Source organism: Pagrus major, chromosome 14 (genome assembly GCF_040436345.1).
Source record: "Pagrus major chromosome 14, Pma_NU_1.0".
Taxonomy (NCBI): Eukaryota; Metazoa; Chordata; class Actinopteri; order Spariformes; family Sparidae; genus Pagrus; species Pagrus major.
The window spans coordinates 5,617,806-5,689,894 of record NC_133228.1 but is presented as its reverse complement, the minus strand read 5'-3'; the positions used below and the strand labels follow the sequence as shown (position 1 = coordinate 5,689,894).

Sequence of the window (72,089 nt, the reverse complement as noted above, 5' to 3'; positions counted from 1 at the left end):
CCTCCATGTTAGGTTAGGGTTAGAGTTAGGGAGTATGACCAAGGTGAAATGTGTCAATGTCCTTTTTCTTTATCAAAGACAGTCTTCATTGGGTAGCTGACTAAAGTTTATTCATTCAAGGTTAGAAAATACTCTTTCTTTAAATAAGACTCTTACTCCTGAGATAAAAAAATGATCTGAAGTAGGTCTGGGCAATATATGATATATATGATATATATCGTTATTGTGATCTGAGACTGTATATCGTCTTAAGTTTTACATATCATAACTAACCAGACTGTATTGTATATTCACATATTCACAACATTGAGATGTATTGTATATCGCGATATGGCCTAAAATTATTGTGATATAACTTTAGGCCGTAACGTGCAGCCCTAATATGAAGCTCAATTCTGAGGCTGTTCCATAAATAGTTCTTTAATAAATATACAAATAGGGATACAGATAATTTTGTTTATTAGCAGATACAGGTATAGAAAATGGTGTACTCTGTCATCCCTGGTCATTTTATATAATATATAATATATAATATATATATATAAAATTGCTTTGCAGTTAAAGGTCCAGTGTGTAGGATTTGGTGACATCTTGCACTGATGGTGCAGATTGACGGACATCTGTTCTGGGCTACTGTAGGAAAACCGCAGTGCAACACGGCAGCAGAAAACATGATTCTTAGTTTCAGATGACAATACACAAATGAAACTATAATTATGAATAATATGTTCAAGTTCTACCTCTAAATCATACACACTGGACCTTTAATGACCTGCATTGTTAACTCACATGTGGCTCCTGTTTTGCCAACTGTAGCGGTTGATGACGCACACCTTTGTTTCAAAGTGCAGACCTTTCCATTGGATGGACAGTGAAGGGTTAAAGTGTGTGATTTTAATGTTTATATCCAAGCAGCTGATGACCTTCTGGTTTCTGAGAAAAGTTCCCACAGCATTAGCTGCTCCCATTCCCAGAAATCAGCAAGCTGAAAAACGTCAGACCACCATGACTCTGTTGACACATCACTGACCATGCAGGTATCGACTATGTGTCGTCTCCTCGTGCAGATTTCACCATTCTATTTGTAAAAAAAGGCTAGCTGCCATGTTGAACTGTAAAATACTGCTGTACCATGTTGCCTTTAATAATAAGTCTAGTATTTTCTAGAATATTTTAAAGTTGCAGTCAGTGACACCTTCGTTTTCTCTGTTTAACCGTCTGTCAATCTCATGTTTTGTGATGATGCAGTTAATATTGTTGCAGGGTATTTTTGTGTCGGTCAAAGCTCAGCAGTACAGGCTCATCACTTTATTTCAAACAAAACAGAAGTGTTAACTGTATCAGGTCTGTTGGTTTAGTACTTTCTGAATGGAGAGCGATCTGACAGCAGCTGTTAAATTTTTAACTATTTAACTGTTTTTAAGTATTTAACAGTGAGGTTCATATTCAGGTAAAGACCCATACTATTCAAAAACACCAGGAAAACACAGAAAAGAAATAGTTTTATCATGAAAGTCATATCACACATTGTAAGCCTGTAGATCTGTGTGGAAATCAGTGTAAAACTGTACAGCTCTGTATCTGGTTGCAGAACTGATGAATGTTTCAGACACACTTCTGCTGACCCTGATCTCTCACCTCCCAGCAAGTGTTATGCGAGCCGGAGCAACCTGAGTGCCGGAAGTAACTGATGCCGCTCAAATAGACGCTACATGTGACACAAGGCTCAAGCTCAGTCTGAAAAGTCACTAAATCTTGTGACAAAGTTGCTATTTTAGTAACTATGGAACCACAGAGTACAGCTTTTGCACACCTTAAGATCGACAGGTGCGTAGGAGAAGACTGAAGGCCGACAAAATCAGGAAAAAGACAGGAAAGAAAGGAAAATTAAGTTTAATGACAACAACGTTTCGGTACTTAGACTTTCATCAGGTTATCTATATCTATAACTGTAACTATGGAACCAAAAATCTATAATATTGTCACCTGATTTTGATTATCTTTTGTCTTTATAGTCTCATTTAGTCTTGATCATAGTCTAGTTTTACAAAAATGCTTATTTGTTAGAGACATTTTTTTCTTATTTGTGTGTTTTTATTCATGCTGTAAAGACCTGTGATATAGAGTTAGCATAGTTACATCGTTACCATCAATCGAGAGGTTAGCAGGACAGGCACTGTCTATCTGTTCAATCACTTGTTCACTTAAATACTGTTAACTGTCTGTACTGCAAAGCTCTTCCTTTCGCAAACACCTAGAAGACAGCCTGCATTACTCTTGGACTCATTACTACCAGTAGCCTATGGACACATAAGAGAGCAAGCTGAGAGTACATGATGTAATATCCACACACAGCTCTCCATAACGTTACGTTAGCTTACCTTTTTTTTCCACTCAAGAAAGCAGTTAGGCCCCTGTTAGCTAAGATACTGTTTATAATAGCAACAGGTTACACAGCTAAATTAACTGCTGAAGAATGGAGTTTTGAGCAGCAAAGGATATTTTACCAACCAGGTCCATGCTGTAGATGTATGCAGAAAGTTGACTAGACTTCATAAATACAATAAGTACTGTATTTTGACCATTCACATTGGTCTTTACATTATTGTTTAGGTTTCTTTTTGTTGAGGATATTATTTGTCATAGTTCTTCTTTTTCAAAGGTTATGAAGACTTGTAGAGGAGATATATGTTGGTATGAAATTATCTGGATCATATGTTAAAACAATCCCTGTTGCAATATTGTCTTCACTGTTATGACAAAAGCAGGATGTAGAGGGAATTCAGTTTGAAGGCCCTGACACACCAGGCTGACGCTCAGCCATCTGCCAATGTAGGGGCCGACGGTCTGCGTCCGTGGCTCTAGGCTTTGTGGTGCGTTCAGCACCGTTAGCACTAGTCCACCCTCATTGGCGGTTTTTTCGGTTGACTGTGCATGTAGTGGTGGAAGCCGTTGGTGAGAGAAATCACTCCAGCTCAGTTCAGCTAAGCAAATCAGTGCACGAGAAGAGAAATGGAAGAAGAAAGGGAAAGCCCCTTGAGTCTGTCGCTGTACTATCCATAATTTCACCCATTTAGTGCAGTTTCTCCTTATTGTTCACCTCCGCGTCGTCACCAGTACCATTTGCGACTTTTATTTGGACATATTCTTTATTAGAAGTGGCTATATTAGCAAGAATGGTGTGAAAAAGCAACTTTGGGCCAAGTGCTGCTAGGTCTTTGATCTCGGTTTGGTGTGTCTGGGTCCTTAGCAATTCAAACCTGCAGGCAAACTAGGAAGAAATGGATGAGTTTTCCAGCCATTCCACTTTTTGAATAATCAGCATCTGTCTTCTGAATGCAGAACGTCACATGGTTCAGACTAATAAGATCTGAAGAAACGCTTGAGCAACACAAGATACCAAGTAAGACTTGCACAACACTGATAAGTCGAACAGCAGACACCATATCTCTGTTGGATTGGAGTTCAATATTGTTCACAACTTGTACAGGAGTGACACAATATCTCACCCCACCTCACCACCTACATATCAGCAATCAATCCTGTTCCAGCTCAACAATAGGCCTACATTCTCCCTCCTTATCCAGACAGGAACGTCCGCCACTGCTGCAGGGCTGAACCAGCCTGCTCCCACTGTGGATAAAGCCGAAAGGCAAGGGGTGTTTTCCCATTGCTTTTCTCACGGCGTTCATATCCACACCACAGAAGATTAGTTTACAGATACGAACCACTGCAACTTGGCTGCAGTGTCTTGCAGATCAGCTGCACCGATCAATCATTGCTCGATCGCTGGCAGTTAATTCAGAACAAATGAGAGCGGAGTGACATCTCATGAATGGAGGTCACATGAAAAAGTAAAGCATCAGCTTGGCTTCAGGGGAAGACAGAGACTACTTACATGACAATAAAACAATCTGACACCCAAACTGGCACCTGCAGATGAAGGCATTGAACTTGGTTAATGTTTCAAGGAAAATTACACTCAGGACAGCCACTCGTGATGTAACATGCATTTTTCGAGTTCATGACTTTTTATCATGGTTAATGATTAAATATGTAATATTTAAACATTAAAGGGGCACTATGTAGTTTTGGAGAAGAAATTCAAACTCAGAATTTTAATATTTACAATATAAATGAGGTAATACAAACTCAGAAATATTATTTTTTCTATAACTGAATAAACAAGCTGTTCTCAGAAGAAAAGAAGAATACTGTCTGAAGCGAGAGAGGTGGCAGGGTCCGCCACATATAAACAAAGTGAAACAGTATGAAATTGTATAGTTTGTTTGTTTAGTTTGTTTCGGCATAAAAACGTCAGTCAATGAAGATATCGCTCGTGTGATTAAAATTTATATCCCAAAACTACATAGTGCACCTGTAACCATGACCACAGGAACCAGCCCTTTTCAAGATGAATATGTGACAATCTATCTAACATATCACTGAAAGACATTGTTGAACTAACATTCATCTACATCAACATTATGGGAAATATAGGAAATCACAAGCTAAAGCAGAATTAGAGGAATGACAAGTTGCGTTCCCACAGCCTTAACTGCTCACTTAACTGGCTGATTGATGCTCCACCATCAGTGGCTCTTTCACCAGCTGATCAGTAAGGTCAATCAAAAGAGGACAGAGGAGCCATTATAACGTAACATTCTCCCTCCGCTCTGCTGATATGGTAAAGTCAATACAGTGGCTACCACGAGATCTAATGATCACGTGTGTGTTTATTCATGTAACGTTTGTGTGTGTGTTAGGATAAGCCATCTCAGCAGAATCGTTGCTGCTGCTTTTATTGTCAAAGCGCAGAACTGTTTCTGTCGAGTGTTTCTGACTGGAGTGTCTTTCAGCAAAAATTATTAAAGAAGACATGACACACCTAGTGAAGAAGAATAACTCTAATACAATATGGCATATTACTGGTGCTTCTACAGATTTTGAGTTGTCACTGTATCACATCTTTCTTTCATATCATTCATATTCTGTTCAGCCAAGCGATGATCACATTTTGAATATTTTAAAGTGAGTGATCGTGGACTTCCTGCAGTGCAAACAATGACACATTTTTCAGCTAATCTGACCTACAGTACGTTAAACTTTATAAAGAAGCCATTAGAAACCCCCCTCTGACTCCAAACTGCAGTCCTGCTGACTAAATCACAAACTAATGATGTAAATCTATCGTCTCTTGTATAATCTAGAATCTCCAGCATAGATTTGTCCTCTATAAGATGGGGTGCCTTTTTTCCACAACCCTCTCCCCAGACCAAAATCAGTGCAACACTGCCAATTTTCTTCCTGTGCTGCTGGAAACTGAGAGGAAATGAACAATGACTACCTTTTAATAATTAAGGATAATAACATCCATCTACCATGACTTCATCTAATGACCAGGTCATGAAAAACAACAGCATGCTTATCCAAGCAATCTGCAACCAGAGAAATGAACATTTTAACCTTTCACTGGTGTTTAACTTTTTCAGTTTTATGAGAATCCTCCAGTCTCCTATGAAAATAGTTTACCCCCACTGGACACTTTATTAATGAATCCACACTGTTGTTTTGGGTAGAAGAGAGGTCACTGTCATTACACTGATGAGGAACTCGCTGTGTGCTCACTTTTTCCTTAAATGTTTCCGTTTGATTTTTGCCAAGTTGGCACAATTACATCAGATCTCCTGACTAAATACATGCATTATGTTATCCACGTAATGGTCTGTGACATTTTGGATCGAGGGGACGGATGTTGAGATGTAGAGATCGTCTGTCTGATTCAGCTACTTTTTTGGGAATGCAATGTTTATGTATGTCTTAACAGGGATGCTGTTGTTGGTATTAAGGTACCAGAGCCTCTTTATAACTTTATTATACTCCACAATTACAGAGGCTACACACAAAAACATATAGAATACTGAATATTCATACAAAAAACTACACTCCAGTTATTAGTATTCCTCTCTAGGTGTAAACCATTACTCTTTTCTCTATATATGTTAATATATGTAAATATAATAAATATGCAATATCTGCCGCTAGGGGTCTCTATCAAAAAACTAAATAAAAATGTGCTGAGTGTTGAGTGGGGATGGCTGGGAAGAGTACTGTCTGAAGGAATAAACACCTGGAGCCACATCGACTCTCCAGAGCTGTTTAGAGAGCTCAGAGATTACTTTTTAACTTTTGCGATTAAAAAGTGGATTTATCTTCACTACCTCCATTGTTGTGTTTTTATGTACTGTAACAGTGACTGCTGACTGGAGCTGGAGGGGGTGACCATGATTGTCAGCAGTTTTGCCAGTTTGGGGCGAATAAACACTTGCACGTGTAACGTGTAACACAAATGTTCCTGTGGTCAAACTCACTTTGTTTGTGGTGAACACACCAATAAACAACCACCATTGCTGACGTGACTCAGACACAAATGTTCACAGACGTGGTAGTGTTTTAGTTTCATTCACATTAAAGAGGTACTATGTAGAAGAAGAAATTTTAACTTAGAATTTTTATATTTACAATATGAATGAGGTAATAAACAAACTCAGAAATGTTTATTTTTTCCATAAGTGAATAAACAAGCTGTTCTCAGAGGAAAATAAGGTCCCAGAACACTTTTTGAAGCTAGAGAGGTGGCAGGGTCTGCCACATATTAACAAAGTAAAACGTCAGTAAAAGGTCAGTTTGTTCAGTCAGTTTATTCAGTCATGAAAATCAAGAGAGTTTCTTTATTTACTTTGTTTAGGCATACAAAAATCAGTCATACAAGAACCTTCTCTTCTGATTTAAGACATTTTAATGCAGATGTATTACATAGTATATCTTTAAGTACTGTATGTACTTCTGACAGCAAGTTATTTTGCTGATGAAGATTTTTTCTTGTAACTGTGAGCTCTGGCACACATCAGTTCATTGATATGGATGAGAACTGATAAACCAAAATAATATTTAGATGCTTGTTGAGATGGTTGCTCCTCCTGGTACTTCCAACTAACTATGAAAATGTCCAATGAATGAAAAATTCTGATATATTTCAACCTGGCATAGATCCCCATGCAGTTAGCCATAATAACCCTTCCAGGGGGTACTTACTGTGTTTACTTTGGGTTGGACTCAGACACAAGCACTTGAAATGATTCACATGTTAATCATGTTTATTTGGAAAGCTGTAGGAGGCTTGAACATTGCTTTGAGCAAGTCCTTATTTCTCAGAATCTCTGCAGTGGAGGTGGAGAGCGTGACGTTAGCATGACCATTGAATTCACAGTAGTCATATTAATGGGAAATATGCTCAGCTGAAACAGAAGTCCCCTGGTTGAAGGGAGATTTCAGCTATATATATTGTCATTGTAGCACAAAGGTTTGCACTCAGGACTGTCAGTAGCTTGTGCTTTTGATGATCCAGGAGATGAAACATACCGTTACACTCTAAGTTGCACTATTACACTTGAGTTTCTTTATCTTAGCTCACAACTGAACAGATTCAGAGTCTGCATCAAACAACCAGTGATCAGTCTTTGTCTGCTAGACTTTCTAACAACCTTCCTGAGCAGTTTAGGTCATCTGAGACTTTCATCTGTCAATCATTTCTCCACACTCAGTTATCACTGTCAGTAGATAAGAAGCAACACAATAAAGATGAAGTGATGGCCTTTAACCTGACCACAGTTACATTATCACCCCTGTGACACAGATTCAGGACTGTTGTGTTGAATTGGATTGTGCAGTTGACATAAGCTTTTAGACAGATTACAAAAATGATAGTGATTGGGAAACGTGCAACAATAAGAAAAAATTATAAAAAGGAAAAAAAAAATGACTGTGATATAATTCACCACAGTTCGAGTGGACAATTGTAGGAATTCATCCATGAATGATCCATTTCAAGTCACATCCCATAAAACCCTTCTGCTCTGCATTTTGGATGCATCTGGTGCACCGCAGGATGCCTCACTTCCTTTCAAGCTAATCTCAGGCTTTCTATCTTCGTCCTTGTACTTACCATGTCACCTCCTCTGTCACTTCAGAGAGGCAGAGGAGTAGGTGAGCCTGATGGGAGACAAAAGCCACATTGTTCGAACCTGTCCATGAAAACATCCAACAACACAAAAAGAGACTTGCTGGCTGACATCCAGAGAGCTTCAAATCTAAGAGGCAACATGAGCCAGGTGTGGAGGTAAAGTCAGGTTGGTGGGTTCACGTCACACATGCTTTGAACTTCTCTGTGATGTCAGCCTCTGGAGCAACAGAAGCAAAACCTGGTCGGAGAGAACACAAACAGAGATTTAGGTTACTGGAGAGGAGGTATTTGAGGTAGGTGGTGCAGTGAATAACTTACAGTTCTTTGCTTCACTCAGACATGAACTCAACATCAACATGAACTCTACACTCTGGGATACACACAAGGTTAATTGAGTAACGTCTTTGCTTCCAGTTTTTAGACTGAAAGAACAAGGGGGAGGAATCACAGAGTAACTCACGATATACAGATATGTTGCCCATGATAACAATGGTATCACAATACAGTGATTCTGTGACACTTGATACACTACATCATCGACAATAATCTGTGATACATCATAGTGTCTGTGTCACTGAAGGAGAAAAATACCCCTTAAAAGGAAAAAAGCACGAATTATGTATTTATTTAAAACACTGTGTCATCTGTAGGAATTGATAAGTGACATTAAACACTGCAAATTAAGTCCACGTAAATTTCCACCACAACAAGTCGCAAAGTAGTGACACAAGTTGAAAATAATCAACGTGTCGCAGGGTTTTGCAGAGTCTTGTTTGGAGGCCCGGGCAGAGCAGGACAGCTCTGGAGGAGACAGTCAGGTGCAGAGCCAGATCTGCTGGAGGAATAAACACCCATCATGTCAGATTCTGCTGTTACATACTGGAGGAAGGCTCAGAGATGACTTTTTTAACATTTGGGATTACAAAGTTAATTGATCTTCACTCCTGTTTATCAACCTTACTGCAGCAGCGATCTGCAAGGTAACCTCCATTGTCAGGTGTCAGAGAACCACAGTCTCCGGTGAGTGCTGAGTTTAGTTAGAGGTTGAACTAAATTCAAACACACAGACACACACATTCTCGGTGCATGCCGTTACTTGATATCTTATGGCTAATGTACAGTAATCTGGCTGTTTGGAGTGAATGCACACACAGTAACAAACAGAGACTGCATATTGTTACTGGAGAGCCTGTATTGTAACCACCATTCAAGAGTGCATAGGCCTACTTGTGGAACGTGCCATATTTTGCAATAAATGGAGATGCTAACTGTAGCTTCCTGGCAAGATACGCACAGACACAGTGAGTGGAGTGGGTTTGTGTGACAGCTCAGGCTCTAACTCATCTCAGCACTCATCAAGAGCGCCAGTTCTTTTTGTTATTTTCACCCAGACTCTCTCCTTTTTTCCTTATAAATCCATGAGCATCTTTAAACAATAAGAAATTGTTCTACCTAAAATCCTTCCCCCATTCAGTTGGTACAAACTGTACAGGTCAGGAGGAAAATACCAACATGCCATCTGGTTTTAGTGCTGTTGCGTGTCAAAGATAATGACTTAATGTTTTTTTCAAACGACACAAAGCCTTGCAAGGGAAGGCTGGAATAAAACATCCATCAAAAAGGAAACAACAGTACTTTAGGTTATGTAATGTAGGTTAATTGCAGTCAGACCTGACTGCTGTACAGATCCCACAGTGTTTTTATTATCTAACAGTCACTATCATCATATTTGTGTCAAAGCCGTTTGGAATCTGATATCTTTAATTGCAGCTGAGCTTTTTGATGTGGCAGAAACTGTATTCCAAGTATGGCATTCTATTTCAGAAGTTAGTATTCTTAGTATTAGAATTAGTATTCAGTTCTGTCTCCGTCACTGGAGGGATGACAAAAATCCAGCTTTGTTTTTGTTTATCCCTGCAGGCATGAGGTGTGTTTGTTGGCAGGGATCTGCTTCTGCTGCGTTGGCACCGCTGTGGGCCGTCTCAAAAGAAAGATGTTTTCTAGTGTGAGGTAGAGTGAGGGAGTGAAGGTGTGAGTAATGCAGCACCGCGGTGAGTAATGGCTTGAATAATGTGGCGTGTTCCCCGAGGAGGTGGAGGAGGTCCAGGTGGCTCTCAGGAGGCTGACACGCAACAGACTGGAGGAGAGCGCTCGACTCAGGAGTCACCGATGGAGTCAGCTGTAACCTCTCTGACCTCCAGGGCGGCTGCTTCCCAACAACGCTGCACTGATGTGTTAAGACGTGTTCACACCATGCAGTTATAGCACAGGTTTTTAAAACCTGGGGCAAGTTTACCTTCAGTTTGGTTTATTAGAGCAGGTAAGGAAACTTTCATTAAACGGTCCTGTGGCACTAAATAACTGCACTTCCTCTGTGGGGTGGTTCACAGCCTTATTTGCTCCCTTGGGGAAATGAATCTTTTCACTCTATTAGTCTTTTTTTTAACACACAACCTTTACACATGCAATTAATGTGGAGAGAGCAGCAAAAGTGGTTAGGTGCCTTGCTCAAGGGCACTTTGGTGATGCACTGGGGGTGAACTTGCTACCAGTCCTCTGTATTGACAAGTCCATGTTTGACTTAAACCAGCCACTCTCCAGTCCGCAAGCCAAGTCCCTATGGACTGAGCCACGGCTGCCCCATTCACCTAATAAAATGGTAATTTTGCATTCCAGTGGTGTGATGCACTGACTTAATTATATCAAAAGTCATTCTAATGTTTTGTTTGTGCCATTTAGAAACATGTTGGGAACAGCATATTATATTACCTTTTGAAAACATTGTTGCATGTCATACCCCTCTACCTCCCACATCGCCTCTCTCTCTCTGTACTGACTGTCAAATAGGCAAGTAGCTGCCCCCCCACCTCACCAACCTACTCCACCACCACACCCCACCTGTAGCCCCCGCTCCTCCGGCGCAAACCTCCTCACTCCACCACACAGGACCAAGCACCTTTTAGACTTTAGAAAGGTCGGTTTACTAACTGTTTTGTTATATAAGATAACAACACATTGGATGAGTGTACCTGATAAACAGGTAACTTATATAATCTGGGTTAACAATAAGAAATACACAGCACAATGACAAACCTAAACTGTTGTCTGGGGTGAGGCTCATATTCATTTATCATTCTCAGATAAACTGGAATCAGATTGAACTCCACCAAATCACTAAAACCTGCAGCCTGACAGATTGAGAAGAGTCCGATGAAACTATACAATTAACCAAATACCAAAATCCAACAAAGTCTGCTTTTTTGTCAGTGTTCTTAAAATGGAACCCTTTTCCAAAGCTGTGTTCGTATTATAAACAAATAGCAAATGTTCATGAATAAACATGATGTAAGCCTAGCCTAGCCGAATTATGCAGTCAAAAGCACATACCATTTCCAATGGGCAAAAACCAGAGTCAGAAATTAGCTCAAATCATAATCAGCCGTGATAAATCAACCAGAGGAAAAATTGCATTCCATGAACACTCAGAAAACTGAGATGACCTGAAAAGTCTAAAATGTGCATGTAGATCAAAGTCAAATTGGCAAGTGTCTGGCTGCACTTAAAATATCACATTCCCTGTGCCTTCTCTTTGTTTATTTCACATTTGCAATCAGAACCTTGGCAAATGTGAGGTGGGTTACTTTCACCTGGAAAAATGAATGCAGCAACAATAAATGTGTCCAATTGAGGCAAATCAAACGCAGTGTGTGTGTGACTGAGGCCAAAACCTCTCAGAGCAGAGACTTCTCAACCACACCGAACTGCTGACCAACATGTTTCACACACTTACCCCCACATCCACATTCTCTCTCTCTGTCATGGACAAACACATACGCATACACATGCACACACCCACACACACTCTCTCTCTCTCTCACACACACACACAAACACACACAGAAGAAACAGCCACATGTATTATGAGGCCAGTAGGTCATGGTGCGGATGCTGAGATCAGTGTGGTTGCTGATAGAGGCAGTTATCTAAATTCCTCAGACCCTTCAGACTTGAGAGCTCACTGGTAGAGTTACAGTTTTGACGCATAGAAAACAGAATTCAATAACTAACAAAACAAAGAAATCACAAAAAATAGGAAAACTGCATAATAATTACAAAGTGTGCTTTTCAATGAAAAATAAATAACTATACTTTGTTAAATTGGTAACCCACAACTTTTCAAAATCCCCCCCTCCCTGCGTTTGCCTGTGGTATTACTGTTGGCACCGCTGTCGCAAGGACAGCATTAGCAACATGGCTACTGCCCAAAGCAAAAAACAACTGTAATAATCCCAGTTTGACCTACAAACCCCGATCTCAGTGCTGTGAAAAGGATAAAACAGAGTAAAACACCTGGTTGTATTAATGAGTAGACAGATTTCTAAATTACTGATCTAATAGAAAGTTGAGTGAATGCCCTTCATTGCCTCTCCATCAGCGGGTTTACAGATGAAATATACACCTGCTTGCACATGCACACACATAACCACTGGCTCAAATCCAACATGTCCCTTTATTTTCCCTTTTTATGCCCTCAATTCATAGAAAACAATGATACCCCAGGCCAGATGACTTCCCGCTCACCATGAAACAAACACTAAAACATTTTAAAAAAGGAAAACAGAATGGCACCTGCGCTGCTAAACATGCGTTCCCTTCTAGTATTTCCAGTAAAACCCCAACCCTCACCTCTCCATCTCTGACCTCGGCATTGTGACCTGTGCAGCTGCAGCCAGGCAGCCATATCCACACCCCACGGCTCGATGCGTAGGTGTTATGAAACCAGTCTTTCTGCATCTGTGTAGGTTTCAGACAGATTTTATGAGCATGGGTGATTTAGGTCTGTCGGTCAGGGGACTAGCTGCTAGTTTGGACTTTTCAGCAAGGCTTGTTTGTCTGGTGGGAGAATGGTTAAACATCATAGTCACCCTGATGTCCCACTATAGCCAGTCTAAGTTTACACACTTCCTATTCAGTTTAAAGTTGTACTCGTGCTGTGGTTAAAAGCAGCCTCTCCTCGTTCCAGTAAAAAACAGGACAAACAGATGTAACACATGGCTGTGAATAAGTTTCGGTGTTATGCAAATTCTGGTTACGAAACATATTTAGGACCAGTTTGTACTTCTCTACAACACACACCCTAAATTAATTAAGTGTGCAGTGCATTTTTTTTCCTGTTGACTGCTACGGGACAATGCCGATGAAACAAATCCGGAAAGGTGGAGCTGCTCTCTGACATGAGAGGCAGGTTTGTGAGACAAAGTGTCAGACACCATTTTTACTGCCATCACGGGCGCCTGAGTGACAGGCGGTATTTTACATCTGCATCTCAGGCATTCAGCCAGAGGCTCACAGCAGGGTTCCCACGCTCCTCCAACAGCCTTGAACATACAGCTTTGAAAATATGTATTTGAGAAAAATGCCAAATATTTTATTTTTACTCAGTTGGAGCCAACAGATTCATCTGTATGGCTCAGCTCTCTCGGCCTCCTCTGCCACAGTATCAGTGTCTTAATCAGGCAGAAATGTTTACTCGTACTGACATCACAGTAACAGAGGGGTCCAATCAGCTCATTGTTACAGAGACCCAACCTGTGACCTGGGTCCACATTACTCTCAGAGTCTAATTGGGTTGGGTATGGTTCCACTGTGTTGCTGCAGGTCTGTGTGTCAGCTAATCCTCGAGTGGATCCGAGTGGATTCGTTCTGAAAGTGTTTCGAACACAAACCATCTATTCTAGTCTATTCAGATCAGATCTACTTGGGATGGACTCTTTTTTGTATGTTATTTGTAAAGAAATGACCAGAATTCAAAGGTAGCTCCAAAACTATAGGGGGCAGCATGGCTAATATCTGCTCACTATACTCGTTGCTGTAGCTATCTTTGGCTTTAGCAACTAGCTGCTGTTAGCAAAAGGTTCAGTTAGCTGTGGAGCTCAGTAGTGTACAGCTATATTTTTCTGTTAAGAAAAATAAATAATTAAAAAAATATTTTCTTGACGTCTCTTAAGCATTTATACAAGACCACAATGTTTTCGGGTTATAGTTTGCAAGCTCATACTGTACATCTGCTGTGGATGTCACTGAACTGATAATACTGGCATTATGAACTCCGCATATGCTCTGCATTTTGACTCACAGGACTGATTTCTGGTCTACCACAGTGCAAACTGCGGTGCAGCTTTGGAGCTTGACCCCAAGTGGCTCTGACATACCTGACATTTCTGGACTACATGCTCTGACATAATGAAGCAGAAACTGGCTCAAAGAGAAAAGAGGGACCCATTCAGACACGGTGCAAGGACACAGAGAGGATTAGCTGTGCCCGCTGTGGGATCCTCAGAGACTTTATGTACCCAGGTTTAATGGAGGATCTGTGGTCAACAGAAAGGCAAGCACATAGTCTCACTGAAAGGACTCCAGCCCACTTTGATGTGGAGAGAGAGCAGTCATCTGGAAATGGACGATAGAGTTTACATAACTCTCTGTCACCTCATTTCCCTTAGAATGGGAGGTAAAGTAGGGAGGACGGAGGGGAGGGATGATGCTGGTGGTGACAGTGAAGACCACTGGTTTAACATCCATCCAAGTACCTCACTGATCTTTATCCCAGCTGTAAATTAAGAAATTTAAGCATTTGTACCCCATTTAAGTAAAGTTCTGTGCAAATAATTATTATCATAGTTATCATTATTCAATGTTCATGAGTGTGGGTTTAACATTACTCCTACAGGCTCTTTATCCGTAGTCAATAGAGAGGAGCAAAGTGCAGTGGAAGCAGACAAACTGTGGGTGGGGAGCAGAGCCACATGAGATTACAGCACAACAATGTCCCTCTGGTTCACTGCCGCTCCACTGTTTTGTCTAACAAGAATACTGTTATGTACAGCTGAGGAGTGGGATGGTGGAGAGGAGGAGAGCCGGGGCCTCCAATGCATTTTCCATGTTTTTTTTCCAGGCCTTTATTTGCTAATGGGATGTGTGGCTTCTGACAGTGCCAGCAATGGATGAGAAATATGACTCTAAACTCTATGAGGTTACTGTTTTATCTTATTTTATTCAACTGGCGATGAGAATGTTTACTGTGAAAACCAAGTCAATCCTGTAGTTGCGTGTCGGAGCCAAATAACAGCTGCTCTGTTTTTACAGATGTGCGGCCAGCTTTTGAAGTCAAAATTAAATTAAAATTGTTGGTAAGAAAACTGTATGTATGTAGTATATCATTGCAACTTGTGTACTTATTTGATCAAAATTGTAGCAAAAAGAATACACTTAAATAGAATCCATCTGTTTGCAGGGTGTGATATCTGTGTGGATGGACACTGGAAATATTAAGGTTAGTTGACTTAAGTTTATTTAAGAAAAAAAAAATTGTTCAGTGAATAGTTTTCTAATAAATGTTAAATATAGCAACTTCTGATCAACCCTAATCAGTTTCAAACTAAAGTTAACATCTACCAGTTAGTCGCGACCAACTCTGGTTTAAGCACCATCGACTTCAAGCCCCGCCCATTCCGAGCACGGATACAGATAATTTAGTTGGTTAAACAGATACAGATAATGGTGTACTTGCTCATCCCTAAAGCTAGACCCCCTCCTTTATAATATAACAATGCAGGACGAACACAACACTTGAGTGTGCGGGAGCTGCCAGTGAGTCAGCAGATGTTGAAATAGAATGCTGCAGGGATGATATATTTTCGTAGGCTCACCTGGAGGATAGCATCGCCCTGGTTCCCTCGACGAATAACCTATGGGAGTTTTCAATACAGAAAATAAACTCTGTGGCTAACACAATTTTATAACACTTAAACATTTTGTTCAGCAAAATAATCTCCACAGATGAACACCACTTTCAGTGAAAAGCTGAAGCTTTTTAAATTCCCCGACAACCTCCGTAGCTTCATTTAGCCACGTGTTAGCAACTGCCCTTTTTAAGAGATGTAACTGCTTTGTGGTTTAAATGTGGAGTATTTACTGAACAAAACATGAAAATACCTTGAGCTTTTATCAATTACAGACCTTATTTCAGGAATCTAACTGAAAACCCATTCAAAAAACCCACTGACTTTGAGACGAGCGACATGGAATTGGGCTAAGCTAACTAGCTTCCACATTCTGAGTAGAAGCCGGTTAGCCTAGCTTGTTAGGTTCCACTTTCGAAGTGGTATGCCAAATTAATACCATGTGAGTCCTCCCAAATGTTGAATGTTGGGCCAGACAGCTTAAGTCAGTAATGGTTGATAGCTTATATTACAGTATGAGATCTTGTTGAAAAAATATCTATTATAAATACTAATACAGTAATACATGCTCCAGTCAGTAGGCCTGGCACACCACAGAAGTTGACAGCCTTGAAGGGTAGACACTGTTTCCACAGAGGGAAAATGATGCACACTAGCTAAAGTCATTAGGCCGGCTGTAGTTCATATTTCCTTGCACAAACAGTGACATTTTAATACCTGGAAATAACTAAATTCATTTTCTGTGCTTAAACCTCCCAACTCTGCTCGAATCCGTGCAGTTATGAGGAAGAAAGGGATAAGAGACTGGAGGTGTCAAAGGCACAAGAATATAGACCCTCCAGGGCAGGATTTCAGCTGACACGGACCTCTCTGGCTTCAAGTCTGCGCTCTGTCCTCTCTGCCTGAACTTCTTTCACAAGTTTGGACAACTGGCAACACAGAGGGGAAAGATCAGGCAGAGGGATCAGTGATGAACTTAGCTCCTAATTATGATAATCAGCTCGTGTTTTGGTTATAGATCTCAGACGTTTGGGGGGACCACACAGCTTGGAGGAAATGCTTCTGGGGGGTACGATCGTACAGATTTCCTCCCCTGTCGAAGCGCTAACACATGGATCTGTGTGGTCTTGAGAACGGCTCTGTATTCTGTGTGCAACTGAAAATTCAACTCCAGGTTTCTGTGTGTCTCAATATATTTTATTATACTTTAATAACTTTGACTGATGATACATTTGCATGGTAAAAAGAGAAAAGGGACACTTTAAACATTGTATTCCCTTCCTTCCTGACGTCCTTCAGGTGAAAAGAACTTCCTTTTCTGAGTTTTTTGCTCTATGGGGGATGCTGTTATCCAATCTTTGACGCATTTCAGTTATGTAACAATTTAAACTTATTATACAGCTGCATTCAGAGTACGTTACATCAGCTCAAGACTCAATTTTAACCTTACAAGTGCATGTTATGTTTGGACTCTGCACAAAGGATAGGATATGAAGAAAATATCAAACAATGAGATCATAAAAGACAATTTAAAGGTCAAATTTATTGCAGCCATATAGCACTGAAAATGAGTTAGAGCTTTATCAGATAAGCACTTCTTGCCAAAACAGTGTTCTAGTCCTGCGATGCTGTGTACACAGATGTAACTGTCACTCAAGACACAGATAAATCACTTCACAAATCCCTCTTTTATGAGATCGCATCCTCAGAGCCCTCATCTTATGCATACAGAGCTTGCTCAAATGTGAATACACGCACAATGTTATCAGGGACCTTACATAATACCTTGACGCAGTGGTAAAAGGTGTGTTCTCATCTTTATGCTATGAGTTAAGATGCAGCGGCTGCCAACAGGCCCCAGCAGCTGTAAACAGCGAGCTGCAATTAAATTGGAATCAGGTTTGATCAGGCCATCTGCTAATTTAATACAGTTATATAATGTTAGAAGAACAGGTGTCTGAGGTGAAGAGACTTTTAATACATCAGTGGTTGCACAATACGCAATTTCGTATTTTTTTAGCATTTACAGGTATACAGTATGTTTATTATTATTACATTTTGATGATCTAAACCCTATCCTTTTAAATTCACACCAATGCTGTTTTTAAAGGAACCGTTTAACTTTTTTGATGATATGCTTCTTCACTTTTTGGCAGAGAGTTAGGAGATTAGATAAATATCCCTGTCATGTATATGTCTAAGCACTCTGAGTCGAGAAAACAATTGTAATTCCCAAAATATGGAATTATTCCTCGAGGCTTTTAGTCCACTCCCAAGGCCTTGAATGAAAGTCCATGTCTACCCCAAGTCTTTTGGGTCTCTAAATGCTGAGTCTTACCAATGACAATTTCAATGTAATACTTTTGGTTGTCATTACTGTAGTTTCAGCCATCATTTCTGTCTTTTTGGGAACATGGCAATGTCACTACAATGAATGACAAGAAACAAAAAGTCAAGCATTCAGACAGTTTCTAAACAAAGCAACTGTTTAGCCAGATTATCTAGACCAGTGGTTCCAAATCTGGTCCAGCGCAAAATAGTTTTTAGATTTTCGTCTCCGATCTTGTTGTTTTTCTTGTGAGTTAGTGAATAATTTCAACTTTAGAAAATACTTGGATAAAAAAATGAAAATAAACCTCCGGTAAAAGTATATGGTTAAGAATGCGATGGTTGACAGGGGGTTGCAAGTAGACATTGCTTTGTTTTAAATGGTCACAAGCCAAAAAGATTTAGAACCACTGGGCCAAACTCAATAATAACACATTTTATCTGGAAGTAAAACCATAACTGAGCACACTTGAACACTTGCTGATAATCCCTCATGGAACACAACTACTGTAAGTGCAGTAGCTCAGTGCTGAAGTAAGCTGTCATGTGTGATCTGTGAACTTATTTACAAAGCACAATAGACAACGGCCATTTTCCACAAAATGCTGCTGTGTTCCAGATTGCATATAAACATAGAAAAACTGACAAATTGTCATTACACCACTTCCCCAACAACTGAAAAGATGATGGATGGTGACAATTTGGAGGGACACCTTCAAATATTTCAAGGTAATGCAACATATTTGATAACCCATTAGCTAACGTTAGCATTCAACCACTTCAAAGCTAACATTACCATTTTATTCAATCCAGTGCATTTCACTTCTTAAAAAATTCTGTCCAGGATTCGTTAACGGATGACCACCAGTGCTTCACAAGTGGTTGAATGCTAACGTTAGCTGATGTCAAATGGAAGCTAATGTGTTATCAATATGTTGTTTTATCTTGAAATATGGTTCAATGTCCTTCCAGATTTTCACTATCCATTGCCTTTTCAGTTAATGATCAATCAGGCAGTGGTGAAATGATCGATGTCAGATTTACTACATTTATAGGACTTTGCAACCTGAAGCGTAGTACTTTAAAATTTGCATTTCCCACCCTGAGCGTGATGTCAGAGGAAAATCACCACTGTGTGACCATGTTCCAGTACGAGTCAAAATACCAGTTATAGCCAGGTTAGCCATTGCTAGTCATTGTTAGCGATACCAGTTGGTAACGCTAATTAATACCACTTGGTAACAATGCATTACACAGTATTTTGTGCATAAAAACCCCAAATCATCATGTCCACGGATAGAGGCTGGACAGTACTGTGTGTGAGACTGGTTTAATGAGACACAAATAAGACAGAAGTGCTGATAAACAGTATATTCTACAGCTTTCCACAGCTGTTGAGAAACTGAGCAGCCACCTTGGATTTTGAGGTGAGGTTTAGTGAGGTGCGTTTGACTTTCTGAGTTGGAAATCTGACTTCAGGGGACTTTCTAGTTGGAATTGACAGCTGGGAAATCAGAAATCCTGACTTCCCAGTAGAAGTGGAGCACATGAAAAGTCTATTGGGAAATTATTTTACTGATGTAATTTCTTTTGTGTACAATGTTATTTTTACAGGTAGAAATCATGGCCCATACTGCAAATATAAGACCCAGTTTGTAACCAAAATTATGTACATGGTTACACAAGATCGTTTTGTTTCCCCTGTGGACCTGCAAACTTTGCCAGGTTCAATAATCTGTATAAGGTAATGCTTGTCTTTACACGAACTCAGGTCCTTTTCCCACTTTTCCTGCAAAATGGGAAAATCACAGAAAGCACTACAGCGACTGGTTCAGTACCTCTAAATTATCCGAGTTTCATAACCATTACCTGGGAATGTTGCTGCTTCAATTCCCACTGGAGCCATGATAGAGTATTTATGGAAATCATACTGTACCAGGTCCTGAGCCAGGACCTTGCCTGAGCATCTCGCATGGAAAATTAACTGTGGCTTCTGGTGCAGACATGGAAAATTGCAGGACCATTTATGGGTTGTGGTGCAGTGAGAAAGGGGCTACAGAGTAACAAGCTCTCTGTACAATCAGAGATAATCTGAGATTCTCAGGTTTCTTCAGGCTTTGTTTCTCAGCTAATCTCCTTTCTAACATTTGGAGGCTTGGCCGGGGAAGAGAACAGTCAACAATCCGGTGACAGATTTTAAAACAAAGTGCTCACCCAAGGAGCATTCATACCTGACAGGGTGAGTCAGTCTGGTGAGGCAAGCAAGGAAGCTGCTATTTTAGACCTTACCTAATCTGTTAGTGAATGTAAGATATGTGGAGCAGATTCCTGTTTGATAGCTCTCGTGATTGAGGAAAAGCTAAATCACAGCAGAGGCATTCCTTCCAAATATAACCTGCATGTGCTGTCAGTCGAAGTAATATGGAAAAATGCATCTTGAGGTGTTTGATAACCATCTTGTTTGTAAGTCGTTATACCACTCTTGGCAGGTCATGTGCTTCAAAGCACTTCTGCTGTCCGCTGCACTTTACGTCAATGTCAGCGTGTATAGCGTTATTACTCACTCCCACGGACTCACATGAAAACATGAAAAACACTGGGAAAGTTTGCTGTTACATTGTCATCAGTCAAGCAAAACTCCAGTTAGCTCAGAGTGAGTGGTCACTGTGTCATATGTCTAAAGCCCTGGGCCTCTTCAAGAGGAAATGAAAGAAAGCCTGAACAGAAAGCAATATCACACACATTTGTTTCACATTTTCTTTCAACTGGAACACTAGATCATTCTGCTGCACACAGAGCGAGATTGTCAGCTTAAGTTTACTGAGTTGTTTTTTTTTTTAACTTCATTCGTTAGACCCAGCATAGTCTTATGGTCTGCTGTAAATCTGTTTCTGTTTATTGGTCTCAGGAGTATATAGAAACATAACATTAATGTCACCAGACTTCCAATTGCCTAAAAGATGTTGGACTCGTGCAGAAAATGATCTGCGTTCATTCTTTCCAGACTTTTTGTCTGCAGCTATACATCCGTTAATGTTTTAATCTTGAATTTTAAGAGCACATCAGATATCTAGTGAGATATGTTCAACACATCCTCATACCAAAACAACTGAAAAGGTCAATTGCTGTACCAGACCTTCATCATACGCTTGTAGTTTGGTGGGGTTTAAGCAAGAAAACTATTTGGTTAGGTTTAACCAAGTAGATTAAGGACCTAAACCTAACCAACTGGATTCAATGCCTAAACCTGCCCCAGATGTTTCAGTGCCTTAACCTAACTGAATCTACTTGGTAAGTTTTAGGCACCAAAACAACTGGGTTAGGTTTAGGAAAACATCATGGTTTAGGTTAAAATAACTATGTTAGTAACAATGTTGTTGTGTAAGGGATGTCATTTCACTATGTTAGTAAGTAAGAGGAACTCACTGTTCTCCTCTGGCACTGGACACAAACAGCAGTCTGCAGAAGGGAAGTCCTGTGCTTGTTTAACCAGACGATCCATCCCGACCTTCTCCCTATACAGACCTGTCGCTCTTTGTACTACTTCACCTGCCTTCCTCCTTTGAGATGAGCCATATTGCGATTTCACTTGCTTTGTGATTAATAGTGCAGCCCTAGTAGATTGTGAAACACTTAAATGATAGAATGTGTTATGGTACAAAAGATATGAAAACACATGAAAATGAAACATTTGTTATACACTGTGGCCAGGAACATTTTGTTCTCTCTCGAATTTGCAAAATATCTGTTCGAGATCTGTTGGGTAGGGATGCCAAATGGAGCTACCTCTTTGATTGGTAAACAGTGTCCTAATGCAGTGTTCTTTTGGGCTCGTATTCGACTTCTATTTTAAAATCCTACAGTACCTTTTTTTTAGTGACCCATTTTTCATTTCAATTTCTTATTGCTTCTACTGAAAATGTATTGATAACCAAGATGGCTTCACTGCCAATTCAAATGCAGTCCATCACAATGTTTATGGCAAAAAAGAGCAGAACTTTCACCTCTGGGACCCTGCAGATGTGGCCTGATAGCACGAGCTTGTCCACTATATTAACAAACATCTTGCTGTAGGCTGTAAGACTGCTATTTATGATATAGAGTGTGTTAAAAGTAGACTTTGGGTTATCTAAGTTTAAAACAAGTGTCTGTTGTTACAGAACTTGGTCACAAACTCTCAGCACTCCTCCTGTTTTTTGTAAAACACCCCTGAGGGGAAACATTTCCATAATCCTTTTAAAATACACGAATCTTTAAGTGGGCCATTAATTGTTCAAGGTTTTTTCTTTCCCACCCTCACATGCCATCTCCTAAGGCGAAAGGAAATCCATGAGACAAGGTGATATTTGTCTGAGAGAAGCACACTGAGCTGACAGCTTCTTTCGGCAGCATGTGAGTGATGACTGAATAAGTTCCTGGTCTGTCAGGACGAACAGAACAGAGTGTATTTTGACATAAACATAGAGCGGAGGATTTGATGGAGAGGTGCTGTGAACCAGTTTGACCTGTTTTGTCCTCTGAGGTTGCCCCCGAGCGTTACTTTGCTGGTCAGATTTTGTCTTGAGCTTGTTGTTATTGGTTGTGGGTGTGGATTTGGCAAACTGATCTTAAAGTTTCATATCCAGGGAGTTTCCAGTGCCCTCCAGCATCCAGTCCATGTGTGATAAAAGAGATGTTGTTGCATTTAAGTGATACAGAAGCGTTAGAAGATACAGAGAAGCTACACAGCCTGTGAGCCTGTTCATGTCTGCATGTTAATCTCATGGACAATCCCTCTGTTATATTATCTCCATTCTGTGTGGGGCTGTGTGGCCTTTTTACCATGCACGAGCCATGAGTAAATTAATTCATCGCCCACGTGGTCAACAGGCACTGACAGAGGGCCTTCAACAAGCCGCAGTGTCCTGTTGTGCTTCATGAAATAGGCTGCAGCGGGTGTTTTTCCTGCTGCTGTTTTGCCGGACCATTTTTGCAAAAAAGTCATTGCTTGTCGACCTTTTTATCGACAATTTCCTTCACTGGCAGGGCCAGCATTTCCTGGAAGTTTAGACTGGCCTTTATCCCAGCTGAATTAGCTCTTAAATACCTCTCCTAACAGCTCATTTCCATGACAAGGCAGCAACACTCATGTTCCTTTCTCCTCCTCAGTACTGGACTGTATAGTACAGTACTGTTGGGGTTAATGCACTGCAAAGGTATTTTTATATATAGTATATATACAGTTGCAGACAAAAGCTCCCATCCACTTGTACAGAACATGTACATCATGGCAGTCTTTAGTTCCAGTGATTTCTACAGCTCTCATGTTTCTGTGATGAATGAGTGGAACTACTTTGTCACAAAAACATTCATGAAGTTTGGTTCAGTAATGAATTTATTATAGGTCTTCTGAACATATGACCAAATCTGCTGGACCTAAAATATACATACAGTAACTAGAACAATCACTTTAGGTGATTATAGAAAGTTGTGTGAATCAAATGTTCTTCATAGCATGGCCTCTTAACTTGTTCTGAGTGATTCTGATTGATACCAGCTGGTGACTCTCCTGGGCCCATTTTAATAGGACCTGTTTGATACAGACATTAGACTCAGCCACAAACACTACAATGGGAAGGGCTAAGGAGCTCAGCATTGATCTGAAAGAACGCTTTATAGATTTGAACAAGTCAGGAAAGTCACTTTGAGTCATTTCAAAGCAGTTACAGGTCCCAAGATCAACTGTACAAACAACTGTTTGTAAGTATAAAGTGCATGGCCCAGTTGTGTCACTGCCACGATGGTCAAGAGTCACCAAAAACCACCAAAAAGCAAGTCTGCAATGAATTAGAAGCTGCTGGAAGGCAGGTCAGTGTCCAGAGTCAAGTGTGTTTTACATCAACATGGGCTGAGAGGCTGCCCTGCAAGAAAGAAGCTCCAGACGAGGCATCTTAAAGCTGGACTGAAGTTTGCTGCTGATCACATGGACGAGTTATTTGACCACAATGAGCAGCAATATGTTTGGAGGAGAGAAGGTGAGGTCTTTAACCCCAGCAACACCATACCTAATGTCTAGCATGGTGCTGGTAGTATTATGCTGTGGGGCTGTTATGCTGCCAGTGGATCTGCTGCTCTAAAGAAAGAAAATGGAACGATGAGAAATCAGGAAAAGCTAAAATCATCAGCAGATGATTGGGTCTTGGGTGCAGCTGGGTGTTCCCACAGGACAATGATCCAAACACATCAACAGTGGTGAAGGAATGGCTATTTATATAAAGTGAGACAATATTACCCAATTCCATTTTATAATGCCTGGTCTATTCTGTGGTTATTTTGGTAAAAGTAATGCAAAAGTAATGTAATCTCCAACGCTCCAACAGACAGTAATATTGTCTAGTAAGTGGTAATAACTACTAATAGTAATACATTACATTTCAAAGTCACTTGCCCAACAGTGATGAAGCCAGATGAATATTTATAGGAATACATTATATAATGTCTCTAATGTCAGTAAGCTAAATAAAAGGCTAGCCAGCAGCCAATTATCTCAGTTGAGTGCTGCTAAGACTGAAAACAGGCTCGTCCAAAGCTAACATCTGCCTACCAGCATCTCACAAACTCAACAGTTCATATGTTAAATCTTGTTTGTTTAACCAGTGGTAATGACTTTTTCTTCTAAATCTCAGCAGGAAAGCACACAAGTGTATTTCCAAAAATGTCACTATTCTGTTAATCAGCAGTGACATTTGGAAAACATTCATGTAAATATGCCAGTTAGTGCAGCAGCTACTTTTCTCTCGTAGTTGAAAAACTAAAAAAAGATTACATATTGTATTCATTACTAACCATCAGTTTAATGGTATGTAGAACTTCCGTTTAATGGCTTTGTTGTGTAAATATGGATTTAGGTAGGGAAGTTGGGCCAGTTGGGGGGAACGAAACAAGCCAGACATTCAGTTTATACGGCTACGTGCTACCAAACAGTTTCCTTTTTACACATCCAGTAGAAAATATCCATCTTTTTAGCAGTTAAATGTTCCATTAAATTCTTTTTTTTTTTTTTTTAAAAACTATCAGTGCAGCTTTCATTACCAGTGAGCATGTCCTAAAATGGCTTGAAAATACTAACTTTGAAAAGATGACAAAATAACATGGTGAATACTGACAAACTCCTTCAATAACACTTGGTCTGACAGTGACTTCCAGGCATTAAAGGATATATTGGTCCCAGTTTAGGTGAGTCACACATACACCACACTTCTGAGTTGATGAACTGAAATACTGACTTCATTTTGTTCTAAAAAAAAATCATATGGATTTAGATTTTATTCCTGAAAATGCTCTGAGGTCATTCCTCCACTGCAGCTCACTGTGACTTTACCTCATGACCGGAATGAATTGTCACTTCCTCGCCTCCACATTGCAGTTATGGTAAAAGAGAAACGAGCAGACTGAGTCAGACCAGTTAGGGAAGTTGCTGCTTCCCCCAGTTTATCTGATCTTTTGTGGTAAATCTCTCTCGCTGACTGCAGCCGCAGCCCCGGAACAGCTCAGATCCTGAACCTGAAGGCAGTTTGAAGCTGTCAGGGTGTGTTGTCTGGTGGAGGAAGACGGGTGTCAAAGGATGTGGCGGTGACGGATCACTGACAGGAGGCTCAGCTGTCTGTTTCCGTCAATATTTTGGCCCAAAGCTCTTTTGATAGCGCAGATGAGCTGCTGAGAGAAAAGTCTCTGGTACAGGGAGAGCATCCTAATGTGTTTGTGTCTGGACCGGTTCTCAGCTGGTTTATTTAGCTGTTTAAGCTTAAAGAGAACGTTATGGTGCTGATTAAAAGCTACACGTGTTTGTTACATAAAGTGCAAGATCTTCCCCAAGAGTCACTTTGTTATGTAACAGCAGCTGGTGAATTTAAGAGAGTATGTGGCATTTTAAAATGAACCACGGCCACTTCATTCATCTGCTCATCAACGCCTCGAGCACTCAATTACCGTGTTTACTGGAGGATGAAACACAAACAAAGCTGATTTAATTTAAGCAGAATTAAGTTTAAGCACAGTTTGTACTCGTTAAATAAATAAAGCTTTTCGGTGGTCTCAACAAAAGTGATCTCTGTCTTTAAACTTTAACCACAGTGAAATTAAACTCTTTGAGTCACATCTTTCAGAGAGTAGTTCTATAGTTAGAGCCTGTCTAAAAACAGAGGATCCTCCATATGATGCTTTCACAATAATAGCCTTCACAGGTGAACAGATCAGTACAATGTCAAGGGTCATGGATAAGATGAGGTTTGCCTTTTAATATATCTAATTACCTTTCATTTTTTCCCTCTATTCTCACTGTTAGGAGAGAGACATGCAACAGAGGTCTCTTGGGTAGAATGCAACCAGGGAAGTCACAGATATACAATCATACTGTCTGACAGGAACCTTAAAAAAGACCTTAAAGGGTCAAAGGTCATGACACAGCTTTAAAGGATAAGTTTACTAATGCTGATGGAAAGTTGGGTGACGATTCGTAGTCCGCAATATTTTCTGGAGCTTCATAGTAAAACAGCATTGCAGCATTCTCCCAAACAACTAAAGTAGATGGGGACTTGTTTTAAAATGTAAGTGAACAAATGAAAAAAAAAAAAAAATGCTCCATACAGCTCGTCCAGTATATACCAGGTCTCCCGAGGCCCTGAGATCCCAAATTGATTTTAAAATACACTATTTACACCCCCTTTGAAGCCCAATTCTTCACTGTAGCTGCTAAGCTAAAAGTGTTAGCATGCACCCCGTCTGTCAACCGTGTGTCGAGGGATCTCTGGGCTCTCAGAGGTGTGGATTACTTTATTTACATTTTAAAACAAGTCAACATCTACGTCAGCTGTTCAGGAGAATGCTGCGATGGTGTTTTGTTGTGAAGTTCCAGAAAAGTTTGTAGACTACAAAACTTTTTGGGTGAACTTATGCTTTAGTATTAGCAAAAGCATGCCTATTAATATCATTAACAGACAGTGAAATGACTTCTGTACAAAGAACAGCATTTGAGATACATTTCTTCTCTCAGCTCATCTGTTCACAGTCGAAGGCAGAGCTACTTTGCTGCCCAGGAACTTAACAGCACCCATTTCACTAGCTTTTATGCTGGTACAGGTTCAACTTCCATTAAAGTAAATGGGTGTCTGTGTGGAGAGTATGAGCAAATGTTTGGAGAATGCTCTCAGTTTCTGAGAGGCAGACATGAGGCCATTACTAGCTTCTGCCAGGCAGACAAAATTAAAGTTAAGAAAGGCTGCCTTGCTCCAGCAAAGACTAATGTTTCACAGTTAAAAAGCTCACAGTGACGGCTGAAAACAAGCTCTCTCCTTTTTTTGTTTCTTTTGACTTACCGCTTTACTTATCTTGCATCACCGACTGCACACCAGTATGAACAGAGCAGCCGTTCCAGTCTTAAACCGTTTGAGCCCAACATGTTTATTAAAACATTTGAGGTTCTCTTGTGGACCATTTGTCAGGTCACACAAATGGAAATCACAGACCTGACAAAATGAGGAGTTCCCCTCAGTAAAGAATCTCTTTCAACAAAGAAGATCATTACAACAGGAACCAGGCAGCGATGTCGCAGTTTGAAAATGCAAATCCTGGCTAATACCTACACTGGAAATGTTTCTCTTGGCACCTACATGGGACTGACTGTTTAGTTAAGAGTTAAGCAAGATCATAAATCAACGGGTATCTCCTTTGCTGCCTTCATTTGGGGTACTCCTTTATTCAGTGTCATGTGAGTCATAGGCCCACAGCCTAGCCCAATGAGGACATGTAAGCTCTCGTGTCTATTTATAAGTCTATTAAAAGAAGAGCGTGACATTTTGGGACTCATGCTGTTGCTTTCCGGCTGGAGTTAGATAAGAAGACTTGTCAGATAACTTTTTGTGTACTACTTTCCCATCTGTTTCTTCATCACAAAGCCACAGCCAGCAGCCAGTGAGCTAGTGAGCAAGTTAGCTTGTTGTAGCATGAAATCTGGCAGCTGGTTAGCTTAGTTTAGCATGAAAACTGTCAGCTGTTAGCTTCGCTTAGCATGAAGACTGGCACCAAGTTAGCTTAGCTTATCTTGAAAACTGGCACCAAGTTAGCATTGCTTAGCATGAAAACTGGCATCAAGTTAGCTTAGTTTGGCATGAAAACTGCCAGGCAGTTAGCTTATTTTGGCTTAAAACTACAGCAGGTACCAGGGAAGCTATTTCTCTCTGCCTTCGGTCTTTATGCTAAGCGAAGCAGCTTCTTGCTCTCCCTTCATATCTCAAAGGCATGAGACTGGCATCAGCGTTCTCATCTCCATTGGCAAGAAAAGCAAATAACAGCATTTCCCAGAATGTTGAGCTAACGCATTAAGTCAGAGTGAAGAAAAAGAAAGACATAAAACCAAAAGTTCAGTTGCAAATCTTACACAGATCTTTATTGTTCTTTAATAACATATAGTTTACGGCAAACAAGTTGCCTCCTTTCCTTTTTTCCATCTCAACAACAAAAGCACCTTGTGCACACATACAATAACCTTCATTTTTGTCTCCCTTCCCCTACATACTGTTTTCCATCACTTGATGTTTACCATCAATCATCCATCTACAAGCAAGATATCACATCGACTTCTACAGAAAGTCCATGGAGTTTATCATCTTGCATTGACAATCTTTTTCAGTTCCAAAACCTCTTTGTCCATCTTTACTCTTTTCTCTTCAGCCTTCAACAACATTCTCTTACTTTCATCAACTCGTCTTTTACATGTTTAACTGTCCTGTCGCTCAGGACAGATAAATACATCCTGCTGCCTCTACTGGTGTAAGCAGTGTCCACAACTAAAGCTCCATGCAAGATGCTACACTGAAAAGTGATGTTTCATTCAGAAAAGTCAGCTTTTTAAAAAACCAACATGGCTCAGTTCAAAATTTTGTTTCAAAACAAAACTCCTCATCACTTCTCCAACATGATTTTGAAATCGGAATGATCTTCTAACACTAGAACACATCGTGATGTCTTTTTCTAACAGAGAGAAACTGAAATCTCATCTGTTACTGGATTTAAATTAATGCCTCTGACTGCAGTAAATGCGAAAAATAAAATTGTTTCTTGATCTTAACACCTGTGATTTAAAGGAATGTATAAAAATAAGATGCATCTTCTGATTGATCTAAAAATCAGACTTTTACAGAGATATTTGTAGCTTTGTGTAGTACACCTCATTGTTCTTGGGGATTCTCTTCCTTTCTTGCCTACTAAACATGCTCAAATTTTCAAATAACTTCACCTAAGGCTAAAACAGTGCTGCTTTATGATACCTAAAAAAATACTACAATAAATTTTAGAATATAAAAATGTAAATCTTTCATTAGCCCCCCATAAGGTCTAAAATAATGCTTAAATATCAAATTAATAGTAAACAGGATTGAATGCACCACCTCTATCTTCAAGAAATCAAAAGTCATGACACACAGATTCACATGTGAAAAGTGTGTTTGCCTCTCATTATGCTTCCCTTTTTAGAGCTGGTGGAAGCCGTGCTTCCCTCCAGAATACTGAGTCTCTGTGGGATGCACTCGGATGGAGGGGTAAGGTAAATAGCTGCCGAAGAGGACAGTAACACAGAACACTGTTGTAATAATACGCACGCACGCATACACACATAAATACAAGTCCCACGCTTCTCCACGTTGTTTTTTGACATTTATATACAAAAAGTCCACCCAGGAGTCCATTTTCTCCCTCCACCTCACTTCACACCATAGTCTCTTTTCTCTTCCCTAAAGAATAAAGAGACTTCTTGTCTTTTTTGGTTTTGTGTGACGTGGGCGAGGGTGATGTCGAGGGTGATGTCGACGAAGATGTTGACGTTATCGACGATGAGCTGGATGAAGGGGACGTTGTGGTAGGGCTGGGGGTTGTGCTGCTGCATGGCGAGCTGGGTGCAGACTGAGAGGTCGGCTGCGGGCAGTTCTCGTCTGTCTCCTCCATGTGGACGATGGCGGAGACGGAGGAAGGGCGGCGCTTGGAGCGAGCATCGCTTCCAGGCGGGGTCGGTGTGGAGGGCTCGCTGAGGGGCCGGTGGACGGAAATAGCGCTGCGGAGACAGTTCAGCCACTGTTGCTTGTGGAAGACGTCGTTGACCTGCAGCGTGTGAGACTGTGCCTGGCTCGGGTCTTGGGAACGCACACGGAAAATGTTCTTGGCTGTGGGAAAAAAAAACGCAGAATGAGCAAATTGATATACTTGACAGAAGACGATCTGTGTTTTTTTACATGAACTGCTAGAAACTTTTAACTTTGACAAGAGCCTCACCTTTGTCTGCGTTGCTGAAAGCACCTCTGAAGGAGCCGCCCATTCTGACGTCTCCATCCTGCAGGTCCTCCAACACAAGATCCTGCACTGGGATTGGCTGCCGGTAAACCTGGAAACAGTGGCGCTCGTTCCTGGTGACAGGGCGGGTCAGAACCAGCAGCTCGGTGAACAGGAACACATGCAGCTTCTGAAACAAAACAAAATAATTTCACAAAAATTAGAACCAGAGCACTGACATTTTACACAACCACCAACAAATGTTTTCAGGAAGATCTTTATTGTTATCAAAGCTCATACTTGGATAGTTAAATCATAGGTTGGTTGTGGGGCAGTGAAGCAGGCAGCTATAGCCTTATATGGGATGTGAGGCTTGTGTTGATGAGTGAAGAGGCAGCCAAAGGAGCATTGTGTTGATTACAGAAAAGTGTGCGTGTGTTCTGCTCACCGTGCCGCTCTTGTTACGAAGCTCCCCGTGACACAGCAGGCTCTTGCACTGCTCGATGCAAGGGTCTCTCTGCCTGTCATCCAGATACTCCAGCTTGTCGATGTAGTACTGGCACTCAGACTCTCCCTTCTTCATGTTGATGTCAGACAGTACACCCTGGATGATGGTGATCTGAACACACAAGGGAATCAAACTATTAACCTCAGCCGTGTTTTGAGATAACCAAAAGATAAAGATAATGCTGCGTCTTGTATTAACTAAATCTATGTCCTCAACTTACCGCTTCCTCCAGGCCGGCAGCGTCTGGGTGCTCTGGTGGAGTGTGTTTCAGTATCTCTTTGAGCAGCAGTGGGTACTTGACCAGGCGAGAGCGTGGAATGTCCAGGAAGCTCCACAGGTCCAGCTTCCTGCTGAAGGGGGACTCAAGGCAGCGCTGCAGAAAGTCCTGCACCCGCCGGTCCTGCTTCTTCTGGTCCAGCAGCGCCTTGGCTGCCAGCTGGTTGCTGCAGTAGTCCTTGTAGGCATTTAGCCTGGGCAGCTGGAGGGAGAGAGGACACTTTAATAATGCTGCCTTCTTTACTTGAAACTCAACTGAGTTTTGACAGAATCATAGAGGATGAGGTACTTGATATGACTCTTACCCAGTTTACGACTATCTGTCCAATCTGGCCAACAGTCCCGTCTGGCCCCGTGGCTTTGGACAGCTGCGCTAGGAGGTCCTCATGCAGAGGGATGTAGGCGTCCAGGTTGCCAAAGATGTGAGTGAGCTCCTCCTCGGACATAATGGAGAGCTTCAACATCGGGTCGTGGTACGCCTGTGTACAGGAGCAGAGCCAAAATGGTCAAATAACAACATCCCTTTTGGCCAAGTGGGGGTGGATACTAAGAATAGCTTTTGAAGAGCTTTAGGGGTACAAAAGAAAGACAGAGGAATAATTCCTGTCTTTTTATAGTTTCTGGCTTGGCTGTGTGGAAAGCCTGCCAGACTTTGATTTAATCTGTTTGCTTTATATGTACTCCCTCTGCCTCAGAGATTTTAAAAGTACAAACCTTGCGTGCAAGCTGGAGGTCCTCAATTAGGTCTTGTTCTCCACGAGACAGCTCAAATATGGCCTGAGGAAAGAGACGAGACACAAAAAGATACTTTTTATAGCAAAACGTATGAATCAGGATGTCATTACATTATTGCAAATGACAGGCATTTGACTAAATCTGAAACTTCTGCTGCCAAATGGCTGAGGTAAACTTTGAAGTCTATCTGGCTGCTCTCTCCTTCTTTTCTTCTCTGTGTTTAAAACTTGACAAGGTTTATGGCTTCTGACAGTTGGCTAAGATGTCTGACATATGCAGGACAAGTGGGGACGTAGAGCAGGAGAGCGCCAGTTTGTTGGCTCATCAGGTATATGTGAGCTTACACTGACTGGGAAATGATCCCTGGATGACTTTTAGCCCCATTTAGACTATTTGACACAAATACTACGGGGATGTGTTAAACTAGTCTGGTAGACAGGGACAGTTCACCGTTGCCTGGATTCCTGAAGCTCATTCACCTACAACTACACTTTGTCCCTTGGTGTCCTAACTGTGCTCTACAATTGGCTTTCTGCATGTTTCAGTGCTGATTCTCACCTCCTGCCTCTTGATCTCTTTGGTGGAGAAAGTTCCTTTCTGGTGGACGTCTAGCGTCTCCGACCACAGCGTGCTGTTCCTCCTTTTTGGCGGTGTTGGGGCCGCTGCCTTGCTGCAAGGCTTCTGGGGCACGCCCGGCGACTTGCCATCGCCCCTGAACGAGGCCTGCAGATGGGAAAGCCCCAGAAGTCAGATATGTTGCAAGTGGAAGCCAAGTTGAGTAGTGCAACATGCAAAACAGCTTAGAGGTGCCCCTTGACCGGAGTTCCCCTTTCGTGGGATCGTGCAGACGCTTACCTGGATGGTTTGGCCGAAGCGCCGGACGGCCCCATTCTTCACCGGAGAGATGAGGTTGGCTAGCGACGTCACCCTGCCGAGAGGACGGACACGCTTGGTGCTGGGTTCCTGGAGAAGCAAGCGAAAAATGGAAGAAGAGATTAGTCAGGCAATGAATCATTGCTCATGTGCAGGAACACAGGACGAATTGATCAGTAATGCCAACTGGGGAGATTCCCCCAGAGACCTCAGCTGTGAGTCCAGGCGCTCCCTTGTGACATCCTTATGATAAAACACATCCATTCAAGTCATAAATCCTCATTATTTACTCCACTCCCTGCTTTTGGGCGAGGAAATAGGAGTAGCTGGAGCCGAGGTCGAGCCGCAGGCAGACAGACTGGCGGACCAGCAGACAGACACAGATACTGAGGAGCAGGAAACACTCCAGCAGCTGTTGGCTCCATCATGTGAAGAGTCTTGAGCCAGGCCAGCCCACTGAGCACAAAGACCCTTTCTGACTGCTGATCTGGAGGGGAAGGGGGTCTGGAGGAATGCCAGGAATGCACGAGACCCTGCTCTCAGCTGTTCAACACCCCTCCCCGCACACACTCTGCTACTATCTGGCCTGACAACAGCAACAAGTCCACTTGAGAGTGTATCTGTACTATCACTCAAACAGTGTAAGATAAATGCTTCCTGATTGCTGCTGCTCTTTAACCGCCTTTCCCAGAGAGACAAAGCAGTGAGGACAGTGTAGCAGTGTGTCAGGTCTGCTCAGTAAAACAGACCACCGCTGTGAGTCAGGGAAAGGAGCAGCAGTCGTAAACACACCGTGAATCTTCCCCATCTCAAGTGTTTACACAGCGCGGCGTCGCAGGGGGTGCACAGCGGTGTTTATGGCTGCGAGTCGAGACAGGCTCTTCAACAGTCCTCGCGTGAGAGCAGCACTACACCTGGGCCAGGTGACCCCCCTCTCCCCTCCTCTCACCCAGCCCTGAGGCTGGGAGAAAGGAGAGAGCTGCTTGGCCTTGCGCCAACAACAACAGGCTGCAGAAATCAAAGAGTTGAAGATCTGAGGTAATGATTTCAAAGCCTCTCCAAAAAGATGACATGATGAGACAACCACAGCCATAATTAGCATTGCCAAAGTTTGCACTCCCCTCAAAAACATTTTTCATTTCAAGAACTTCACACTAATGAGAGTGCTGCAATCGAGCACTGCACTGCTAAAAGCTGCTTGTGTTTTCTCCTGACTCAGGCCAAATGGGATTTTGCCTTGGCTCAGCGAATCTGGGAAACAGAGCAGCCATTGAGGCTCCAGGCCCTGCGGACACAGCTGTGGAACAGATCCGCTCAGTCTGCTGTGGCTGCGGTCGAGTCACGGTCTGCTGTGGTCAGGGTCTCTACACTGACCACGACAGCCAGACAGCGCTGAGAACTCAGCAAGCCCTCTAGTGGCCGGGGGCAGCAATTGAATGCCACATGTCTACTGCTTTGTCTCTGATCTGCATGCAAAGACATTTTTTTATTTGTCTGTTGCGAGACTTGCCTGGCTCTGGCTCGGTGACCATTTAATGTCAGTAGAAAAAGAAAATAAAGTAAAAGTTGCATGAGGGTGGGGGTTTCCAAGGCTGATACTGGAAAGTCATGCTGGTCATTGTGCCCTTCCTGTCCTTTAGTAACTGGCCCCAGAATAACAAAAAGCCAACAATTCCCACTCTTTGGCTGTACAGTGAAACAGGCAAAGTTTCTATTCCTGGCAGTTTGACCTGGGAGATCAGTTTCGGCGAGTCTGGCTCACTTCAGGAAACCAGACAGATCCGGGGTTTGTGCTGCTGCTTTTGATTACTATTATGAGTGGAACAATGACCCTCCAGACATACATTTTTATATATGTGCGGTGCACTTCTTAAACTTCTAACCTATGATTACAACCTCATAAACATCAGGAGTTTTTAGGGATCCCTCTTCCTGTGCTTCCCCTTTGATGTAACCCTTGTGTGTGCTGTGAGCTAATACTCCAGATGTGTCCCTGAGATTACACCACAGCTTGAGCTGATAGGAGCTGAGAACAGAACAGCCAGACCATAAATGAAAGAGTCGAGGTCAATCATAAATCAGCACAGGACGAAAAGACATGTGTACAGCTGGAAGGGTGTCTCAATTGTGCAATTTTGTGAGAATGGGAGTCACTTCATGAATTGTCCTGAGACTTCTCCTTTATCAAGTGGTTTACTGTCAATGAAACCACATCTTCCTGAAATCACTTCCGAAAGAGAAACATGCAAGCCACAGAAGGGGAAGGAAGGTGGTCAAAGTACAGAGAGCACACCTAGGTTTCAACAACTGCATCCCTTTAATTGTGTTGCTGAGAGCGAATGCTCTCAGGCTGCTGGGCTGAATTTGCTTTGAATATTTTGTTGTTTAACTTCAAATGTCACAGGTCAAAAGCAAAGTAATCCTAGACAGGACCGAACTAAAAGGATGCATAGATTACCCCCTGATGCTTCACTGTTTTTGTTACTTTGAATCTCCTGACCTCTCTATATCCCCTCCACGGATAAGCTGCCTGATGGGATGCATATTTAAGAACAGACAGGGAATACACAACACTGTGGGGGGTCAGTTCACTGTTTACAGCTTCATAGGTGGAGAAAAATCCAATGATTAACTTCTCCAGGTTAGGCAGTATCTCAAGCACTGTTTTCAGGCACAAAGTTCAAAGTCTCATCTTACTATCATGCTCACACACACACACTGTGTGCCCAAGTGAGATAAAAACAGGGTTAGGCACTGATTCACTCACAAAGATATGACTTCATATAAATGAGTTCCGGTCAAACATTTACTCAGCGACACCGTCACACCTGAAAACAGCAGAAATATCTCAAACCATCATGTGTGTCTTAGCATCTCACCTCAGACTCTTTGTTGGCTTGGTTCTGGGAGTCTATCACTTGCAAAGTCCGTTTGATAGTCATCGAGCTACCCAGTTCATCGTAAGCCACCATAGCTTTCAGTAAAAACACAATATCCTTGTTTAATCCTGGCGGGTCAGCTCCAAGTAATCCACATCAGAGAAAAATAAGTTGATGAAAATCAAGGGTTGTGTGAGAGTAAAGAAAAAAGCCTTAAATAAATAAATACGTCTTCCCCCTTTCTGTTCTTCCCTCAGGGGACGGAGCTCTCTGAAAGCTCCACTCACATACACTCTCTAAACTTTGGTCTGAGGTAGACTGAGGGAGGGAGGGCTTTATACCGGGAGGAGAGACAGGGGAGGAGCTCAGCCCTCATGGCTACAGATGAGGCGGTATCGGGTTTACTTAGAAGTAAGATGAGGCTGCCCGCAGGCTCTGTTGATCTGTCCACTCAGAGTGAAAACAGTAGTGAGAATTTTTAAGATCATGCGTAGCGCTTACTGCTAAATGGAGTGGACACATACAACTGTGACGTGGGTGAAGAAGACTGAACCTTATCAAACATAATATGGGTGTTTTCTCTTGGAACTGGGTTTGCAATAATTCCTGAAACATGAATTTCAAGTTCAGGACAACATGTGATATTTGAGGGTTAAATAGGGCTCATATTCTCAGATGTTTACAGCAGATGTTTGACAGAAACTTTATTGTCAAAGATTTCTCACAGTTGTTTAGAGAAGATTCTGATGCTGCAGTTGAACAAGTAGCTTGACTATCAAAGACAGTAGTATGAGCAAGTGTAATAATACTTTTTAGAGCTGCAACGATTAATGGGTTAATTGATTAGTTGTCTACCATTAAATTAAGGCAACTATTTTGATAATTGATTAATCAGTTTGAGTAATATTTTGAGAAAAAAGTCTACATTCTCTGACTCAAGCTCCTAAATGAGAACATTTTCTGGTTTCTTTCCTGCTGAACAGTAAACTGATTATCTTTGGGTTATCTGACATTTTATTCATTAAAAACTACTTGGAACAATAACTGAGGATAAACATCTCTATATATCTATATCTTAAATCACTGTCTTTTGCCATATCTTGTATCAGATACTAAGATGATCAAAACTAAATGTAACTTTTTAATCTACTATAAATGAATAAAATACAAAGTAATTATTACTTGGCTACTTCTTGTTACCTAATTACTCAAAGCACTCTGCTTCTTGGGGCAGTGCTCTCTGATCTTTGCTTATAACACAGTCGTTATCAGTCTCATCAGCTGAACTGGGGGAGGTGATCAATTAGAATATCAATAGAGGGGTCACTGATACACACTCTGCCAGATGTTTAAACTGAAACCTGTATATTGACTACCACTAAGGGGGTGGGGTGCGACAGCCACCCGTATGTTGATTACTCTCATAGGGCAGAAAAAGGCAACTTTCAGTAGAGACAAAGCAGCATTCTGAATCTGAAATCAAACCTGTGGCTCCTTTATATGCATGTGTGCACTCTCACCCTGACAGGAAGATTCACACATGGCTGAAGGACAAGAACACCTGGAAGCACAGATTGTACACACCCTTACAGCTGGTGCACAAATGCACAGCAAAAAGTGGAGGTGTTTGGTCTGATGGAGCAGCTAATGTGGAGGTGCTGCAAGGCAGGGTGTCACGCTAAGTGTTTTGGGCAAATGGACAAGCCTGTTCATGGCTCTGCTTTGTCCTCCTGGGTCAACATGGAGGTGTGAAACAGGACAGAGGCTTCATGCTGTTGCTGTGTGTGAGCTGGTGACAAAACATGGGTGCAGATCGAAATGTATTGATGTTGACACCTTGGTTTTTGGGTTTGTTGACAGAGCAGTCAGGAGGGCTCATCTGCTGCAGACCAACAGGACGCTGAGGCTGCATTAAATCACCCATATGCCTCCGAACAAATTTGGGTTTCACGTGAGAAACAAGACAACAGATAGAAAAACTATGCAGACTGAGGAGTCAGAGAGGATCTAATAAAAATGAATATGTCTGTCTGTGTGTAGTCTATGCGTGCCTTCAGAAGACACTGTGTGAAGTCCTGCTGTTACTCACTCTGTATGGGGAGACCTCAGGCTGAATCAGCAGTGTGTCTAGCCCAGCCTCTATAAAAACTAAACACAACATGGCTCGGCCTGCCTGGCCTGTTCGCCCCTAGTCATGCCGAGGTGCAGCTGGAGTACAGCCGTGATTTACACTCCAAAACACACACATACGCACATGCCAGTCTGTACTCAGAGTGGCGGAACAGGATGAGTAATGCAGTGAGCGGTGGAGTTTCACCGCTGCCTAACCTATGCCGTGCTGGGGACGGACTGAGCCTCGAGGCCTGAGGGGCTGAGCTCAACTTCACCTCGACATCAGCGGCAGTGAGTACAGGACGCGCACAGACTAATTACAGCTCTGGGTACGGCATTAGGTAGCCAGCTCAGGGCAAAGAAACACAACTAAGTGCTGAGTTGTGCTTAAAACAACAGAAGGGAGGTGGAGGTGGTGCTGCCCTCTGCTGATGGAGGTCAGTAGCAACAGAAAAGCGACTTCATCCTTCTGTGTAGCAACAGCTGACTCCCAGATCGGTCACATCATGTATTTCAAGAATCAAGGTTTAAGATTCATGGAATTAAGGAAAAAGCGTCATGTAATTTATCATTGAGGTGTTGATTCATCACAAACCTCCAGATGAGTTTCAGTGCTCCTCTGAACTCTACTAGAGGGAAAAACACCATTCTTTCACAACAGAAATGAAATATGTGCCATTGCTGGCATCATCTATCTTTTAAAGTAAAAACACTGTCACATAAATGTTTGTTATGACTTTAGGCCAGCACAAAAAGAGCCTCAATGCTAGCATGATATTTTGCAAGGTATTTTTGACTTTCTTGGTTACTCTGAAGGAGTCTCTACTGCTTTCTCACAGCGGCATCAAAAGTACATTCCTATTTTGCTGGTGAAGCTTTAATCAAGTGTGTGGAACTGCCCCTGCATATCACAGTCACTTCCCCTCATATATTGTCTCACAAATATCATCATTTAAATCACAGAATACATTTTCAGCTGGTCAACCAAAGCAATGTTTGAAAGTTTTATTCACATTATATTTAGTCACGGACTCTGACTCTCTCCTGGAAGTTAAAGCGACACCTGACCAAAAGAAATGCGATATATGTTATTCTGTGTAAAATTATGGATTTCCCTGAGTTGAACATTGCTGTAAACACATAGGATACTGTAAGTACAGATTTTAGTCTTTTTGTTCTTAAGAAATGATGTTTGATAAATATAAAACAGTGCTGGCAATAAAGCGAAATAAGACATGCATTCAATATCTTTTTGTGCATGTCTCGCAATGTGCTGTTGCAGCCTTTACAGTTAATACTGCTGCATTCAGTTGTGATTTGAGCCATGTTGAAGTACAGAGGTGAATTTAAATGATAATATTGCAACTCAAGTCAAGTCAAGTCAAGTACATTGTCTAACTCCATATACTGTATGTAGCAAGGTCTAAAAGAGGGTCTGTTGTTCCAAAATCTTGTGTTCATTTGAGTTGAGATCTGGTGATATAACATGAATCAGATCATTTTCATCCTCAACAAATGCAAGTTACAGAGGATCACTGGATGGTTTGATATGTTTCTCAAACTTCATCTATTAAAACAAAACCTTTGACGCCAGGGGAACCTCAACACATGTTCTTTGGCTGTAAAGTTCAAAACCACCACCAGCAGAGGGTCTTAAGATTAAGCATGTTTCTAAATCCGGCCCCCAGTAAGGGTGTGTCTGAGGGATCTAAACTACTATTAATCTAGTGAGTTTCTATAAGGAACTATAAATACCTACACTCCTCTGGAGGTACAATTAAATAAAGATGAAGAGACAGAGAATATGTAGACAGTGATCTAATCACACAACAGCCTGTAGAAACAATAAAAACTACAGTTCTCAAACCAGACTTACATCCTCGGGTTACTCACACTTTTTTTGTTTTGTATACTAAGTGTCCACACCCCCAGAGCTGCCCTGGTTGCTACCAAACACAGCGACGTTACTAAGACTCAGAGTGAAACCGCCAACGCTTTGTAGACAGAACAAACTGATGTACTGATAGAGCTGCACTGACAGACACAGACATGAAAACATAATTTGCCAATTTAATCTGTCATTGTGGCATTGGGAAAGACTCATAGGAAAAATTCACACAGGTACGTTCTGTAGTAATGGCAAAGGGACGACAGACCAGCACTATAGCAGAGAACTTATAAGAGAGGAGACAAACCACTTCAAGCATTTTGAATACAAAAGTCAGTAACGCCAGACATGGCAACTGTGTGACACATATCCTGCCCCTTCCCCAAAAAGCCAAGCATGGGGGAAAAAAAGCATTTTAAACCATATTTTGGGACAAAGTCAACACATTTTTAAGCGTTTTTTAACAACAAATTTTGACTGGTGATTCTATACATGTAGTTTTTTTTGTTCAGGTGACCATTGAAAAATGAAGTAATGGCTGTCTCCCCATACAAATAGATTTGGGCCTGCTAGTGGCAAGACTTGCCTGAAAGGACTTTGACTAATTTGCAGGAAGGAAGATCTTAGACAAGCTGCCTGCAGGTGATCATATCTATATATCTCCACCCACAACTACCTTCAAGTTAACATTCAGTGATTCTAGTAAAAAGAAAGTGGAAGAAGGTTTATTTTCCTACACTGAGATTTACAGGAAATTCATGGTATCATTACAGCTGAGGTGTAAATGATAACATGTGCCTCACTTACACAAAAATAGTGATGCGAGTGAGCATGCTTAACATTGCAACACAATCCAGAGAAGTCATAACGTCATAACTGTTATTCCTTCACATTCTGTTTAATTTTAGTGAAGTGTTGAATTTTTTTTTTCATTCTTACATATTGCTCCTTTAACCATAGCAAATCTAATTCAACATTTCACAGCAAAACTGAGAAACTGCAAAAGATCTGCTTTCTAAGACCTTAGACTGGCTCAGACTCTGCTGGAAGCGACTCAATTACAAAATACAATAAAGTCAGACCAGAACACTGAGTGCTGCTCTGATTTGAATCAAGGAGTGGCCCCGAGGACTCTCCACAACACTGTTTAAGCTTTGTTTGGCTAAATCAGAGCAACTGATCCAACTGGTTACAGAAGTCCAGGCTGTACGTCTCTGCTAATCCGTCTCATGTGGGCGCAGGACAAAAACAGCCTGCGTGGAGACAAAATAGATGGAGAGGGGCCACGGGTGGATTATAAACAGTTTGGTTCATTGGTGCAACCCCAGCACAAGAGGAGTTTTATACCTAAATATTTCAAAGAAGAGAGAGTGCAACCCAAGATAAAGATTTGAAATAAGACCAGTTAGTGATGGGGTGTTTACTTATGACGAAATCATCCTACTTTGGAACAACACTGACTGATCTTTGTGCGCACACATGACACTAACACCCACACACAAAATGAGGTGTATTTTCCAACCAAGCCAGTCCTGCCACTCACAACTCTACATCCAAGAACCTGCTTTGGCGTAACTGACGCACACCTCCCCAAACAAACACAGGCTTTATCTAGATGAGTTCCGGTGATAAGCTTACTCATTTTTAATGATATGCTCTAAATAAACAGAAGATTCACAGACTACAGATACAGCAAGAGATCAGATATGGCCCCTAGTTTTCAGTTACATTCAGATCTCATCAACCCAATAAACAAAAGACAAAGCAATAATGAATTGAGTTGACACTAATTTCTGGTATAATGCCTTAATTCCATTTTGTTTTTAGCCCAAGTTGCCTTTGCCTGACTTTATTCCTGTCTCCTAATGTGTAATTTTCTGAAATAAAACAAATGGTTTATGAGTTAGTTTGATTCTCAAAGTGGGGTTGATAGACACCTTTGAAACAGCACATGGTGATTCTGGAAAACTTAAAAAGGTTTACTTCCTTAAAAAGGTGCAATTTGTAAAAATATGGCCAGAATTCCAAGGTTGCTCCAAAAATATAGGGGGCAGCATATCGCCAGAGTAACCGCCAACTGGTCTTTGCGAGCTACTGTTATACCGCTAATTAGCTTATGGTTCCGGTAGCTGTGGAGCCAGTGGCCCTAGTGTTTACCTGGATTGGGACCTTGGATAATGGGGAGTCAATACTGCCAACAGGGCCCAGCTCAACTGGATTTGGCAGTCTGAGATTGAACACGCCTGGACACCAAACTGGGACTGAACACAGCCTCCAAGAATGACAGAGGTCAGTTTGAAGACAGGGATACAGTACGCAGGTGATTTATGGTTAGTTCGCCTATGATTTCAGGGACGTGAAAACACGGCAGGCTTCTGGAAAGACGAACCAAGAATGTGTTGTAAAATAGTATTTCCTTTCTTGACATTTTGTGTGTTTATTTTGTTAATTTATTACACTAATAGCTGGCATATATCTGCCAGCTGAAACAACAGGGGCTACCAGACTATCACATCTTACGGTACAAAGTGGCAATTAGTGTTCTTGAAACAGAATGTTTTCTCAGAAATGCAATTTTTTTTCTCACTGAATGAGGGTATGGAAAGCTGGTTGCATTACCATTCATGAGGGTAAATGTCCGATGATGTGTTTTACCTTGAAGTCGAAGCTGCAAAGGCTGACTGCATCACTGTCATCCTTCTCTCTGCGCTTCCGTTTCTGTGGAAAAATGAACAGGCAGGATCTTAGCTGGATTATTCAACATGAATTCCTGATATGGTGGTGTATCATTGAAAAGTATCATGAGTCAGAATGTGAGGTATCCTTTCCACCATGGATGTTTACACAAGTATTATGGATGTGGAATACACACTCAAACTGGCTGTCTCCCCACCCTCAATTTAGTCTATAGTAGCAACTGAGATTGTTGATCTCTCTCCCAAAATTTAACCAATATCAGGTTGGGATCCTCTGGGCATACACTTTTCATGATGCAAAGTTTGATCCATTTCTTTGGAAAGCCCTGATTAAAGAAAGACTATAAAGCTCCTGCATATGGAAACAACTAACATGTTGCATAGATTTTCTTTGCTTTGCGTTGCAGTACACATCCATGTCTGGGTATCAGCGAGACTAACATATAGAGCAATTTACAACCCCTCCATTCCTTGCTTCTACCTCAGGCCAATTATGTTGATTGCCACTGTAGCTCTGTTGTAAAGCTACAATAGACACTGCTGGAGGTCCTGCTGGGAACAGGAAAGTGTTAATTAAGATGCGGGACACTTTAACACCTGCATGTGGACTGTCAGTCAGTCAGAGAGAATCAGTTAGCAGGTGAGAACAGTAGTCTGGCCTGTTAAAGCTGAGGGTGGTTAAAGCCTTGAGGAACACTGGTGGCCTCTAGGACCCCAGGGTCTGTCACTACGCTCCATTAACCATGGGGGCCAGACTGCTTCTGACTGGACACACAGGACGTCAAGACCTGATTGACCAGCGAGGTGAGGAGGGCCAAAATGGACACATAATGGTCAGGGCTGGCTGGTGCTGAATGACTGAGCTGTGTGTTTGTGTTGTGTGTGGGCCATTTCCTCTCTGGCAGCCTAACCTGTTTTCCCATATCCATAAAAATTAAAGAGCTATCTGCTCAACCATTTGTACTTAACAACTTAAAATATTTCACCAATGGTGCATTTCAGGTGCTGTTGTGACTGACTGGTAGCCTTAACATAGCAATAAATGGAACTGTTTGTTCAAAGTTTGCTGCATCTCAATAGGGGGCTGTTCAGAGCAGCAAATGACAAATTTGATTGTCAAATAAGATTTTGTAATTCACTTCTACTCTGCAAAGTTTCAGTGCCACAGCAGAGCAGAACAGAGCAGTGTCACTGTTGTTTTTAGGAATAACTGACAGCAGAGATACTGATATAGCAAGATATGAAATACGATGGGACGAATTACATATTAAGCGACTGTTTAGTGTTCTGTTATGATGCTTTTCAAAGGCACCTCAAACATAAGTGATAGCACTGTGATAACATCTAGGATTACACCCTGTAAGTAAACTAAAACCTTCGTCTCTTAGCTTGTATAAAACTTTTAAAACAGCACACACACACATATATGTATCCTCATAGAATGAAGGTTTTTAAAACGTATTATATTATGTGTTTCATGTACAGTCTGGATCAATGTTAATTGTCTGTTAACTTTCTCTGGGATTTTGTCGTGTCATTGTGATTACGGGTGATATGGCTGAAATAATCTTTCAAGACACAGGGTTTCCCCTCGGAAACTTTAAGGAACTCATTATCTTTTCTTCCCAGAATTAAAAATGTATTACTTATTTGTCTTTATGGATTGTTTAGATGTCGAATAGGGAGCCCAAGTCCCACCCCTTCCGGTGGACCTCATGGGACCTTATTCTAGAAAAAAAACTGCACAGTAGTCAATGGAGAGAGACAAATATATTTTTGATCCCATTTTAGTTGTGCCATGAATCACACATATGGTGTTTGTCAATTTAAAAGATAATTTTCCAAGCCATGAAAGTCGCAGTTTGACGTAAATGTGTAAAATAATCGAGTACAATGTCATCTAGTTTTGTCTTAAAGAGCTCAGTGAACTACATCGTCTTGCTCAACACACGCACCAATACCAACATGGCTGCCAACTGGGCACAGAAAAGGTATTACAAAAAGACAGAAATCAAAGTGAATCTAGCGTTACTGACAACTGGAGTTATGTGAAAGAAGAGTTCGTCAGTTTGGTGAGCAAGCTTTTATACAGGACCAGCTCTACAACGCTGAAGTCATGGGTTTTGTTGACCGTTCAATGAGATGATGTCACTAACCATTTTAGTGTTATGTTTTGCGATATTCCAAAATGCAATGCAAAAATCCCATAGGCTTTTTGTTGAGGGAACCAGGGTGAAGCTAACTTCTGGGTTAGCCTACAAAAATATGTCATCCCTACACCACTCTTTATCTAGCAGAGTGTGTCACAGCTGATTAGACAGTGGTAAAGATGGAGTGAAGTGAACAGCGTCTTCATGGTAAGTTGCCAACTAGTTTGTGAGTGAAACACACACTGGAAAGTTAACAAACAGTGACCCCATCATTTCCCTTTTTCAATATATCATTAACCCATGTCACTCATGCTTGCTAATGTTAGCAAGGTAGCTAACTAGCCAGCTATAGTACAGTCAGTAAAGTCAATAACGTAGCAGATTAAAAGCTAGGCTCCAGAGCATCTTTCTGTAGCTGAGCAGATAACAGTGCAGTGGTTTGAGTGTGAGACAAGTGTTCAGTGTTTACTTAATGCTATATTGTTACATAAGTGCTAGGTGGTGAGATAGAGGCTGTAAAGTATATTAACAACAAGCCCATGCTTATCACATTTGTTTGCCATGCTGGAAAGATAGTGCACCAGCTAGAGTTTGTCAGTACAGTAGTAACATAGCAGATTGAAGGTTACATTATAATCATCAGAACATCTTTCTGCAGGTCAGCAGAAGACAGTATTTTTATTGAATTTATCGAAAAAACATAAAATTTAATCAGGGATGTCCCCACTGATTTTGGCCTTGGTGCCCTATATGTTGGCGACAATGCCCCAATAAATTTGTATTTATTTGAAATTTTATGGTATTTATCCAAATGACTTAATACCAGGCCTGCTTTTTTATTTCAGATAAGCTGGGGTGCCTCTACTATTATCATGATATCACAAAGTTTCAGCAAAATTAATTTTAAAAAATGTTTATGGATTAAAAAAAACAAAAAAAACAGGAATGCCTGTTTTTGGTTCATCCAACAAATTTAATACCTTCAAGGTATTAGTTGCCGACGTTATCACATTGACCTGAAAATCCTATTAAAACAGCTTTATGACTGTAAAGCAGCCCGGCGTCATGATATGCAACACTAAGCGTTTTTATACTGGACAGCAACCCGCCAATTTGGCTGTCCTTTTTGCGGCTAGGTCTGCGAATTTGGACAGATCGCGGCATATTGGGGGTCTGTTTTGGTCTGCCAATATGACGCCTAGGAGGGTACACCTTTTGCCACCTCCATTGCTAGGTAAATCCAAGGCGTCGATGTGCCGGCAATTGCGTGACATGGGTGGAGGTGTCGATGACGTGCACTGTTGTGCGACCCACAGCCGGGAGTTTTAAAAGCAGGAAACAGCTGATCACGGCAGTCAGTTCATCACTTCATCCGCGGACGTCAAGATGAGCAACTGGAAAGCCACTGAGATCCGGGAGATGCTAACCATCACAGCCGAGAGAATCATCAATAACCAGATCACTCGTCACTGTTCACACCCAACTTCGTGCTTTACGTCACGTCACATGTTTATGCCTACCCCAGTGGCGGCTTTTTTGAAAAGGAAGAATATTACACCTCCGTTTCACATAGACAAGATGGCAGATTGCAGCCTTTACCTGGCTGCAAATGTCGCGCATTTTCTAACTAAAAGGGGCTAATGTTCAATGCCCACAATGGTCAATACATCATGAGTTATTTAAAGGTGAGCTACCATGGTATAGTAGAGAAAAAAGTGTGAAGATTTAAAAATGTATATTGCCTCATTAGGTAGGTACGTATTGTCATTATTGATGTGTGCAATTAATCACTAGTCAGCACCAGAATTACGAGTCAGTTACAAGTATTATTTTATGGGTATAAATTAAAATTACATATCAACATAATTTGCACTGAAATGTGATGTCGTCCTAATCAAATATTGTTTTATTTATGAAAAGAGTGTCTGTTAATAAGTCAAAGTCAACTTTATTGTCAAAACCATATGTACAGTACACAGGAATTGAAATTGCAGTGATCTCTAAGGCCCACGGTGTGACATTAATGTAATAATACTAAAAAGAAAAAAAAAAGAAAAAGGGGAATAAATAATTTAAAAAAGTACAACGGACAATACTATACAAAAACAAAACAATACAATACAATATCAGTGCAGATGATGTGCAAAAAAACGGAGCTCAATATATACTGTAGTATATCAATAGCATCAGACTGGTTGTGGTGGTAAATGGTAAAAGGTAAAAAAAGGTCAAAGTGCAAGTGCAAGAGTCCAGTTCTACAAGGGGCATAATAATAAGGGGCATAATAATTGACGCCTGTTACTTGTTGTATCTAAGATGTAATATATGCATTATTATTTCCAGCAATGTTTAACCTCATAGATTTAACTGTTTGTTTTCTGAATGTTTTCTTACTTTTAAACTAGTTGACAGGTCTAAATTTAACCTTCAGTTTAAACATCAGTGAAAACAGTCATTAAGAACATCCCTCATTGTCCTGTGTGTTCAGTGTCAAGGTTTAGTACCTATTTAAAATGTTTTTCCTGCCACAGTCCAGACACAATCACTATCCAGGCATATTCGAGGTAAACTTTAGGTTTTGTGCCAGCTCTTGGCAGAACATCAACTTTTCACACACTGCTGATTATACAATATTGTGTGTGATGTGTGTGTACAAGAGTTATACATGTGAGAAGAATAACATTCAGAGTAGGTTATGAAAACATCGACTGAGTGGGGAGACTAAGAAAAGTCTGAAGAGAGGTGGTGGGTGCAGATCAGCAGGTCAGCTGAAGTCTGCAGCTCATTGTCCATGAAGTGTGCGTGCTAAGTGTGAATGCTCCCTCTAAGTTAAATATTGCCTTAAGCTCTGGTCTTACTCATGAGATAAAGATGACATGAGAGTAATCTCGGTGCAAAACCAGACACAGCGGGGAAAAGGAGAAGAAAATTAGCTGTTCTGTTCCTGCCACCTCTGGAAATCCCTCCGTCAGCAGCTCGCAGATGAAATAACACTCTCCAAGCAGCGACTTGTTCAAATGGCGGGCTGGGGATCAACGTAAATACTCTGACTCAACAAACACACCCCCCACCTCTGTTTAACACACACACACACACACACACACACACACACAGGCTATAGAAACTGTTGCGACTTGGGCTCGGTTGCTTTGTTACTCATCTGGGGAGACTTGTATGTTACATAAAATGACGATGATGTACAAGACAAGACAAAACACAGCCATGATGAACAGCGGCCAATACTACACACAAGTTTGACCACTTTAAGACAGACAATGAGAGGGTTTGTATTTCTGTCTTTAAATACCAACCTGCTGATAGAGGCTTGTTCTGCTGCCTGACAGAGTTAGAGAGAATATTAGTGTCATATTACCATGACACCATAGGTTGGATGACAAACTGTTTTCTGACCCAGGCCTGGATTAGATAGGAGCCACACTAGCCAAGAAATGTTGAGCTCATACAGTTTGGTGAAAAGTAAGATAAATATTTACTGTATGGACAGGAAGAGGTGGACGGAGAAAGATAGAGATAAAAAGGAAACACAGATAAAAAGACAGATATGAATTTGTGTCTGCAAATCAAATTTGAACATTCAAAGGCTTTAGCTGTGTTGCATGTGTAACAGTTAAACTAAGTCTGAAAGATGTATGTTTTTACGAGGGTGGGGACCAGCTGGGTGGAGCAGTCCCCCCACCCGTTACTATTCGGCTTCTTCTCTCTCACATGTAAATGAGAGTAAATCCATGAGCTGGATTGCCGATAGAGTTCACATCCACCCAGACCTAAAGCAGTGTTCAAACTTCAAAGCTTCGTCAGACGGTGCAACAACAATCACCTGAAGATCAATAACAGCAAACTCATTCATGAGCTAGTGGCTGACTACTACTGTATGTCTATTAGTGTGTAAATGCATTGAGTGAAACCAAAAACAGTCAAATTATTGTATGTGCTCACATGTTTCGTCAATAAAGCTGATTTTGTTCGAATACGAAGAAGCTATAAATTGTGTTGGGCAGCACAGAAGATTTCTACAATCATCACAGTTTCGAGGTGGGCACCCAATATTATTGTCACCAATTCAGTTTCTACTAAATGGGAAATCTGGTCACAATCTGACCTTCTGTTCCTGAGTTATGGTACTGTGAAGTGTTTTTGAAGAACATAATGATGTCACTTGAAATTGACTTTTGACCTTTTGGTTATAAAATGTCATCACTTCATCATTTTATCCTACTAGACATTTATGTGAAATTTTGTCATAATAACCATATGAATTCTTATTAAAGTTAAAGGATAAGTTCACCTTAAAATGTGTTTTGCGGTCACAGTGACCTCAACCGAAAATCTAATCAATTCATCCTTGAGTCCAAGCAGACGTTTGTGCCAAATTCAAAGAAATTTCCTCAAGCTGTTCCTGAGATATCAAGGTGGCATAAAAATTGTGTACAGAGGTTAGTTGTGAATTACAAAGACGATGACGATACTCTGAGGCAGTTAAACTTTTTTGCAGCTGTGTTCTGTCATAATGCATTTATGTGGCTACAAACTGCAGGTTTTAAACACGTGGATCTTGTGTCTTCATTGAATAAAACTGATCAGATGTGGTCACTGACTGCAGTATTACAACATTTGTGTTCCCCTGACAAGGTCAAAAGCTTGTAAAACATCACAGAGAGCAAGTAAAAACAGGCTAGATTTTCAATTTATTTCACATGTGTTATTAACTATAATGAGGCCTGAATTCACAACACTGAACATGAACAGCTGCAATGCAACATCAAAGTACAACAAATCTGCAGAGGGATGATACAGCTGTACTAGGTTCTCTTATTGAAATGGATGAACGTCCATTGGGGTGCAGCACCTTGAATGCATGATGTGTTATCAAATGTTCAGTGATATAAATCCTGCTCTCTGTGGAATGTTGAGGAATCCTCAGACAGTCAGCGGTCAAACAAGTCAGTTTTAGTTTGAATATAAATTGCTGTTGATATGGGCAAGGCCTTCCCACAATAATTACCAATGTTTGCGTGAAAAGTCTGACGTGACTCAGCAGCTGGCAGCCATATTAAATCACATCTGATTAAAGCTGGAATGCTGCTTATCAGACAGGCCACTCTTGAGGCTGACATCTCTGGCCGCCTGAACTTGTTGCTAGAAGAGACAGAATCCGCAGAATCTGACTCTCACTGTTGTTAATTACCTTCACATTCCACCAAAAGGCAGTCTGGTTTGATCTGCTCCACCTTGGCATTGGGCTGGAAACCTGACTCACATTCTCACCATGACAGAAAGCCCCTCGAGGCCTCGTACCTGATGTAGTCTGAGAGAATGCACCAAGCGCCTGGGGAATGCTCGCCTCGCCTGCTTCCAAGGTTCGCCTGGGGGCCAAAACACCCCCACCTATACCTGGCCCTGCCCCAGTCAGGGTTAAAAAAAAAAATCACCCCTAACCACTTCAAAGACCTGGCTGAATTTTATTCAAAGCCTTGGCAAAACCATCAAGCTTAAAGTGGCGGGGTTAAGATAAGAGGGGCAACGAGACAAAGGCACTTTCAGGATTCTTTTATCGCTTGCTGTTTGGTAGATTTATAAATGACAGATAAAATGGGCAGGAGGGGGAAGTAAATTGAAAGAATGAGCTAACGAGATCCACATGGTTTTGGTGGATGAGCTAAGCGTGCCATGTTTGCGAATCAAAGGCAGCAGGCTGGCATGAGATAAAGAGTCGCTGGCCTCCTCTCTCTAACCCTGCTTTTATTTCTCCTCCTCTGCCTTCAGATGAGCGATGGATTGTGTTTCAGGCAGCTCTAAGTCCTGGAATGCCTCCACACTCGTCATTCTGCTCGCCGTCTAATCTGTTCGCTCTTTTCTGTTTCTAATCAGCTCGTCTTATTTAAGGCTGACTGTAAACCACAAGCAGGCCACTCTATTAGAGGCAGCAGTGGTTTGTAGGCCATTATGTTCCTCTGGTATGGGGGATAAGAAATCAGAGCAGGCTGGATTTCCTTTATCCAGCATTTGGACTCTGGCTACATGAACAGGCCTTGTTCAGCCATGAGGGAGCCACTGAACAGTCATCACAGTCCCTCAGTGAGGTATTAGATGAAGATACACACTCAGTGCTGGGAGTTGCCAAGGGGAAAGCTGGCCTGGAATGTAGACTTTATAGATTTCACTTCATTGATAGCACTCTTAAACCAAGGTATGAGCATCAAGGCTGGTGATTGCTATGAATGTTGAGTATGGAGGCCCAGATCTTAAGCAGACCTAACTGACACAAGGCCAAGATTTTGGATAGGCAATGCTCTCCACAGGGTAATAACTTTCAAACTAGTTTAGCATTTGCAACAACACCGTCATAGATTACAATAATTTGAAAAGTCACAGACAGTCAGGCCTTGTGTCAAGGAGTCTGTAAATCTCAAATAGTGCCACAGACGCTCCTTGGCGCCAACAACGACTGGTAAATGTAACCGTTATGTTGGTGTAATGACGACTTCCTACAATAATTTGGTACTATGACAGCCAGACTGTTACATTATCTAATTTTGCTGCATTTAGCAGAAATTGGCATACTCGAGGTACTGTAATAGTCTTGTTTTAGAGAAGTAGTAGAAGTAAGGGTGCTCAGATTGATCAGCCACCGGTCGATATTTGTTGTAAAAAGTTTGATCGGTGGTGTCTATAAAAGTCGATCAGTTACATTTAGAATGGTAAAGTAGTTACCGTAATTACCACTAAGGTAAATGGTATCAGATTGGACTCGGCAATGGCAGATATCCAATATTAAAAAGGACCTGGATCAGGATTGGTGCCACAAAAACTTGATTGCAACATGCCTTTGCCTATGACTAAATAAAGAACAATAAAAGTTAAAGGATAAGTTTACACAAATATTCAGGTGCAGTTTCGAAGTCAACAAAACATTTCTGGAGCTTCATAGCAAAACAATGTTGCAGCATTCTCCTAAACAACTGACTGTACATGGGGACTTTTAAAATAAAAAACAACCAAAAAGGAACCATGTAAGTGATGTAATGTAAGTCACCAGAAGCCCAAAGATCCCAAATTGATTTGAAAAGACATTATTTAGTGCTGGCATTACAGGCTTTTTGTTTTCAGGTTGTCTAACCCATTCTTGTTAACATTATATCTCAGGAACACCTTGAGGGAATTTCTTTAAATGTGGCACAAACGTCTCCTTGGAATGAACTGATTAGAATTTGGTGGTTAAATGTTAAGGTCACTGTGACCTCCCAAAACCCTTTTTGGAGGTGGTGAACTTATCCTTTAACACTGATTATTCCTTTAAATTTGGAGAAGAAGAAAAAACATAATTTGCTATTATGTATTAAAATTTTAACAGTCGAAACTCTCGAAAAGCTTTAACAGGACTGTTTGATTGGATCAGATTTAATCAGCAGTGCTGGCAACATAAACCACCCCACTGCCACGACCACATTTTGACTGAAATGTTCCTAAACTGTTGAAAGGAAATACAATTTCCAACTGAGGCCACTTTAATCTACTCAAAATGACCTCTGGTGTAAAATAACCCCAACTGTTGCAACAAGAAAATAGTGTGTTCATGTGAGACCCCATCATACATAATAATAGTTGATTTTTAGGGCTTTTAAATGCACACTTTGTCCTGTTGTGCATGTATATTTTGTTAATTTGATTTTTCATATAGACCTTTTTTTCTCATGAGATATACGTTATTCATTTTTGACCCAGTGAAAAAAAACAAAAAAACAGAACCAATGGTACAACAAAAAAAGAAGCCTTTTTTTGCCATTATGAAGAATTTTAGTTTCTTAAATAATTATACACAATTGTCTTAAAGAAGTTTTTGTATTTAGGATAATGATCATTTAGGGCTTTGCTCAAGTGTAAACCAGTAAAGGTAAATAAGACATTTGTCCTCCAGTCTGGTTGGTCTGGAGCAGCCTTTCATCGCTGTGACAATGAACAGTGCTACCGTTTCCGAAACTTTGTTGAAAACTCTGAGGAGAGATTTAAAGCCAGAACACATCGTTATGATGGGAAGCGGTGCACCCAGTTTGCACAACAGGAGAGAAGCCAGCCAAAAGACAGCTTGGAGAAATGTATAGATTGTACATACTGTAAATGATAAAAGTACTGTACAGTGTATTTAAAGTTGAAGGTATGTCATTTTCTTGCTGCTTGGCGCATTGTGTCTTGCTATGGACCAGATTGCTTGCCTCTGCTGCAGATTATTTTGATTACATTTACTAAACTGTATGTCTGTATCTTTCAAGTGGCCTAATGTGATCTGCAAACTTAAAAATATGAGGCCTGTACTCACCAGACTGAAGTCCCACTGTGGTCCTGGGGTGAGGAAGGTGAAGGAGCTTCCTCTTCGCAGTGACCTGAACAACAATACCAGAGGGGAGGGTTACAATTACAGCAGAGCTACAATGTATCCTCAGCTACAAAAAACAACATCAAGGCCTGTCCAGTTAAGTCACAATGAGCGTGCTAGTAATCCCTCAAAATCCACCACTGTGAACACACATGAGTCAGCACTAACCATGAGAATCTTTAAGAGACCACTCTGACCCAAAGTCCCAGCCAGAGAGTGAGTAAAGCTGATGACCTCACTTCAAAGCATTCATAAGGTGATAAAAGGGGAACTGTGATTCAGGGAGCAGTGGTGTCCTGAGAAAACATTCACCTCCCATTACCTACCACAGCCTCAGCATGGTGTAGCTGCAGCAATGTCCTCCAACTCAGACCAGGACTAACAGATAAGGATCTTCTCAGTCAGAGATTGACGGGGAACATGACCCTGGTTGTTCCTCAAAGGAGGCCTCATTAACCGCAAAGCTGTCCTTAGACCTAAGACCCCTGTGAGATTTGAAGGAGGAGTCCTTTATCCCACACCTTCCTCCCTCCAAAGATTTGGACGTGGCCCAACTGTCTCTTTTCGTTGGGAACTGTCTGGCAGGGGACAGCTTTGCCTTTTTTGGGACTCCACAGTGGGATTGTCCGGACTGTACACTCCCCCAAACCAGCCATGCATACTGTAAATCCTTCTCATGTCAAACAACTAATCTTCAACCTGTGTGATCATTAAAGTATTACAACAAGGTTAGGCCGGATAAGGCCACGTTGAGGACAATTACACAACACATCAGGCTCAGTGAATGGATGGTTACACAGCAAGAAGAGAAACATCAAAGCAGGCCTTAAGATCTGTCTTGTACCAACAATAAATTGGATTTTTATTGAAGCACTATTTCACATGAAATAGTACATTTAAACATTCAATGAGAAGTCCGTCTAACAACTGCCGTACAAGGCTAAGTAACTGTGCAACTTATGAAACCAAGTAACTGGCTGGCTTTGTACTGTTATGACAGACTGCAGAGAGAGAGGAGTGTATCCTGTTAGATAGTATTTTACAGCTACAAAAACACAACTATTAAATTAATCGCCAATTGTCTAGATAGTCGACTAATCGGTTTGAGGATTTTTTTTTCTTTTGGAAATTATTTGGGTATGCATGAAGGCTGGCTTGCGTATTCTGTGTCTGTTTGGAGCATTGGTTGTGCACAAAATAGAAATTGACACTACACGTCCGGAACATACAATATGCAGTATCAAAAGGACATCAAGATAATGTGTGCCATCAAGTTGTATCCTCAATTACCATCACTGAGAACCTATCTTGGTCATCACACATCACAACCCTGGTTAAAAGCACAGAAAATGCTCTACTTCCTATGGAAACTTAAGAAGGCTAAATTCAAGAGCAACATTCTGGTCAACTTTCCCAGAGAAGCAATAGAAAGCCTCCTGACTGGGAACATCACAAACTGGCATGGTTCATGCACAGCCCAGGACAGGAAGGCTCTACAGCAGGAGCAGCTTCATCCCCTAGGCCATGAGACTCCTGAACTCATCTTCAACAACAGCAGTCAACACTCCATAAAATAGATGCAGCAGGACTCAAGGACTCTAACATTATTTTGTTTTTTAAACCCTTTTTAAAAAAATGACAAATAAATTTACCATGTAGCAAATCACTACTGTTTTTCTTGCTAATGGTGACTTTGGAAGCATTTGAAAGGTATGAACCAACACCAACATCTTCACCTTCTCCCACCATCTGAGGAGGTGAAGACCTGGTGGATCCACTTTAGTTGTGATTGAACAGTCCCCACAACAACTGGAAAACTCTTATGGGCTTTGTGTTCTCTAACCATTTATCCATAGACGGCTTTATCAAGGAGGGCCAGCAGCGTAAAAAGCAGGATGCGCTAAAGACTCAAGCTCAAGGATGGATGTTTACCGAGTTCAACTTGGAGCAGTAAGTTTTGCAATTGCTGTAGGTTATTGTTTATTTTGCAGGTTAAGCTAATCATGTCCCTTGTCTAACTCTAAAATAAATCACAATACTTTGACTAATTATTCTACATTATGGGGCAGGCTACTCCTCCCAAACACATGTAGGCCTATACCTAATTTTTATTCCTATATGAAGCCACTAAAACATTTGTTTATTTATTTATTTTTTTAAGATATTTTCTCTTACACCCACAGAAAGAGTGAAAAGACGTAGAATCATGTTTAAGCAGAGTATCCCTTTCATTTTTGTAATACCGTGATTTAATACAGTCATTGCAAAAACATAAATATCATGATATAAGTTTTAGGTCATATCACCCACCCCTAAAGAAAACACAACGCATCAGCCCTTTAAAAAATTGACAACGGTGGTGGGAAGAATATTTACGCCTCTGGTTTTAAACGATATGAAGAAAAACAGCTATTCTAATAAACGTAGAGACCACAATTGAACTCCAGTGAAAATGCAAACAAAAGATGACATGTTAAGACATTGTGGAGATTGTTTAAAGGAACTATCATGCAACAATAGTGCATCACACTCAGCGGAGATGAAGGCACGATGAATCAGAACCTTCTACATTGCTCATCTTACATAATCCCCATGATCAGAAATGGTGTCAGAGCAGTTGATAAAACTGAAGATGTATGTCCTGGGGTCTTAGATGACGGGACCTAAAAAGGCATCAGCATCCGGAGAATGCTAAGCTGCCCAGAAACACTTGCTGTGTGTGTGTCCGACAAGTGCTGCTCGTAAGGCTGAGTCATTCCAGTCATACTGTTGCTCCACTACTGCTGCTCCAGATGGCATTTATCCAGGAATACAGACAACTGTCCATCTACAGTAAGCTCTGCAGGCTGCCGCTGCAGCAGTCACAGCACCCGCTCACTCTACACTGACACCTCATAACTGGGGGTTAGGGCTTGTGACAGATTAATGAGTTCATTTATTTATTAGTCTATGAACAAATATTCCTTAAGCTTAAATGTCAAACATTCTCTGGTTTTAACTTCTCGAGGAAATTGTGATGGGTTTCCACGAAACTTGGATGGAGGATGGGTCTCAAAATAGACCCTATTAACTTTTGGTGCAGATTCAGATAAGAGACAGATCCAGTACATTCTTTCTCACTTTTTTTAACATTACAAAATGGGCGTTTTTCGACATTTTCATTTATTCTCAAGGAATTATGCATGGATCTTGATGAAAAAGATCAGGCATAATTAAGTGGCTATGAGTACAATCAAAATGGGACTGTTGGGCCTTATGTGCTCTACTGAGTGCCATCCTAGTTTAAATTACAATTAATAAACACAATAAATGGAGAAAATTATTGTCAGATTACCTGGAAATGAAAATAATTGTTTGTTCCAGTCTAAGTTGAGGAAACTGAATCATCACAATGAATTTAATAATCTTATAGACTGTAAATTGTCAATGTAAAAAATGTGAATGTGAAAAATGTACAAGTTAAATCTCCAAATTGCTACCTTTGTCCAATTTACAGTACAAAAACCCAAGACTCTTCATTTACTGTCATACACAACAAGGAAAGGCAGCAAATCTGCACATTTAATAAGCGGGAATATCATGTCAATGTCACCATTTCATGTCAATGGAATGAAAATTATCATTTTTAGGTCATCTATGACATTTCAATTTTATAACTTTCTATCACTGATGTAGAGCTGATATGATTAATTGATTGGGGTCCCCAAACTTTTACCTAGGAGGGCCAAAACTAAAACTTAATGTTGGGCTTTTGGCCAAAAGCAAGCACCTATTGTATTGCACTGTATTGTTAGGATGTAAAATGGTACTAGGATCCCAGGTTCCCTTAATTGACTGACTTCCTGTGCTGTCAGTCAGTGCCGCTGAGCTCACTGTGCTTAGATTACGAATAATAACTAATATTTAGGTTCCCTACATATTTGAAGAACATTTTACTTCACAAAAAATAAAACAGCACAAGCATTATTATAAGTTTAAGTTATTTTTAATTAATTATAAATTATGTTCTTTGCTAGAAACATCTGGCTAGCCAAATGAACCATGGTGGGCCAACATCCCAGATAGCAAAATTGTCGAGGACCAGTTCTGGCCCACACCATATACATTCATCCGGCCCACATACCGCATGGCATGATGGCACTTGGGTGGTGGATCATTGAGGTATAAAATTGCCACAATGATCCAAACAAACATAACTCATTAGTTTGCTGCTATAGTAAGTCATTACAAAATTTTACAATTGACAAAACATTACAAAATGTGTCTGCCATTTATTCAACATTGATATGATTTGGCAACACTGAGCACACTTGAGAAAATACAAATGCTGGTTTAGTAACAGCAGCAGCATTTTGTCTGGACAAACAGAGCAGGGTAGTTGACATTAACTGTGAATATTAAGCATAGCTGAAGAATGACAAAATCAACTGTCACAGGCCATTCTCAGTGCTTAACAAGGGATCTCTGGGAAGCCAAGTGAGTAAGCTGTTATTGCTATTGTTAATGTTAATTCTCATAAATGACCACAAAACAGGAAGTGTTTAACATTGCTGTAGTATTAAATGAGGCGATGTCACACATGCTGGACAATAAAATGAAAACCAGCAAGCAAAGGGGAGAAAATAGGAGCAGACAGGTGCTGTGGATCTCCATTGGTTGAACTGAACACAAACATGGACTAATTAACAAAGTTAGGTTAGAGTTTCTGTTGGACCACCTATGTTGTAAATGTTTGCACTGATGCTACTGTAAGTTGTTTTGGATAAACAGCATGTGTTGGGGAACAACAACAACAGCTAAAGAGAGCAGGAAAAAGAGAAGCTCCCTGGGTGTCCTGGAGGCAAGCCAGGGGTCAGAGTTCAAAGCAGGTGTTGCTCAGACTTAACTGTCAAATAATTAACTTGACACGCAGTCCAAGTCTCCACTACCCCCTATTTTGACATTCAAAATGTTAGTCTTTAAACTTCTAGTGGAGATGAGGTACAGACAGATCTACTCATTCAAGTGGTAATCAGTTGTCCCAATTGTAGTTTGAAATGTTGAACAGAAAGAGACCAAAAAAATCTCTACGACAGTTACACAACAGTTTCCGTGACTACATCAGGAGGTATCCAGTGATTTACGTAAAAGTTTTAAGGATTTTCAACCAGGTTCATTTCTACATCTGTGGTGACGTGCGCCTCTACATATTCTCAGTGATAACACCATCCTGTGGTTTTGATGCTGTTTGTGGTTATTTGTAGTTTTGATGACCTGACATTCACTCTGCTAATGTACAACTCTCATCACCGCAGATACAAGCCTCAAATGACTAAATGACTGACTAAAAAATGAGTGTACAGAGATAAAATATAAGTGAACAGAGCTTTCATAGGAACATTTTATTACTAGCGTCAATGTGGTTTGGCTTTTATGATCATGACAAATATCTCTGTGGCAATGATATACACATCAGGGTGTGTTTGTGCTGTAAAATTACTTTGGGCTGATGCTCAATACAAAAAATATCTATAGGCATATGTCCCACACGCCTAGTCCAAGTGTCCTTGAGCAAGGCCATACATGCACATACGTACGTACATTCATACACTGATGGCGGTGGCTGCCATGCAAGGTGCCGACCATCACATCAGGAGCAGTTTGGGGTTCAGCATTTTGCCCAAGGACACTTCGACATGCGGACCAGGGGAATCAGCGACCTTCTGATAACAAGACGCTGGCTCTACCCCTGAGCCAACATTTGTTCAATTAATCTGTAAATCAATCTACAGTCAACCTATCAGTGCACAACTACACAAAGGATGCTTCATTAATGTGTCATTGGTTTTACCATTTTACTACATCCACTTCAGGAAGTCACTGGGGAGGTTACTACGGGAAAATATTATTGCATGATATTTCCTGTGCTCGGCAGACCTAGCGTAAATAAGAAAGCCACATAATTACTGGCGCCCCGGTGGCACTTCTAAATGAAAAGTGTATGCTGATGTTAACAGAGAAAAGGGGCTGTGTGCAGTGACAGTAAGGCAGAGTGAGCAATGAGCAGCTTCCACAGAATCACACTGGTTTATGGCATGTCACTGAAAAATGTCAAGCTTTGGCCCAGGAGTTAGGCTTGGCCACACGCATTGGCTGACAATTGTTACATCACCAGGCTTTCTGCCAAGGTGTAGCTGACTTCTCACACTAGCGTAGATAGTCATGCTGGGAAACTCACAGGAGATGAGAGCCTGGAGCATTTTAACGTAACCACTCTTCCACTCATTGAGTTAACATCTCACAGCTAAATCTAAACAACTCTTCTAGAGTGAGTGGTGCTGGAACAGACAATGATATTAGCAATAAAAGGGCTTAGGGGAAGTAAGCTCATCACCAAAAGTCCACCATCAGTTGGACTCTGAGGACCCTTGTTGAAGAAACAGATGAGGAGATGAGCTCGTGTTGTATTTTATGTCCATGTTAAGTGATAAGAGAAAGAATTACATGAAAACAGCACTTTGGTGAAAAAACAAACAGGTTGGGGCTGTATTAGAGTGGGCATCTTGCTTCAGGTACTACAAAGACAATGGAATATGATCCAGAAAGTCCTGAAAGTGAATGCTTATCAGACGCCTTAACAATGCACAGCAGTCTATTATACTGTGGGACTGGATTTTACCACTCTAGAAAGTTATTATGGTGACAGACAAAATCCTGGGTCTTCAATAAGGGGTCCACAACCCCTAGGGGGTCCTAACAGGGGGGCTGCCAAGTTAGATGCAAGTTTAGTTTTCTCAAAAATGTAAATGTGTCTGAAAATACACATCAACAAGGACCCAACAACAAAAAAACAAAAAACAAACAAACATATATGTACGTACATACATACATACATATACTGTACGTACATACAAACATACATACGTACATATATGTACATATATACATACATACGTACATACAAACATACATACATACATATATGTACATATATACATACATATACTGTACGTACATACAAACATACATATATGTACATACATACGTACGTACATACATATATGTACATACATACGTACATACATACGTATATGTACATACATACATACGTACGTACATACATATATGTACATACATACGTACATACATACGTACATACATACACATATATACATATATCGGAAGTCTCTAGTATGCACGCTCTCTGGGCCCCACAACACGAAAGATCCAGGTAATTTTGTAGCTGGGAAGTTAAGCCATTTTGGCTTCATGCGCCACCGAGCAGCTTTCATAGGAATGAATGGGGCTCCGCCTTCATCACTGTGTCCAGATTTTAATGTCACGTCCTTGGCAGGTCTTCTTCCACAGAGTTCACTGTTTCTATGGTAGCCCAGAACAGACAAAACTTAACTTTAACTTACATACAGCCTGGCACATCCGGCTTCCAACACGTTCCCGCCCCCTTTTGGTGAAAAACAAACCACACTTGCCATTGACTTTAAATGTAAAATAGCAGTACGAAACGGAACAAACGTAAAGTTAAATTAGTTAAGTTAGCCATTACCTGATATGAAATGTTTTTCCAACATACTGTATAAGTGTGAGGAGATGCAGGGTCCCATAGCTTCACCTATATTGCTTGTAGCCATAAAGCCCTTCTATTAGTTCTATGTTTTTACTTTAGTGTAACTACAACCAACTACACAGGAACTCTTCGTCATGGCGTAATTAATTTAAACTGGCTTGTTTTAAGTGTTTACACCATTGCTGTCTATGCAGGAAAGTGGATTGTTAACCCCCAACCAGGAGTGTGGCGATGAGAACCTACTCTGGATGACGTATTGCCAGTCTGATACGTTACACATTTCAATTGGTCTTTCTACATGGCCAAAACACAGCTTCTCATACTGTGCACATTGATCAGTCACTCTCAACATAAGTGCACATACTATTACAAAGACGTAACCTCTGATTAGTTTGAGAAATTAATAATGGCTGCATGAATTTTGGGGTCCTGGTGTTGATCATGCTTCATGAAGGCACACAAGTTTGTATTCCAGTGTCTTAGGTGTGCCAGGGCTCTGTTTGATGTCTTCATAATGTAGTGAATATATCATCAAACTCTCACACATTCTTAGCCTATTTAACCTGTGAGTAAGGTTAAAGATTAAAGTTCCAACATTGGCCTTGTTGCTGGTGAGATCATACCACCACCCTGCAGGTCCAATCCTTTGAACAACAAAGGTTTGTACGTCAACAGTTTTGAATTCTTTTGAGAGTGAAACCAAATCCCTGCTCACTCTTTGTAAGTTGGATGGATCAGCAACAACTAAACATTGATTATTCAAAAGAATGAGAGCTCTTAATAATGGCCAAGAATATCTGGCTGATTTTTTTAAATACCAAATTTGAGTGCAATTAAAAGAACAAGTACTATGATTAAGGACATCTGAGGAAATGATCAGGTCATAAATATCTATTTCTAAAGAGAATGACTCATTGGATATAGACTTATCCAATGTCATGTTTCCCATCAGCTATTTTGAAAACTGATAGCCCCTGCAAGTGTAAAGTTTTCATGAATATGTGATTGAAATCCTTACACATTCATCACTGCCTCCAGCCAGGGGACAAAGGTCCTTTCTACTCCTCTACTTACTCTTATGTGTCAAGGGAAGTGTGGCTCATGAGTCAATGGATTAGCATCCCAGGTAGCCCTGCCCTTGTTTGCTGAAGCTGGCTAATTCTGAAACTGAACTACGTTAGCAATAGCCCCACCTGCGCCCACATGTTCCACCATTCCGTGGAAGACACACAAAAGCACAGTCACACACACACACTGTTTCATGAAGCTGACAAGTATAGCAGCAGCTGATAAAAACATCTCACAGGGCGCATATGAAGTGTTACATGAAGTCAAGTTAATTGAAAAGCATTCCCATTTTTATGGAGGCACAAACCCTACCAGAAGAACCTTTTTTTTTTATTCTGTCTCCGCCCGCTCAACGTGATGTTTTAACCACAAAGCTTTACATGGACAATGAACTTAGAATGCTGAGTTCGCAAGCTTGGGACCAACCTTGTTTATTTCGAGGTTGAATTTTGCACGTGCTTGGCAACAAGGCCACTCGAAAGAAAAATTCCACTGCCAGTCTAATATTTAATGCCAGTCTCACTTGGGAAATCAAGCCTCATTTTCTCTCACTCACAGCTAATGTTTTTTTCCATAAACCTTGTTATGGAGGTCAAATATTGGGTGATGTTTTTCCATGTTTGTCTGCAGAGCCAGTGCCCCAGCACTGGGCTGGGCTGGGGCACTTTGGCACACAACACGGAAAGCCTTTCAGAAGAGTCCAACAAAAACATTCGCAGGGTTTTATTATCCCAAAACATACAGATTGCTATTAATGTACGTTAGCTGCCAACTTACCAGTATCATGTATTGATAGAAATGACCTCTTGGGCACTATTTGGGTACTGGTCACATTTATGGCCAATAAATTAAAGACATTACTTCAAGAGACAAAAAGTGCTTTGTTGTTGCCTGGATCCAGAATATCCAGTTTCTGCTCATCAAGTTATACACAGAAGTAGGGTTGTGAAAACACTGCTTGGACAATAGATTTACTATTATGAGTGTTGCCATGGGAATTTCAAAGTTCACCAAATAAATAGAGATGCACAAATAAATGGGCTTATTGGTGATATTATTGCTCAAGAAACAATATTATATTGTGAAGAATTAATGTTACAGCTGATTTTGGAACTGACATTGTTGTAAAGTATCTTTAAAGGTTTTACTATAAGAACAGGCTCTGTCTTAAAACGATACTCACATGCCCGTCTCATTTGATGTTCTCATATGTAATGTACTGTATTTTTACATAAGCCATACACCAGCAAAAGACGCATTTCCATTATTGCCTAACTTAAAGGAAAGGTTCATCCAAAAATGAAAATTCAGCCATTATCTACTAACCTCCATGCTGATGGAAAGTCAGGTGAAGTTTCGTAGTCCACAAAACATCTCTGGAGTTTCACAGAAAAACAGCGTTGCAGCATTCTGCTAAGCAAAAAAGGCTCCCAACATCTTATCCAACATAACCCAAGCCCCGAGATCACAAATTGATTTGAAAATACACCCTTCTGTTAGCGGAACTCACTGCAACTGCTAAGCTAGAAGCTCTTGTGCACAGCTCATCTGAAGTGATTACACAAACTCGATTGCGCGTTCAAGACGTAAATAAGATCTTTTCAAATCTATTTGGGAACTTTTTGGGGCTTCTGGAGAATTGGATTATGCCGGAGGAGTCCCCATCTACTTCAGTTGATTAGGAGAATACTGCAATGCTGTTCTGCTGTGAAGCTCCAGAAATGATTAGTGGACTATGAAACTTCACACGACTTCATGGGGGTGAATAGATAATGACTGAATTGTCATTTTTGGGGTGAACCTTCCCTTTTTTTGAATGAATATTGGCTTTGAATTGATACTCTCCTAGCTCACCTCCAATGTAAGAGATGGGGGACACAATCCACAATATGAAGAGCTTATGAAGCAGGAGTCATAAAATAGACATCTTACAATGAATGTTACAGCAAGGGTTTTCTTGCAGAGACAGTAACATATAGTAACTATTTCTATGCACATGGGTGGCTGTGAGACTTTTAAAAACTTGAACCTTTTTGTTAAATAAATCACTTATCTACTATGGAGATATAAATCTGTGCTTTCCAACCACATATTGTTATCAGTTGAACAGACATGATAAAAACATTGTATCACAAAGCCAAAGCTGTTGTGAAAACACAAAAAAGCGATGATATGATGATGATGATGATATAATAATATTGCAGAATAAACCACAGAACCCCTCAAAACTGGAGCATGGACAAATGTACAAACAACTCTTCTGCATCCATAACCCAAATAACTAAGGATTAAAGTGCATATTTTCCAGACACACTATATATAGATTTCAAATTGCTGACGGAAACATAGAACGAAAGCAACTAAAGAAACATGAAATCCGATACAATACAATACAGACACAAGGTACAGCAGACATTACTGGATGAGGAGACAACAAGCTGCAGAGGCCACACTTCTCTGTACCTGAGGATGACAGACAGTGGCCCTCAGCCGCCATCTTGTGGCATTTTGACGCAACCACAAATAGCCGCACAGAGTTTGACACGATAGAAAACGCGTTGTGTGTATTTATGGTATTCCAGAGTTTGTTTGAATGGACTGCTCATATTAACTTGGTTATTTCAAAGTTACAAACCCTCCGTTTAAAGAAAATACACCGTTTAGCAATAAAGCAGCGATGTACCAGGTTATACTGCATCTGCTATAGCATGTTCGCACCATTAGCTTAAGTAACTTAACGTTATAAACACTGTCCCGGAGCAACAGACGAGTCTGATGGTTGGAGTTTGAGTCTGAGCAGAAATCATGGACTCACCGTCTCAAACCTCTGTTGTTGTTCTCGAGGGGAGCCTCTTCTTCATCAGCTGAAAGCTTCCTCTTCAGGTTCCTGAAGCTCGGTTGCCTTTTGGGTTTCTCTGAGGTCGTAACGGGAGCTTGGTTTTCACTGGTTTCACCCATTTGTAATGCCTCAGGCCCGTGGTACTGAGCTCCGTGTTAATGAAATGGTTAAAGAGAATAATAACAATAACTCTTACCACAATAGCAAGAGGATCGTGACTTTCTTTTTTTTTTTTTGAATATGGCGGAAATCCAAATTTCGACCAATGAGAGGAGAACAGAAGAACTCGTTGCTAGGATATTACGCTAAATGGGCGGGGTCAGGGTGGTTCAACCTCAGGGCTGGTGTTGTTTTATGATAACACATGGGATTATTCTACTCCACTGTTGGGAGTGATTGTAATGCAATTTATTTAAGGATCCATAGTATTAATAAACGTTTCCACTCACTTCATGAAAAATGCACAGTCCTCAGTGTCTAATGAACTAATTTCTATTCCTGTTTATTCACAGAAAAGCAAAGAAAAAGACTTTTCTAATGAGAACAGTAGGCAAAGTAGCACAGCATGCAAAGAGAAACACACACATGTGATACCTGCTGCTTGAATATCACCCAAAAAGGAAGGACATTGAAAAAACAAACAAAAAAACATTATTTTATGAGCATGCGTTTATACATACCTGTATATGATTCACAGACATTACTTTGTACATACTGCACTACATATTTGCAAAAATAGTAGCATTCATAGACGTTAAACTGAGCTATTGTTTGTGAATATCAACCGGCTGAGCCCATTCACACTTTTTATGATTGATAAAATGTGTGAATCATTGCAGAATACAGGATTAGATATTGCCTGCATGCATGCTGGCTGTGGTGAAAAGTATGTACCTTGATACATTCACTTCAGTACTGTACTTAAAGTATTATATGTTTCATTTGTGCATTAAAATGTCTAAAAAGATCTAGACCTTTGTTACATATTTTGAATTGTGTACTTTAAGTATCTCAAATGTTTCCAACAATGTTCACCAGAGAAGTTTACCCATGGTCATGGTGCATTTCATTTGGTCGCCTGTCACTATGACTTCTGGGAGAGATTCAGACAGTGTGGAAGAAAGTCAGCGAACTTGATTAAACATAAGTGAATAAAAATGTAATACATAACCTAATCTGTAAACATTTCTGCCTGACATAGTGACAAAGACAGATTTTCATCAATGGTGGTTGTTTAACAATGAAGACAGCGCCTCCCATGTAGCCTATATCTTTTGTTTATTTTGATTAAGAGACTCCCAGTGGCAGAAATTACATACTGTGTGTTTAAGCCTAATTTTGCTGTACTTTGTATTGTACTACAAATCATGTATGTTTTATTCTACTACATTCTTAACAAACAGCTGGACTTACTAGTTACTTTCTACATTAATATTTTACAGGCAGCTGATCACAGGGTTATCGGTTTTATTCCTGACTTCTCCTGTTCACATGCTCAAGTGTCTTCAAGAAAGACACTTGCAAGACCAAATTGCTTTACTTGCAGCGTATGTGCAGAATATATTTTTGCACTGTAGCATCTGGTAATTAAATGTAATGTAATATCATATACCAAATAATCAGAGTATATACGAAGAGTACCCAACAGTATGCCAAGTATAGTAAATTGGCTCCACCTCAACCAGCTACAATGGTAAAAATTATATACTGTAGTATATGATAATTTAACACTGACAGGGGGCATTCTGCATATTGTTCTTTTATGTTTAATATTTAAAGATTCATGATTGATTGATTGTCATTATGCAACACAAGATTGTATAAAAAATATGTATTATATTATGTGTGCATGCTACATAAGCACACACAAAAAACAAACCCTATACAGACTAATGCATTTAATAATCAAGTCTCAAAAATAAACTATTCATGGTAGAGCACTGGGGATGAGTTTGGGAGTGTCACAGCCTAAGGATTGAAGCTGCTCTGTAGTCTGGTGGTACGACAGCGGATACTTCTGTCTCTTTTCCCAGATGGCAGCAGGGTGAACAGACTGTGGCTGGAGTGCTGTTGTCTTTTAGTATCCTTTGGGCTCTGTGCAGACATCTCACATCACTGATATTGCTGGTCCTCAGCAGATGGGTACAAATGATGTTCTGGGCAGTTTTAATCAGCCCCTTCCTGTCCTGGGCCGTGCACGAACCATGCCAGTGTGTGATGTTCATTGTCAGAATACTTTATTTTGCTCCACTGTAAATATTTGACAAGAACTTGGCACAGGAATTGAGCTTTTGTAAGTTTTCTTAGGAAGGAGAGTTTTCTGTGCTGATAATAAAGTACACTGTGTTGATAATTCTTTACTTGAAGGTGTTACTGATAACATTCAACCAACGGTGTTCTACTGTTAGCTGAAAAACCTTCTTGGAAGCCGGAAGCAACTGTCAGAATTCTTGTCACAATGGTGTCTCCAGCTTGTTTCTGCTGCCCCCAAGTGGTCAAAAAAGTTAGTTACTGCAAGTTTACAGTGTAAGTAAAGAAGGTGAGTACGTCTTTCACGCCTGAGCACAAGTCTTACTTTAAATATAAAAAAGACCTGTTATTCACTCTCACGCTGTCAGCATGGTTCTTACAATGGTAACATATACGTTTTTTCAAGCATCTCATGTGTCAAACATCCTACAGTGGAGCTGGACCGATTAATCAGCCAGGACGTTATGAGAGTATTGCAGAAAAAGTGCTGTGTGTATATGTTGCTACACAAGGATCAAGAAGTTGCAGTATAGAACATACAAACTAGGCCTTAAGTCATTCAGAAAGAAGTGTCACTTTTACATTGTTTGATTTTTATGTTTATGTTTATATTTATTCATTTGGTAGATGGTCTGTATAAAGAGTCACATATACATATGAGGTCAGTGGATCCAGGACAGGCCTTTGAGTGTACGTGGCTCAACGCTCAGTTCCACATTCCGCCTAACACCAGGGCCACAAGGTTGCAGGTTCACAAGGTATTACGCATCTGCATAGCAAATGACGATTATTGGTTTTTTTTTGGAGAGACTGAAAGATAAAGAGCAGGGGTGCCTGAATCATTTCCTTTGGAGGGCCAAAACAAAGCAACTATTGTATGGTATTGCATTGTTAAGATGCAAAAATGTATAGAATTCCAATTGACATTGATAATTCCTATGCAAAGTGTCACTCTGCCCACCGTTCTCAGATTATGAAAAGTAATTAATAATGAGGCATCCAATAAAACAGCATAAACATTTTATATTTTCTGGTGTTCAGTTCCTACATTACTTGACCTCAGAAACAGAGAGAAACAGTGGTGTGAAGAGTTGTTCAATTTTCAGGTTTTTTATTTTTCAATTGTCCATCAGAAGTCAGTTTCATCACCAGTTGTTGTGTGTAGCCATCTTTCAAACAGTGAAATAAAACAAAATTCTAAACGTTCTGCATCACATTAGTTCTATAGCATCTTCAATTTCTATGGAAAATTAGTGAGTTATAGGATATAATAACTACATTTTAAACTGTGAAATCTGCATTATTGTACTCATTGTATGCATTTTAAAAGGCCTATGCATTCACCTGAAAAAACTCAGTAACTTTAAAGAAGTATTCTGTGACTTCTGTCAGCCTCTAGTGGTAGTCACTAGGAACTGCGTCAACATCGACTGGTTTATGGCAGTGTGAATGACACAAATAATAACTCTGTTACAAAAGATATAATAGATTTATTACAGATTGTCACCCCTCAAGTTTTGAAAAAAACAACAGCCACAAGTACCCTTCACACTCTTGATTGATCTCCTCCGGCTTGGGTCAGGAAACAAAGATCCAGTAGTTCCTTCTGCTTGTCCTGCGTTTTGCTGACAACTCACAAATGCTTTGATCCACAGTTTTATAACCGATTTCAAATGGTGCTAGAAGGCTGCAGCGGGCTCTAAGCACCAGAAGAAATCAGTTATCTTTTAGTGGGGAAAGAGGAGGATGGAGGAGGAAGGGATGTCCTGCACTTGTCATCCTGGGGCTCACTCACTGCCGGAGCTGTCCTCCTGTCCTCAAGAACACTGATTTCAAATGGTGCTAGACAACGGGAACACACATCTAAACCACCACGTGAAACCAGCTTCTGGGGGAAGACGTTTTTAGTGTTGGATCACAGCTGCAGCGGTGAGATGAACCGACGGCAGGGAGCAACGTGTTAATAAAGGTTTGTTGCCTCGTTTGGGAGGGGATTATCTGGGATCACTCGCGCTTGACATGTTCATCATTTAACAGCACAAAGCCTCAAGATTCTCCATACAAAATACACTACTCAAAATTAGTTAAGGGTTTTGGATATGGGTCCATATATGCATGTGCATGTATATGCAATAAAAGTCAAATGAAATGTTTCATATATATTCACAAAATACAAAATAGAAATTCAGATATATCACAGAATAAACAATCAAGTGAAACACTAAAACATCCCAATATCCCTCACTAATTTTGAGTCGTGTAGATGAAATTACTTACTTACTTACCTTTTAGAAGAGACCAGGATCACGGCTGCAATCGAAAGGGTTCAAGAGCAGTGCCCTTTTAAGGAGGTGATTTTGAAGCGGGGTGAATAGTGGTGTCTGTTTCTGTTAGTTTTGCTTTTGGTTAATAAATAAAAAAGAGGAAAATTATGTGAAATACAAGAGGCGATGACTAAAAAAACTCCCTTCCACACTTGGTTTTGTTGCTGTGTCAGCGCTGGAGAACGGATCTCGCTGGACTGCATCTCCCAGTCAGCACTTACAGGTAGTCGTGAAGTTTTCTTATGTAAGAGGTGTCCAGCTGTCACTTGTCAGCGCTAACGTTAGCTTGTCTGCCTACGCTGGTCCTGACAGGTCAGATGAACCCGATGCTGAAAAGGAGTCCTGGCCAGTTGTCAAGCCAGAGCTGGGCAGCGCCACTTTTAGCAACAAAGTAAAACGATGTTACCAGGCTGGTTACCTTAATCTGGGATTTACCCTAGTGTCAGCACTGTGCCAGACCAAACCACCAAATGCGTAAACAACTAAACATTTTTGCCGTGGCTCCTTTAACACTTAACCCAGCCCAGCAAAATACAATTTCCAAAGTCAAGAAAGAATTTCTACTGCTAATAATAAACCAGATAACATACAGTACATATTGAGACATATAGCGCACAACAAGAATGGCACTCATAGATGAGTACAATTCAGGTAGACAACCACCTAAATACGCCTGATTTTTTAACATCAAGATCCATGCGTTATTCCCTGAGAAATTAACGAAATGCCCAATCTCACCATGTTAAAGAAAGCAAGCAGAAATACCTGGGTCTGTCCCTTTATCTGGATGCACACCAAACATTAATGGGATCTATTCTAGGCTGAGACCCATCCTCCAAGTTTAGCGCAAATCTGTACAATAGTTTTTGTGTAATCCGGCTGACAAACCAACCGCCCAAAGGACACAGGCAAAAACCTCGTAGGCAGAGGCAGTTATGATAGTAAAGCAAACACAAAGCCATGAAAAGACATTCAACCATGCTTCAAAAACACACGCGACATCACAGGTAGTCAAGTCAGTTGAGTCCTCCCTGCAGTATGTCCATTCGTCGGTCAGTCAGATGATGAGCTGTTCTGTCAGAGAAGGAGTAACATGACAGCGCTTCTTATTTAGAGACTGCCTTAAACATGAGTGTGGTTGTCATGGCAGCGCAGTGACACGGACGGCTGGTACGTGAAAATTCGCCTCCGGCAGCAGAGAGGAATTCAAACAGAAGAGACATCACAACAAACAAGGCTGACAGTCCATGACAGCAACGCCTGTATATGGACAAATTCATAGGAGGTGTTGTCAGCTGCATTCTGACGCGCGGTGTTCTTTTGAAACATTCAGTGTATAATAATGTGTACTCACTTTATTCTAAACCATGTTTGGGTACTTACAGCCTCATCGTCGCTGCCATTGATCCTACAGGCAAGAAGACAGAAGAATAACACGACAACAGAGCTAAAAGCCCATGTGAATGAATGTGTGTACGCACGTTCATGATAGTGCTGCACACACCCTTAACTCCAACAATAGCTCATTTGACATCCCCTGAGCTAAAGCTATGTGACGCTGAACGCAACTGATTGTACCTGTCCTGCAGGTACGGATGGACACGTGACACACGCCTGTTCATGTCACAGTGACGCACCTTTCACATGCCACAACACTCCCAAACCACATAATTATGGGGAAATTACCCTATTAAATCTAGCAAATCAGTGAGAGTGCTTCACTTGTCAGAGCAATTTTAAGTGATAATATATTAAAGGGGCCCTATGTAAACATTTGTACAAACATTTTGTTGTATTGTCAATGTACCACTTTTTTTGGCCATTTGTGAGCGGATTCTAACGTGACGTGAAAAATTAGAGTTGTTTAATGCTGCTGGACTGTGGATTTCATTGACTTTTGGCAGATTTTCTGCGACAGTCCAAAGGATGTGACTTTACACATGTTCTCAAGTGCCTCGTCCCAGTGTCTCTCTCCGATCCATTAACAGACAGCGTTAGTTTAGAAATGGAGTCCGCTAACATAAACTAAACGACCGGCTTCCAGAAGAAGTTCCACAGAGCCACTTTAATTCAAGTCAGCTTTGTCCAAGTCATTTTGCTCTGAAGGAGAATTTGCTAAAACCCGCTCCATTCATGATGGTGTTTGCAACAGTTAGTCCTTAATTTCACACGAAGGCAGACAAAAGCAGCTTCTCAATTCTATGCAGATGAAACACAACTTATTGCTGGCAGATTTAACAGCTGCAGCTGGCTAGCTCCATGAGCCGTCTCCCCCTGACCTGTATTAAAACGAGTATCCTCTTTTAATATGCACTCAATGGCTTTATAGATGATGCTGTGCTAAAACACTGAGGCTAAGCAAGCTAACAGGCCCTGAACACAAAGTAATGCTGCCCTTCTCACTTTTGTCAACATTTTGTCACATAATCTGAATCTCAACAAAACTGACCAGGGGTTCAGTTCTTATGTTGGTCAGAGAGGCAGATTAAAACATGAAATAAATCAACACAACGTAATGCACAGTGTCTTTCCAGCTTTAGACAATCAGTGAGATTAGTTGTCGGGGGATTTTTCAGTGACAAAAGCTTCAAATAAGTCTGAATCACTGAGTAGAATCAGGAAAAATGCTGAGCCTAATTACACTGAGTGCAAAGTGAACCACCCAGCTTGCAAATTCTCATCACTCGCTAAGAGAGAAATCTGAATTGAAACCTCGACACCAGATTAAATGGCTGGCTAAAGTGGCTCATTGTTTTGCCGTCCTCACACCTGTGTTAACTCTGTGGGGCAGAGGAGCACATCCAGCTACAGGAATGTACAAACAGTGACAGTGTGTGTGTGTGTGTGTGGTGTCTTGTGTCACAGCACAAAGACCTCTGTAGGCAGCCGTTTGTGGGAACCAGCGCCCGGCACTTATGTAACCGGCCAGGTTGTCATGACAACAAGGCTACAGTAAATGCTGCATTGTCCCAGTGGCCCATCCAGGTGTTTGAAAGACGAGTGTCAGATGACCTGTACTAGGAGAGGTGTTAGAAGGCATGACGATCCGCACGCCCAGGTTGGATCATTATTCTCGGTTTAATGACATCCTCCGGTTGGCTGAGCAGGGTCGGGGCAGTGGAGGGAGCTGGACAGCATTTCATAG

General features: G+C 40.9%; 1 protein-coding gene across 2 annotated transcripts; it reads right to left on the bottom strand.

The window, feature by feature from the left end:
- Positions 1–28,489: 28,489 nt before the first annotated feature.
- On the bottom strand, positions 28,490–64,603 carry net1 (neuroepithelial cell transforming 1). Of its 2 annotated transcripts, XM_073480605.1 has the most exons (11): positions 64,347–64,603; positions 52,843–52,906; positions 42,317–42,379; positions 32,765–32,872; positions 32,468–32,632; positions 31,889–31,951; positions 31,480–31,653; positions 31,119–31,376; positions 30,839–31,009; positions 30,394–30,580; positions 28,490–30,284 (listed from the first exon to the last, which is right to left on the bottom strand). In XM_073480605.1, the coding sequence occupies exons 1-11, from the start codon at positions 64,487–64,489 to the stop codon at positions 29,833–29,835; spliced, it is 1,848 nt and encodes a 615-aa protein (XP_073336706.1). In that variant the 5' UTR covers positions 64,490–64,603; the 3' UTR covers positions 28,490–29,832. The 2 variants fall into 2 exon arrangements, with proteins under 2 accessions (XP_073336706.1, XP_073336707.1); XM_073480606.1 differs by lacking the exons at positions 42,317–42,379; positions 52,843–52,906; positions 64,347–64,603 and adding an exon at positions 35,662–35,971.
- Positions 64,604–72,089: the final 7,486 nt, after the last annotated feature.

Coding starts and splice junctions, on each gene's coding strand:
- net1 (XM_073480605.1), bottom strand. CDS start 64,489: ATGGGTGAAACCAGTGAAAACCAAGCTCCCGTTACGACCTCAGAGAAA. Junction 52,907..64,346: donor AACAACAGAGGTTTGAGACG/GTGAGTCCATGA, acceptor ATTGTTGTTCAG/GTCACTGCGAAGAGGAAGCT. Junction 31,010..31,118: donor CTGCCGGCCTGGAGGAAGCG/GTAAGTTGAGGA, acceptor TTGTGTGTTCAG/ATCACCATCATCCAGGGTGT.